The 72,089-nt window shown below is 43.4% G+C and overlaps 1 long non-coding RNA gene across 1 annotated transcript; it reads left to right on the plus strand.

The window, feature by feature from the left end:
• Positions 1–6,857: 6,857 nt before the first annotated feature.
• On the plus strand, positions 6,858–48,160 carry LOC129325150 (uncharacterized). Its single transcript, XR_008596583.1, has 3 exons — positions 6,858–6,924; positions 31,986–32,132; positions 47,799–48,160. It is a non-coding gene; the product is annotated as an uncharacterized LOC129325150 (long non-coding RNA).
• The last annotated feature ends 23,929 nt before the right edge of the window (positions 48,161–72,089 follow it).

Here is a 72,089-nt window from a genome sequence, read left to right on the forward strand (position 1 = left end):
CAGTGAGGGCAGGGGATCCCCCATTCCCACCCTTCATCCCCTGCTACCTCTTACCTGACCAGTGTGTGTGTGGGGGGGAGTGGGAAAGGTGCAGGGAAAGGGCCTGGGAGCTCCTGAGTGCTGTGGAGGACTTCATTGTTGTGCTGGGAATGACATTATTCCCAGTGTGACAAGAAAGTTATCTGGAGCATGCAGGCTTGTTGCCAGGTAAGTTTTCCCTACATGTGCTCCTCTACAATCTTCTGTTCCCAGGTTTGGGCCCTGTGAGTCTTGGTAACCCTAGTTTTCACAGGGTTTTTGTGTTTTAAATTGTCCCTTGTTTTGGCTGTCTAATGGAGGAAGCTTGTCTACCCTTGTATCATGATAAATCTTGGTGAAGGAAAAAGATATGATGTTGCAATTCTTTAAAACTAAAGTAATGCCTTTAAAATTATTTATTTATTTATTTATAGTCCACTTTTCTCACTAGGATCCAAGATGTATTACAAAAGTGTGAATAAAAATACAATATAATCGATAGCTAGGACATTCACTGATTAAGTACAATAATGAATGACAGGACATTCAGGAAACAGATACAAAAGGGAATGGCAGCAGATTTTTTTTTAAACAAGCATAAAGCTGAGCACAGAGATGAAATCTATCTGAAACAAAGCATAACTAATTTCCATGGCATGTTTAGCAGTGTGGAAACCCCAGGGGGTTTCCACACTGCTAAACATGCCATGGAAATTAGTAGGTGCATATCTACATCAGCAGACACTACCCAATAGTATAGTATTTAGTCCTCATCCCTACCAAGGCATCTCTCTGAACTGTTCCTTATGACAACATTAACAACTCTGAACAAATGATAGTTGTGACTGGGGTGGGGATTTGAATTTAAATGTGGTCCCACATAAAATATTTCCTTAGTGAGCACATTAGAGAGAATGCTTTTAACCTTTGTCTGTTATGCTGCTTTTCTATTAGCAGAGAGTTTTTACAGTAGAGGATACAAGAACGTGCTTAGTCTGAAGTGGTGCAATCTATTGTATCATCTCAGTATTTTAATACCTCTTCTGCTACACAGGTAAGCCAGCCCTTAGAGAAACATGTCAAGTGTTATTTGAAGCACCATCCTTTCAGGCTTTTGTGCTTTCCTTCTTTCAACAGATTTCTTTTCTTTCTTGATTACCTCTTATACAGCCACATATTCAGCAACTGAACCAGAATGAACCAGCATGCAATAGTGGTCAAACGATGAACTATGATCTGGAAAACTGTGGTTCAAATCCACAATGTGCCATGGAAACTCCCAAGATGACCATGGGCAAGTCAGTCTTTCTCAGCTTAACACATTTCACAGGGTTGTTGCAGTGGTTATAAAACAGAAGAGGAAATAATATTGTTGTAAGCCATTTTGAGTCCCCACTGGGGATCTAGGTGGGGTACAAATATCTAAATACCCAGCAGTGTTAGGGTTGCCAGATCCCTATACCCTCCTGCTGGGGGGGGGCAGGGGGACCTGGTAGTCTTTCTGAAGACAATCTTCACTCATGCATGCTCCTAGCACCAATGTGATAATGACACTTCTGAAAGTTATGTCATTACATCAGTGGCAGCCATGCTCCTGCACTTTTCATGGGGCTAATTCAGCCCATTTGGGGCAATAATTGTCCCCTGCAAAGCACAGGAGCACTCCTGTGGCCAGCATGATGACATCACTTCAGGAAGTGATGTCATTTTGCTCCACTGGGAGCATGCCTGCTGAGCACTTGCTTGAGTTGCCTGCCAGTGGTGGGTGTCACCTCCCACTGATTGCCAATGATTGGTGGGCAATGGAGCAAACTGCTGGAAGATTGCTCACCACCTGTATGGAACTGAGAACCCTAAGCAATGTATTTTCCACACTCCTTATAAAGAAAAATAATAATAATGTTTAGCAAAAGAGGCCTATATCCAAAATATAGCAGGATTTAAAGAAAAATATATCTCAACCACCCTATGTAAAAAATAGACCAACTATTGCTAGAGGAGTACAAATAAGTGGAAATGCATTAAGAACAAAACCAGAATGAATACAATGAAGATGCATCAGTGAATATATGGCCACAAACAACGGCAGGGAAATGATTTGAGAGAACCTTATTATATGTCATGCTCTGCAAGAGCAGCATTTAGAGAGATCTGTGAGTAGGCTGTCAAATTGTTTATCACTGTGAGCCAGAGTGAAGGCACAATGAATGAGGTAGTGAAAGAACCTAGGAAATCTGATGAATTGCCCAAAGTAAGCTCAGATCACAATCTAGTTATGTGGAGATTTGGAAAATGTATTTTAAAAATTAGATGGAGAATTAACGAAGATTTACTGCAACAGGAGGGCAATCTAGATTTGTTACAGAAAGAAACCAGATTTTTTATACAATATAATTTGGATAAATCTGTACCAACGTATAAAAGTATGGGATACGTACAAAGCTGTAATGAGGGGTGTCTTAATGGACTTAAATGTGAGAGACAAAAAAAGAAAAGAAGAAAAAAGGAAAGAAATTCAGGAAAAGATAAAAATCAAAGAGACTCAATTAAAGAAAAGACCGGGGGAAAAGAAACTACACCTGGAGATAAAGATTCTGCAAGAACAATTAAAAGCAATGGACAACAAAGAATTGGAATGGGAATGGAAGAAATTAAGACAAAAAAACATTTGAGGGTGCCAACAAGCCGGGGAAATATTTAGCTTGGCAATTAAAGAAGAGGAGGGAAAAAAGAGTGATAACTAAGATTATAGAAGAAGATAAGACGTTAATGGATCAATCAGCCATAAGTAGAGCATTTTATAAATTTTATGCCAAATTATATCAGAGTAAAGTGGTAAAGGAGGATAGTATTGATCAATATTTGAGCAAAATTGACTTACCAAAGCTATCTGAGAAGTGGAAGCGAAAATTAAATGCTGAAATAACAGAAACAGAAATTATGGATGCAATACAGTCGACTAAATTGGGGAAGGTACCAGGACTTGATGGAATAACGGCTAAATTTTATAGAGTAATGGCAAAAGAGGTGGTGCCTTTCCTGAAAAAAGTGATGAATGGGATCTTAAAGGGACAAAAGATTCTGGAAACCTGGAATGAGGCTAATATATCACTGATTCCAAAAGAAGAACAGGACCTGTGTAATGTAAAAAATTATCGATCTATATCACTGTTAAATAATGATTACAAGATTTTTGCGAAAATATTGGCGGAGAGGCTGAAGGAATGGCTGGCTGAATTTATTGCAGAAGAGCAAGCAGGATTTTTACCAAACAGACAGATTAAAGACAATCTAAGGACTGTAATAAATGCAATAGAATACTATGACAGACACTGTGAAAAAGAAGTTGGTTTCTTTTTTGTGGATGCAGAGAAGGCTTTTGACAATTTAAATTGGAATTTTATGTTCGCTACAATGGAGAAGTTACAGATGGGAAAAGAGTTCATCCAAGCGGTAAGAACTATATATAAAGACCAGTGTGCTGCAATCGTAGTAAATGACGAATTAACTAAGAGACTGGAAATACGGAAGGGTACAAGGCAAGGTTGCCCATTGTCTCCACTGTTGTTTGTCTTGATATTGGAAATTTTACTGATGCAGATATGAGAAGACGACGCCATAAGAGGTTTGAAGATTAACGGATTTACATACAAAGTCAGAGCTTTTGCGGATGATGTGATGGTTATTGTAGAGGATCCAATCCAAAATATGCCAAGATTGTTGAATAAGATAAAAGAATTTGGTGATTTGGCTGGATTTTATGTTAACAAAAGAAAATCTAAGATATTATGTAAGAATATGGTGAAACAAAGACAACAAGAATTAACGGAAATTACCAACTGTGAGGTAACACATAAAGTAAAATATTTAGGAATAGAGCTTACTGCTAAAAATATTGACTTATTCAAGAACAATTATGAAAAGCTGTGGCAACAAATTGATAGAGACTTAATCAAATGGAATAAGTTGAATTTGTCGTGGCTAGGAAGAATAGCAGTAATTAAAATGAATGTACTTCCATGAATTATGTTTTTACTGCAAACAATACCAATAATAAGAGACAACAAGCAATTTGACAAGTGGCAAAGGAAAATATCGGACTTTGTATGGGCAGGGAAGAAGCCTCGAGTGAAGATGAAAGTCTTATGTGATGCCAAAGAAAGAGGGGGATTACAATTACCAAATATAAGACCATACCATGAAGCAATATGTTTGGTGTGGCTTAAAGAATGGATGTTGTTAGAGAATCTTAAGCTCTTAACTCTCGAAGGATATAAAAAATTTTTTGGTTGGCATGCGTACTTATGGTACGATAAAATTAAAGCGGACTCTATGTTTCTGCATCATTATATTAGGCGAAGTCTCTTCACGGTCTGGCAAAAATATAAAAAATATTTGGATGAAGGTATCCCGACGTGGGTGGTGCCAATGGAAGCCATTGACCCGAGGATAATTTATAATAGGGAACAATGCGTGTCATATAAAGAGGTGTTGAAAATGGAGCAGAATATGATTAAGCTTAAAACAGAAGATGAAGTATCTTATTACGGATGGTTCCAATATAGGCAGATTAAAGACTTATATGATTTGGATCGTATAAAATCGGGATTTAAATGGAAAAATTCGGAATTGGAAGACCGTATACTACAAGAAGGCAAGAAAAAGATTTCTAAAGTTTATAAGATCTTGTTAAAATGGTATACAGAAGACGAAACTGTTAAAGTCCAGATGGTGAAGTGGGCTATAAACTGCAATAGAGACATAACAATGGAGGCATGGGAATACTTATGGAAAAATACATTGAAGATATCGACTTGTACTAATATTAAAGAAAATGTTTACAAGATGATATATGGATGGTACTTAACGCCGAAGAAAATAGCATATGGGAATAACAAAATGTCAGATAAGTGCTGGAAATGTAAAAACCATGAAGGTTCATTATATCATATGTGGTGGACCTGTGAGGTAGCAAAGCAGTTCTGGGGAGATATTATAAAAGCTATGACTGCAATTTTACAAATTCAAATAAATAAGAACCCAGAACTGCTGTTGTTGAATTTGAATATGGAGGGGATTCCCAGGCAATATAGAACATTACTATTTTACATGACAACAGCAGCGAGAATTTTATACGCCCGCAAGTGGAAGACAAAAGAAGTACCATCTATTGAAAATTGGATACAAAAATTGCTGTACATGGCAGAAATGGACAAAATGACAAGAAAGCTGAGAGAACAGAGTCCAGAGGAATTCTTTAATGATTGGGGGAAACTAAAACAGTATTTGGAAAAGAAGTGGGACGTAAAGGGAGAAATGTGGGTGCTAGATAACTATTAATTTGGCAGAAGGGAAGAGAGGGCGATCTTTACAAGAGGAGAAGAGATAAGTTAGAAACATGTTGTAATTGTTAATTTGATTTTAGGTTTTTTATAGTTTAACATATATCTATTTTAGTAGTATATTAGAATGAATAAGAAAAGAAAAAGATATAAGCAGTAGGTTTAGACAGCGGGTTGGAAAACTGTTGGAAGTCTGAGATAAAGGGGCGAGGGGAAAGGGTGGGGGAATATGGAAATGAGGGTATTAATCAAAAAATTGTAATATTAAATTTTACTCAGCCAATAAAAATCTTTTAAAAAAAAAAAGAAGAAAGAAAATCTGACGAATTAAAAAAAAACACTTCACAAGCCACAGACAGTAGATGTGTGTGTGTGGCAAATTGGGGCCTCTCTTTCTCTTTTTTTTTTCAACTGGTAGACCCCTCCCTTGCCTACCCCTCCCTTGCCTAGCCTGGCACTTAAAAGGCCCGTGTCACTTTTCTGTCTCCAGGTAGTTGCTGCCACCGCTGCTACTGTATGGGGGTTCTAGTTAGGCAGGGCAGTCTCCTAACCTCCCTACTTTCTAGCGGTCCCAAGTGGTTGGGGAACTATATGGAACAGAGGATCTTTATTCCTTCATTAATTCCAAAAAAAGTATTTAAACGTATAACACTAAGGCAAGTATTAAGTGAACGGAAGGAATAACACAACATAAAACGAAACCCCTACTCTCTCTCTTTTCTATACTCATACCCTAACTAGATGTTGTGTAGGGCAGGTGCAATACTTTGTTACCTGGAGTTAAATTAGACCTATATCTACCCTCAGAGCCACCTGTGGGGCACTGAGGCCTAAGTAAAGGCTTGGCCTTGGCGGTGGCAGGTTAAAGTTGGGGAAATGAGAGTGGGCCAGTGAGAACCCATGGAATACCCCCATTGGTGGGGAATTGGGGTCTGTCAGGAGCGGTTGTGGCTTTATGGCCCAGCTGAGAGGGCAGACTGCCTGATGGGACCTTCCAGATAAGTCCTTCCCTCGGGCTTTATGGCTTGGGGTGCTTGGAGTTTTATGTGGGGAACCATTCACCTAGCTGACTGGGCCCAAGCCATGCCTTACGGATGGCTCGTGCCCGGGGCAATGGGTCTTGTCCAGACAGGTTCAAGGAGGAGGTCCCATGGTGACCGCTGGCTTGACCTGTTCTGCTAGTTAGCCTCTGTTGCCATGTAAACTGTTATGTTGTTGCCTTAATAAAGTGGCTCTTAGTACCTAAGCCTGTGTCTGCCACTTACTTCCAACTAGGGTAGCAAAGGACAGACAGTAAGCAACATCAATGAACCTTGTACTCCTAGCAAAAAAATCTGCAGCAAAAAAACCCAGCCAGGAGATAAAACATAAGAACAGTTTACCTTGCGAGTGGATTAGCAAAGGCATTTCCCAATGAAGGGGGCCCTTGGCAACAAAGGAGCAAACAAAAGGGCAGGTCATGGACCATCACAGTGGAGTTGGTGCCAGTTAGTTGAGGAAATATTGCAACGCATTGCAATGACATGGAGCATTTACAGCCAAACAAAAGACAAAGAAAGTTAAGGTATGTTTAATCCACTTGGTGAAAGTAGTAGTAGTATGATAAAAGTCATTTTATAGATGACCAGGAGCCACCTGGAGGCACAGCTTCCTAGTAAAGCCCCCACACAACAGAGGTAGCTCCTGAGATGGCACTAAATCTCAAACTCGCAATGTGAGACTTCACAGAAGCCACGAAGATGAAAACAGAGTTGCACTTACTTGTAACTGTTGTTCATCAAGTGGTCTTTTGCGCAGGCATACAATACATAACAATAACAACATGGTAGAATCTTGTCAGAATTTGTTATACAAATACATGACAGCAAATTGCATTTAACTTCTAGAGCATTGTGTATAATCTTGTTGATATCAAAACAGGTTTTATGAAATGAAATTAATATTAGAGTGCAGTTCTCTTTTAATGGGTGCCAGTACTGCAGAAGTCTATTTATATTAGTTTGTGAGTTGTTTTCAGCTCCAATTACTCAGTACATGTTTCCATGTGGTTATTATGCTCTATCTTGTTTTTAAAAAGCCTCTTTCAGGGTTAGAGAGAAATATATAGATCTTTCTCTAGCTGGCAAGTTATTTGAATGAGACAGGGAAGGGTATGTGAAAAATGGTTTACTCGCAATGCATAAAATTCACAGCTGTGGAGACAGCTCAAGGCCTACATGTTTCTTAAGTCTCATTCACACATCCAGCATTTACTTCACATGCCTATACCACTCTCAACCTATGTAACCTTGACTGATGCACTGACTAAAATCTTGTATAAAGTATTGAGCCATTACAACAGTGAGGAATTGCATCAATTTATAGATACTGCTGTGATCACTTTATTATCCTACATATACTTCTCAACTTGGTCTCAAAGTTTAGATCAAAAAATCTGCACAAACGAGACTGGTACAGAAAGGGGAGGTATTTCAACAAGCTTGGGAAAATCTGAGGAAACCAGAGAAAATATATCATCCTCCCAAACTGGGTGGGGCTAAACCCTAATTACAACAGACGTTTTAAAAAGCCAAATGAAAACTTGAGAAATGACATTATGAGATCTCAGTGGCAGAGGGAGGCTTGGAGTGGAAAGCACATGCATGTCTGTCTCTGTGTGTGTGTTATGTAGGGGTGTGAACCCAAAAAATATTCTGGTTTACCCAAAGCGGGAAAACAATTCAGGATAACCTAAAACTTGAAGTGGCAAGCCACTTTGGGATTTGGGTGTTTAAATGCTTTGGTATGCTTTATAAAGATTCGGGAATGTTTACAGAGCCCACTGAAGCTCAAAGCAGCATTTTTCTTGCAGTTTGCAAATGGCAAGAAAAGTGTTGCTTTCAAATGCCGGCCACTTTATAGCTGATGGGAGGGGGGATCTCCCCTCAGCTGAAAAATGTGAAGGGCATTTAAAAGGCTTTTTATCTTGATGAGAGGGGAATCCCAATCCTGTAGGCTGAAAAAAGGGCTTTTTTCAGCTGATCAGAAGGGAATCTCCTCCCATCATCTCTAAAGCAGCCAGCATTTTTATAGCAACACTTTTTCTGTCGCTTGCAAGCAGCAAGAAATTATTGCTCTTTGCCCAAAACTTCCCAAAGTGATATAAATCGCTTCAGAAAGCTTTGCTTTGGGGTCCTGAATTGGCTCAGCAATGCTGGGGCCGATTCAGGAACCCCGAATCTTTCCAAATCTGTCCTGATTCAGGTTAAAAACTGAAATTGGAAACCTGAAGTGCACACCCCTAGTGTTATGTGCCACCAAGGTGACTCCAACCTATGGCAACTGTATGAATGAAAGACCTCCAAAACATCCTATCATTAACACACTTGCTCAGGTCTTGCAAACTGGAGGATGTGGCTTCTTTTACTGTCCAGCCATCTCGCTTCGGGTCTTACTCATTTCCTATTGCTTCAATTTTTCCTAGTGTCAGTGCTTGGCAGGTAGAATCCCCCAATTCTCCACAGCAAACACGCAGGTGTATTGGTTGAAGTAACGTTATTAGAGATTCAGCAAGTTCAAGGTGCTCAGACAAGTGCATTGGCAGAAGTGACATGATTGGGGCTGGTGATGTTAGTTATGGGGAATGTTCCCACGATCAGGATAAGGATCATTAAAGTTTTTGGGTGTGAAAGAACCAGGGGGTTGCCAGGGAAGAGGCAGGTTTAGACTAGAACAAAGATTGAAATCATCAAGAAAGATACATTTTGAGCTGGCCTCAAGCAGCCTTCAAGGACACTTCTGGAAGTAGCGGGGAAAGAGAAAATGAATACTTGCAAGATAACCTACTGCCTTAACATCAATAAGAAACTTCTCATGCCCTCAGAGGGCCAGTACATTCATGGAAGATATACAGACAGAATATATTCATGGCAGATATGCAGACAGGCATATTTGACATATTGCCCTCCCCAAGAAGGTCTCCCCCCCTTAGACTTGCCCTGGTTTGTTAGGGTAAGCCTTGTGAAATTTGTTTACAAGTCTCTGGGCATTTACATTTGATGCTTTTACCAATTCCCTCTGACTTACATCGAAATGCACCCAACAAATTAAGTAAAACAATTTCCCCCCCTTCCATTTTGAGACCACGATTTCTTTCACTTCATGGTGTAGCTGTCCATCCACCACAAGGGGGGGGGAACTCTGCGATCTGGGTGCCATTTATCAAGTAGGGGAGCTTTCTTTAGGAGGCTGAAATGAAATATGGGGTGGACATTTTTTAAGTTCTTGAGTAGATTTACCTCTATAGTCACTTCATTGATTATTTTCTTGACCTGAAATGGACCTAAGAATTTCCACCCCAGTTTTTTACTGGGTTGCTCCCCTCTGAGGTGTTTAATGGAGATGTACACCTGATCTCCCAGTTGTAATTTCCAAGGGACAGACCTTTTTTTGTTTGCATATTTTTTGTAATCCTCTTTGGCTTTTTCCAGAGTCTTTTTAATGATGTCCCATTGGGTGGTTAAGGTAGACCACGATTCTCCCAGATCCCCTGGTTTATGGTTGGCTGAGGTTTTCAGAAATGGCATTGCTGTTGCTTCATATCCATGGGCTATCATGAAGGGGGAGGCCCCCAGGGAGCTATGTGCTGAGTTGTTGTAACAATATTCTGCAAAAATTAGAAAATCAGTCCAGTTGTCTTGCTGGTAATGTATGTAGTACGTTAAGAATTGTTCCAGAACTTGATTAACTCTTTCTGTTTGTCCATCGGTCTCAGGGTGATGGACAGAGCTAATGCCTTGTTCAATCCCTGCTACTTGCATTAGCTCCCGCCAGAAGTTGGCAATGAACTGGACTCCCCTATTGGATATTACCTTATTCAGAAATGAGTGCAGTCTGACCACGTGTTGCATAAAGAGGGAGGCTAGTCTCTTTGCAGTTGGAATTTTAGAGCATGGAATGAAATGAGCTTGCTTAGAGAACAAATCAACCACCACTAAAATTAGTTTTTCCCTTTGAGAGGGGGAAGTCAGTAATAAAGTCCATTGAAATCACAACCCATGGGCGGGAGGGGGTTTCTAAGGGTTGTAGAAGACCAGGCGGTTTCCTCCATCTGCTTTTCCCCATCAAACACACTTGGCAAGTGGATACATACTGAAAAATGTCCCTTCTTATGTTTGGCCACCAAAATTATCTCTGTATCAGATGCAAAGTGTCCAGCTAATCCAGAATCATGATATTATTTCAACACCTCCTTTCTTAAACTGGCTGGAATATACAATTTATCTTGTTGGTACCAGCCTCCCCCCTCTCCCTTCTGTAGTTTGTCTTTGGGTAGGGTGTCTCCCTCCCTCTCTGTTTCCTCTTTCACCTTTTCCTCCCAGTCCGTGGAGGGAGCTTTTTGCTTTAATTGTCTGGCTTGGCTCCAAGTGTTTACTGCCCCCCCCCAACTGAGCTGGTGAAAACATTGTGTCTATCACCTCCTCTCTCTGGCTTTTATGTTGGGGCATCCGCGAGAGAGTGTCTGCCAGGAAGGTAGATTTGCCATGGAGGTGCATTAATGTAAAATTAAACTTGGAGAAGAACTCTGCCCAATGTAGCTGTTTGGCTCAAAGTATGTGTGGGGTCCGCAGTGCTTCTAAATTGTTATGATCAGTCCAGACCTCAAATGGCACTTTAGCCCCCTCCAACCAATGTTTCCAAGTGCTCAAAGCCAGCTTGACTGCTGAAGCTTCTTTATCCCATATCGCCCAATAGAGTTCAGCTTTGGAATTTTTTTTTTTGACACGTAGGTACAGGGGTGCAATTTTTCATCATCATCTGCTTGCAAAATGACCTCCCCCCCATTGCTACATCACTGGCGTCCACCTGTACAATAATTTTTTGGTTCTCATCTGCGTGCTGCAGGACAGGCTCGGAAATGAATAGAGTTTTTAGATGCTCAAAAGCCTCTTGGCATTCCTTAGTCCAACCCAATTTAGCACCAGGCTTCATCCTTTGTGGCCTTTGGGTTTTAGAAGGTCAGTTAGTGACAAAGAGATCTGGGCAAAGTTCTTTATGAAGGGTCTGTAGAAGTTAGCAAAGCCCAGGAATGATTGCAGTTGCCTTCGGGTTTGGGGGTCCCACACCACCACAGCTTGTATTTTGGCGGGGTCCATTTTAATCCATGACCTGATATTCTGTATCCCAAAAAATCCAATTCCTCTTCATGGAATTCACATTTGGACAGTTTTACCAGCAGGTGATTGTCCCTCAGGGTTTTAAATGCCCGCCGTACTAGTTTTACATGGGGCCCATAATCTTGAGAATAAATCAACATGTCATCTAAGTAAACAACCACGCCCTTGTACAGGTACTTGTGTAATACCTCATTAATTAAATTCATTAAAAACCCGGCACCCCTTGTAATCCAAATGGCATGACTTTATATTCAAATTGTCCCAAAGGAGTGTTAAAAACAGTTTTCCATTCATCTCCTTCCCTTATCCTTACTCAAAAGTACGCATCTCTTAAATCCAGTTTAGAGAAGATTTTCCCTTGGGACACCACTCCTAGCAAATCTAGGCTCAAGGGGAGAGGGTAAGCATTGGACACGGAGACAGCATTAATCCCCCTATTCCTTCTCCCCTGCCCAACTTGAGGGTCTCAAAGAAAACCCCTGGGGAATACAGCCTCATCCACCACCTCTCTTACCCCTGGAGCTCTTCTGTCAATGAATCCATCTTGCAGGAATTTTGCTCAGTCAAATATGTGTCCTTCGATCACACGGTTAGGTCGGTCCAGTCCTGCGGCTCTGGTGCCCTTATGGTGAAATGTGACGTACAATCAGCCTTTCAGTTGCTCTCCATCCACCCCCTAGATTTTTGCCTGCTTGGGTTCAAGTTCCAGGGTGAGTGGTATGTGGATAAGGCCATGCCCATGGGGTGCTCAGTTGCATGTGCTGCATTTGAAACATTTAGCACCTTTTTAGAATGGGCGGTGAAGGACCGCATGGATGTTCCACACATTATTCATTACCTGGACAATTTTTTTGATTGTGGGGCCCCTGGTGGGTCTGCCTGCACTGACTGCTTGCACATCTTTCAGAACTTGGCCAGCAACCTGGGTGTCCCTCTGGCACAGGAAAAGATGGAGGGTCCCTCCACTTGCCTGGTCTATTTGGGCATTGAACTGGACTCCGTGGCTGGCCTATCCCCCGTGCTTGTCAACAAATTGGACCGCTTGCTGGATATGCTCTCAGCCACACTGTCCCATCATAAATGCATGCTCAGGGAGCTACAGTCCATCATTGGCCACCTTTACTTTGCCTGCAGGATGGTTCCCCCAGGATAGGCCTTTTGTGCATGGCTGGCACATGCCACTGGGGGGGTCTTCTTCCCCCATCATGACAACTGCCTCACAAAGGGCATCAAAGAGGATCTCAGGGTTTGGCTCAGCTTCCTCTCAGGTTTCAATGGGATCTCCTTGTGGCAGGGTTCCTGAGACTTGGGGTCTGATTTACAGGTTCACTCCAATGCTTCTGGCAGTCTGGGTTTTGGGGTGTATTTCAAGGGGCGCTGGTGTGCCCAGTGGTGGCCCCCTTCCTGGGCTTGGGTGGGCATCCTCAGGGAACTCACTTTTCTGGAGCTATTTCCCATTCTGGTGGCAGTGGTCATTTGGCGGGAGCACCTAAATGACAAGTGTGTCAAAAGTCTTTGATTTTCTAAAAGAATCCACTCTCTCATCCAAACTAAGCAACAAATTCCAGTACAGTAAGGCGAAGCCGGTTTTTTTTTTTTCAAATCTCAGAGTGTTTTCATTTTAATTCTTGGTTTTTTCCCTTGCCAAATAAATTTGGATACTGATTTATTTAATTCTTCAAAGAAGGATTTATTAATGCAGATAGGAATGGTTTGATATAGAAATATAATCCGTGGTAGTATATTCATTTTGATGGTTGTAATCCTTCCCATCGATGAAAGATGTAAGCCTCTCCATCTCTCTAAATCTTTCTTGATCTCTTGAAGCAATTTCATGTAGTTGTCTTTTATCAGCGAGCTACATTTTGAAATTAAGTATACCTCTAAGTATTTTACTTTCTTCTCTAACTTAAATCCTGTCAGTCTAATTAATTCCATTGGGTTGTCATATTTTTAGTTATCACTTTTGTTTTCTGGTAGTTAATCTTCTTTCCAGCCATTGAGCCATATTCCTTAAGGTAGTGCATTAATTGCTCTATTGAGTCCAAAGGCTCCTCTAATATAAATAACAGGCCATCTGCAAATGCTTGCAGTTTGTATTTATGACCTTTAACAGATGCCTCTTTAATTGACGGATCCTTCCTTACAGTTCTCATCAATATTTCCAGCATCAGAATAAATATTAAAGGTGAAAGGGGGTAACCCTGTCTTGTCCCTTTTTCGATCCATATTGCTTTGGTCAAATCATCATTGCTAACTATTTTTGCTTTCTGCTTCTTATATATGGCTTCAATAGCTTTTATGAATCCCATTCCAAATTCCATCTCTTTCATCTGCTTAATGAAAAATTGCCAATTAATGTTATCGAAGGCTTTTTCAGCATCCACGAACACCATGGCCATCTGCTTCTCAGGATGTGCTTCATAATATTCCAGTAAGTTTAAGACAATTCTAATATAGTTTCTCAATTGTCTTTGAGGGAGAAATCCTGTCTGGTCTTGATATATTATATCAGGTAATCCTTTTTTAAATCTTGTAGCTAGTATTGTATCAAATATTTTATAATCACAGTTAAGTAGAGAGATAGGTCGGTAGTTCTTAATTTTCTTCATGTCCATTCCTTCTTTATGTATTAATGAAATTGTTGCCTCCATCCATGATTCAGGCAGGGATGTTGCCTCTAGTGCTATGGTAATCATATTTTTGTAAGGTAAAAGGATAACATCTTCTAGTGCTTTATAATATTCTGCTGGAAGTCCATCTGGTCCAGGAGCTTTCCCATTATTTTGTTTCTGTATGGCCTCCATTATTTCCATCACCATGAATGGATCATTCAGTCATTTCCTTTTTTCCTCTGATAGCTTAGGTAACTCTTGTTCTTGTAGGTACCATTTTTGCATTTCTACTGGTATTTCAACTTTGCCATACAGTTGGTTGTTGTGGATTTTCTGGGATGTATAGCCGTGGTCTTGGCATTGTAGTTCCTGACATTTCACCAGCAGCTGTGGCTGGCATCTTCAGAGGTGTAGCACCAAAACACAGAGATCTCTCAGTGTCACAGTGTGGAAAAGAATGACTATATGGACTCCCTAAAACTCATAAGGATTCAGTCCCACTCCGACCCATCATGAGTGCCATTGGTTCACCAACATATGAATTAGCTAAACATCTGGCCAATCTTCTACAGGACCACATTGGAAAAACCACGTCTTACATCAAAGATTCAGCACATTTCATCAACAAAATCAGTTCTCTGAAACTCAATCCACAGGACATACTTGTCAGTTTTGATGTTGTATCCCTATTTACCAAGGTTCCGGTAAAAGACACAATCGCACTTATTAATCAGATTTTTCCAGAGGATATAAGAGCCTTATTCCACCATTGTCTGACAACCAGTTACTTCCAATGGGATAACGAATTCTATGAACAGATGGATGGGGTGGCCATGGGAAGCCCTCTCAGCCCAGTTATAGCAAACTTCTACATGGAACATTTTGAAAAAACAGCTCTAGAATCAGCACCCCACAAACCTACAGTCTAGTTCCAGTTCGTGGATGATACCTCTATCATTTGGAGCCATGGTGAGGAAGAATTGATGGAGTTTTTAAGCCACCTCAACAATATCCACCTGAACATACAATTCACCATGGAGACAGAAACCGAGGGTAAACTTCCATTTCTAGATACCTTGGTCATCCACAAAGCAAACTTTCAGTTAGGTCACAAGGTCTACAGGAAACCAACTCACACAGATCGGTACTTACACAAAAACTCCAATCACCACCCTCGACAGAAAAGAGGCATAATAAAAACATTAGTAGACCATGCAAGACGGATATGTGAACTGCACTTCCTCAATGAGGAAATTAATCATCTAAACCACGCACTTCAAGGAAATAGCTACTCCAGAAATGAAATCAGAAGAGCGAGTAAACCAAGGATAAATCAAACAACTAAGGAAAAACAGTCTCCCACAGGAAAAGTGTTTTTGCCATATATCAAAGGAATCACTGATCAGATGGGAAAGCTTATGAAAAAGCACAGCTTACAAACGGTATTCAGACCCACGAGAAAAATACAACAGATGCTATGTTCAGCAAAAGACAGTAGAGACCCCCTTACCTCTGCAGGAGTATACTGTATACCTTGCAGCTGTGGACAAGTTTACATTGGGACCACAGAGCGTAGCATCCAGACAAGAATAAAAGAACATGAAAGACACTGCAGACTTGGACAACCTGAAAAATCAGCAGTGGCTGAACATAGCCTAACGCCAACAGGGCACAGTATCTTATTCCAGGACACCAAAATACTGGACAACACTTCCAACTACTTTGTCAGACTGCACAGGGAAGCCATTGAAATTCACAAGCATAAGCAAAACTTCAACAGGAAAGAAGAGACTTTAAAAATGAATAGAGCATGGTTTCCAGTCCTGAAAAACACCAGGCTATCAAAACACTCTATACCCGACAATAGCCCTGCAGAGAAGATTAGCATATCAAGCCCCAATCCATATGCAAAAGAACCTCCTCAGGATACAGTGAAGCCTCCCTCCATTAGCATTCCACACCCTGGGTAACTCTTACAGGATGACTCAGCCCAACCCCAACCCTCCTGAGTAGATATAAATGACCTGCCAACATCTTTTCCACACTGTGACGCTGAGAGATCTCTGTCTTTTGGTGCTATACCTCTGAAGATGCCAGTCACAGCTGCTGGCGAAACATCAGGAACTATAATGCCAAGACCACGGCTATACAGCCCGGAAAACCCACAACAACCATCGTTCTCCGGCCGTGAAAGCCTTCGACAATATATTGCCATACAGTTGTTTATAAAAGGTTTCCACAATTTTCTTTAGTTCTTCCTTTTGCATCTTTTCTCTTCTTACAGCATCATAAAGGCAGTGGATCAGTCTCCTTTCTTTTTCCTTTCTAAGTTTGTAGGCTAGCCATCTCCCTGGCTTGTTTGCATGTTCAAAGTAGTTTTGTTTGGCAAATTTAATGTTCTGTGCGATTTCTTCTGCCAATAACAAATTTATTTGATTCTGTAGAGGCTTAATGTTACCTTTTAAGTTTACATTTGAAGGGTCTCTTTTTAAGTCTTTTTCATTCTTCTCCAAGACTTTCATCATATCTTTATATCGTAGTTGCTTTTCTTGTCTTCGCTTGGCTGCGTATCTTATCACAAATCCTCTAAAATATACTTTACTAGCATCCCAAATAATATTCATGAGAGTTTCAGGGTTTATATTTTGCTGGAAATAATATTTCATTTCTTCCTTAGCATGTTGCTAAGGAAAATTAACGTCATTAATGAAAGGACAAATAGAAGAAGATTTTGCTGCCTCATGGATCCCCTTCTACAATTGGATTAAAAACAAACATAAAGAACTGAATGTAATAAATATATGATGGCAGTATTGTAACTTGCTACTAATAACCACAGTTGAATGATTTGTAGTGTGAAATGATATGATATGTAGATAAGTAGAATGCTGATACAAGCAGACTATATGATTTTCCTTTTACCTTTTCTTCTCCCATTCCCTTTCCCTTATTCCTATTCTTATGAGAAAACTAATAAAATACTTATTTAAAAAAAAGGACAAGGGTGTCCTCTTCTGGTGTGACAACCAGGCAATAGTCAGGGTGCTCAACAGGCAGTACTCTAACTCTGAGCGGGTCATGCATCTTGTACATTATTTTGTCTTGTCTTGCCTCTCTTGTAACATTACATTTTCAGCCCATCATGTAGCAGGTGTGGATAATGGCATTGCAGATGCCTTGTCTCAGTTCCAGATGGGGAGGTTCTTCAGCCTGGCTCCAACTGCTCATCATTCCCCAGAGGCCTTCCCCAAGGACTTGTGGCTCGTTGGCAGAAAACAGTAATGCACGAAGTGCTTTGTTCCATCAATCCATCAACCCTCCGGGCCTACTCATCGGCATTGGAGTGCTTTGTGGCCTTTGCCTCCAGGGTGGGGGACCCCGTCTCATGGCCCACCTTGCAGGATATGGTCTTTTGCTACCTGGATCTCCTGAGGGAGTCGGGGCAGGCTCCCAGCACCATGCAACGGGATCATGCAGCCATTTCCTTTTTCAGCAAGGCCCTAGGCCACCCTGACCCCTGTGACTGCTTCACTGCCAGAAGGTGGAAGGATGTGAATCATTTCTCAGTGACCAGCCTGAGGAACCACATGAAGAATCACCACCAAGTGGTGGTTTCTCAGGGCAGCGGAGGAGAGACTGGCCCCACATAGCTTCCAACAAGGCAGCAAGTGGGTCATTCTGCAAACACCTCTGCTGCTCTTCCCCCAACCGAAGGGCATCTAGGCTCATTACTTGGAAAATCACGGAGATGATCACCATAGATAGGCACCATAGATAGGACTTTGGCTTCTGGGGGCTGGTCCAGCTAGTCTGTCCTTGGTACACATCCCCTGCTCTCACGATGCTGAGTAGAACTGTGGTGCCCTCCCTTTACAGGGCTGCCAGGGACCTGTCCTCAGTCATAGCATGTGTGCCTCTCACTTACTGCACACTAGTGTGAATCTAATAACCTTGAGGGTGGAGGTGGGATGACCAGTGTCAGGCAGAGCCACATGGGAGGCAGTCAAGACGGCTACTGCAAAGATTTGCTCCACACTAGGGTTCTTGATGAGGCACACACAGTGGAGAACATTGCTGCCACTATCAAGAGGGAATTACTGGAATGGTAAGTGATGCAGTGGTGTTACCACAGGATATATGGCAGCTGATAGTAGTCCAAACATGAAGGTTGCGGTGGCATGAGTGGTCCTCAAGCCATTGTATGGCCCACAAACTTCACCTCCTTTTGAAGGATGCACTTGATTTGGGTTCCTTAAGGAACCTGCAGAGGACCCTGCAACTTGTGTAGTGTCTCCTCCAGAAATGCCGGCAACTGAAGAGTCACTTCTTGTACAGTGTGAAAGCAACTCACCAACTGCATCAGAAGCAGGACAGGACAGCCATGCCAGAACATCGACTGATCTCTGATGTTGTCACTCACTGGAACTCCACCTATGCCATGCTTGAGCATTTGGTTGAACAGCAGGCTACCCTCACAGTGTGGTTCTTGGAGAACAACACTTGGGCAGGAGAGGGTAAGTTCAGCCCAAAACCTCAGCTCACCATATCTCAGACAGTGGAGATCCTGAAGCCATTCAAGGAATTCACTGTTGTGGTCTCGACTGACAAGGCAGCCTTGGGCCTGGTCATTCCTCTGGTGCATATGCTTCAGAGTGCTATGGCCTCCTTCCTGGACCCAGATGTAGGATGTACAGACTTTGTTCTAGAAGTTTATACACTCATGAGAAGGCTGCAACAGGGAATCGTGTCCAGCCTCTCACTAAGAAGGAGTCATCTGTATTGGTATGACCCATGCATCAAAGGGACCTTTGCCAAGCAGGCTGAGCACCTCACCAGCATGAGAGATGCCTTCTCTTTGAGAATGTGGCATAGGTAGGCAAAGAGAAACTTCCTGAAAGCAGAGAGGATGGAGGATGGGCCCAGCTTTGCTGATCCCTTTCCTGCCCTTTCTCAGCAGATTCCCCCCACTGCCTGCACTGTAATGCCCATGGAGATGGAAATGCTGTGGTGTGCCCTCAGCCCCTCTGTGAATGTAAAGCACATGAGGCAGGATTCAGTGCAGGCAATAGTTAGGGACACCTTCTTCCGGAAAATACTTGCTCTACCACCACGTATAGCCTCCACAGTCATACGACTTGAATTGGGCCTTCCAAAAATCTCAACACTGATCTGGAAAGCCATAGTCAATTTCAAATACAGACTGCAAAACTCTGAAGATCTTCCAGTCTTCACTAAATCCACAGCCCAAGAGCACTGCTGGTTAAGGTGGAACAAAACTGTGGACACAGAAACAAACAAATTAGGTTCATGGGACCTAAATTCTTTAACTGGGAAGAGACGAGAACTACTTATAGAGAAGCTGCTTAAGCAGGACAGAGACTCCCTTCTAAAGGATGCAGCATGAAAATGCTCCCTATTCTACATGGGAATTAAATATCCAACCCAGTTTGACCAGCCTCAGTACCTCAGTATGCTGGCAGTCCCAAAACAGGCAGACATACATGGTTTCACATTGCAACACATTGCTGATAGCCTAGATAAAGGGTTGCTTCCTCAGGATACCATTGGATCAATGCTTCTGTGACTGCCCTTTGGCTGAAATTAACTCACTATCTCATACCTTCTTTCACTGTCCAAAGCATGAACTAGCCAGAGAGAGATTCTTTAAAAAATGGCTACTAAGTCATTCAAACATCCCTTTAACTGTTTCTCTGTTATTTTGAATTCTTAAACTTCGTTAGAGTGTATGGTATATGAGCTGTTAAGCTGAATAAACTGAATAGTCAGGGACTATCTTGCAAAGCCCTGTGAGTCACTTTCCACTGATCAACTTAGTTACTGGCCCAAGAAGGCAGCAGTCTGGCCAAACCTCTCTCTTGAGTCTCAGAAGCTACTTTCATGCCCTCTGACTAGCATGGAGGGCAAGTGCGTCTTTTCCTATGCAGACAAAATTGTCAGCTTGCATCACACTTGCCTGCTCCCCTGAAAAGTTGAGCAGTTGGTCTTCCTGAAGGTCAACATGCTGCTCTTCAATTTCCCAACTTTGGACTTCCAAAAGTGAATGAAGTGAGCCCACCTTGTGCCCTGTATCCTCTGGGAGTCTGTGAGGTGAGGAAAAATACTCTTCTCAAGACTTAAAAGTTAGGTAGAAAACCAGCAGGAGAAGTATCATAGAATCATAGAACCATAGAATCATAGAGTTGGAAGGGGCCATACAGACCATCTAGTCCAACCCCCTGCCCAGTGCAGGATCAGCCTAAAGCATCTCTGACAAGTATTCATCCAGCCTCAGTTGATTCAGTTACAAATGTACACTGCAATTTGGACCTCCCACACACAGAGAGAGAAACCACCGCCCTGTTTTAACACAAATTTCGGCAGATAATTGAAAAAAAGAGGCTCCATAGTCAGAGAGGGATGTTAGGGAATATAGACAATGACACACCATGTGTCTCAGAGGGAAACCCACAGAAATAATGGAGATTGAAGGTGGATGGGGGCACTTTCTTTGGAGGGGGGCATAAAATGGTCCCCAAAGTCCCATATTTATGAAACTTGGGGAGGTGTGTTAGAGACAGTTAGGATTAGGTCCCCTGCAAATTTGGTGAATTTTGGTTAAAAATTACTTTCCTCTCCCCATGCCACTGGAAAAAAACCCAAATTGTGTTTTCCTTAGGAAATAATGTCCACATTTTAGCAAATTTGCTGTGTAATATACAACTGAACTAGAGAATCAATTTAGTATTTGTGGAATACCATTTTTTTAAAGTTTGGTACTACCGAACCGAATTTAATGATTTTTTTTCCTGTCCCCACCTCTGTGGGAAGTAGATTTAATGAAGAATATTTCATGTGTCTTTACTATTGCTATGCATTATTATTCTCAGGAGCTAATGTAGTAGTTGTAATGCAACTTGCAAGAGAATTAGACTTGAAAAAAAATGACCAAAGCAGAATGTATGTTATGTGTGCGAGTCACTGTGAAGATTGAGACCAACTACTATGAAGCTTGCTATAAGGTAGTTGCACCTGCATTTGTACTCACTATTAGCTAGACACTGCCTATTGGCTGACAAGGAAAACTTCTTTGTAAAGCTGTTCATGCCAAATGTAACAATAAAAGGGAATAGAAAGACAGACCAGCTGCAGAGGGGAGGATTTGAATAGCTACTCTTAAGCAACCAAGGATAGTGGTTGCTTAAGAAGTGGCAAAGAAGAAGAAGTGGCCAACAAAGTGAGTCACCGAAAGAAGGAAGCAAGCTGTGAGTTAATCAGATTAGCAGTATCTTTCAAGGCTGAGAAGGAGCCCCAGAGCAAGGGGAATGGGGTGCTAAATGCAACTTGAAGCACATTCCTTGGGAAGGGAGAGCACTTCCCTCCCATGGAACCTAGAGAAGCAATCTCTGCCTGTAAAGTACAAGGTTTGTTGAAGCAACATTTAGACGCCAAAAGGACAGGAAATAATATAACCTTTATGAAAGGGAAAGTGTGAGAAAGATGTTCTCTGAGCATCCTTGGAGTGTTGAGCAATGTTAATTTAAAAAGTACGCATATTGTGTTAAGTCTTAGAATTGTTCTGCCAATGTGAGACCGTCAGATCATTGGTGTGGTCATTTGCTTGACCAACATAATTTCAAGGCTGCAACTTACCTAACTTATGCCACTGGACCAAAAGGTATACATTCTTATGCTGTAGCATCAGAGCCCAGAAGAACTAATCAGCCCAAGGAGCTTTTCCTTGCCTGGTAACTGTATTGTTCTTCCTTGCTTATAAGCAATGAATAAAAAGGCCTATGCTTATCTCTCTCATGGGACTCCAGCGTATTCTTCTTTACTAATTGAGCCAAAACAAGATAAGGTACAGAATTTTGTGCAACACCTCTACCAATCACTAAAGCAGCAACCTGTAGACACAGGAAACCCATAGACCTGGTAGGAGTTTGTACAAATCTAGGAAACTTCAATACATGCAGTTAATATTAGTTTTTAAATTAATCAAAAGAAAAGGAGGAAAAACCCACCACCATTACCACTGGTCTAATGAGGGGCATGTAACATTGAGAGCAACTGGAAGATACTTAAAGTTTAAAAAAGAAGTAAGAGAAAGTTCTTGGTTACATCCTTGGAAACATTTATACATTTTGAAGTATAAATCTTTGAGATGGTGGGTTTGAAAATTGTTTCCCCTCCCACAATCCCTTAAGGGCTCTGGGCTTGTTTCTCTAATAGCAAAGTTGATGGTTCCATGCCAGACAGTACTACAGTAAACCGGGACCATCAACAGACAAAGTAAGGGTTTCTGCATGCTCAAGAGACTTGGGAAAAAATTACTTTTGTAAAAGAAAATGAAAAGGAGACAAAAAATTCCCAAAGCCTTTCAGAAGGAACCAAAATGAGAATGATTAAAAACTCAGACAGTGATGAGGGGAGGGAACAGTATAGAGTTGACAGTTTAGAGGCCATTGGTTGCACTTGCAGCAACAGTAGATTCCAAAAACTTTAGCTAACTAGTCAGAACCATGTTAACGTTCGTAAGACCAACATATAGAGACCATTTTCAGTGATGGAGGTGAGAAAATATGACCATGAAGTGATATAAGCAGCTACTGCTCCACAATGTAGAATGAAAAGTAATATGAACAGATGAAAATAGAGAGAGTGCAACATTGTAAAAAAAAGGAATAATGAGGGGGAAAATGCACATTGAAGAAAAGAAGAAAGGGAACGTTATAAGACCGTTAGAAAACTAGAAATTCGTACACTAGTAGTTGTTTTGAAGACAGAAAATGTAGGCGCTTAAGTAAGATAAAATGAATTATATGTTTGTGAATGCAAAAAAATGACATTTTATGAGGGGAACAACTTGAAAACAAAAACATAGCAATTTATAAAATTCATAGTAAAAACCCCCTAAAGTGAAAGCATAAAACAAACATAAAAGAGTGGGCACATAGACCACCCCCACAACAGAAACAAATTAAACAGAATCACTGACAAAGAGACAATATTCTTCTCAACCTTAAGTACAAAACACAAACTTATATTCTTCTTACCCTGATAAAATGGACTCAGAATGGTGCATCTCTGCTTAGTCCAATAATGATTGCCATAAAATCACATGGAAATAAATTTGGGGCGGGGGGGGGCAAACCTCATGGAATATTTCCAAAAGAGATTAAGGGTATTTGACAGTGTATTATCAGACAGAGCAAAATAGAAACAATAGAGTCAACTCATACACACAAGGAAGGTTTGTAGAAGAAAAACAGGTGACATCATAGAGCAAAGGCAAATAAAATCAAGTTCACCTAATAGTCAAGTAGGAATGACAAAGATGTATTTTTAAAAACTGAGGAAGGAGACATAAACAGTAAAAAAAAATTGATTCAGATATAATTTTTAGCTGGCATTAAGCCAAGTCTTCACAAACCCAGCTTGTTGCTGGGCTTGAGCACATATCTGTGTTGGAATAGGTGACTCAGTCTGCCTTAGACACTGGGGGGTGCTGCATGTCTCTCTTGAATGTAATGTATAACTCTAGCAAGCTGCAACTCTCTTGTCTAAGGTGGGAACACCTACTGACTCCTCCTTTTGTTTCTATGCCTCTTGGGAGATCTCTCTTCCCACATGGTCTTCCAAGGAGAAGGATATAAATCCTCCATGTTCCTCAATGGACCCTTTGTCCACAGACCCACACCTACAACCTTGCTGCCTTCTTTTTCAGGCCGTGGTATTAGAATAGGGAATATAACTCTTTAGATTGGATCTTTCCCCTTTCTACTACAAGATATTGCTATGGAAGAAATCTGCTACAATAAAACTGTAAGTTGTTTCTATTATTTTTTTCAGAAGATTAATTAATGCATGTTTTAAGGGTTTAAACACTTCTGCCTAAACAATTCTGCTGTTACTCTGCTATGTTACTCTATGTTATTAAACTAAACTGAAACCAAAATATATATTCCCAATAATCTTCACCCCATTTCATTCTTTCACACTTATCCTGCCCCCCATAGGAATTCTATATCCGGAATTTAATATTGATTTAAATTCTCATTATAGTTTGTGCATGTGTGGGGTGGTGGTGGTATCTCTAGTTAAACCACTAACCAGCATTCATATGTCATGAATCACACTAGAATTTGCTGTATAAGGAGCTGATGGTGGAGAGGAAAGTCATGGCAGCAACATAGGTTAATCCAGGCTAAGAGTGATGTCTGAATACAGTCTCTGTAGTCCAATAGAAATTTGTACCATAGATTATGGGTAACTGAGATAGTTGATGTGTTGCAGACCTTGAGTTGAAACAAATATTGGTAGAACAAAAGAAGCAGGCTTGATAATTCACTTTATAATTTTTACTAGCAACAAAGCCCATTGTGGGAAAAAATAGAAAGGGGAGGGCAGGGCAGGCTGGCATTCACTTCTCCTCCATCACTGATTCCAGCTGATGAAGGAGGAGGGTGGACATTGTCATCTGCTCCACGCCTGAGCTGCCTGATCTCAGCCATGTGAAAGGGTGCTCCGAGCCTGATCCCAACTGGATGAAGGGGGGTGGGCATTGCCACCTGCTCCCTGTGGGGTGAAGGGGGGACCAGGCATTGCCTCCTGCTCAACGCCTGCTTCTGACAGGTGAAGGTGGGCTGTAGGCTTTACTACTTGCTCTGCTCCTGATCCCAGCTCCTGATCCCAGCAAGAAAGCATGGGCATTGCCACCTGCTCAGTGGCTTATTTTGGTAGGTTGAAGAGGGCGGGCATACCAACTTGCTCTTCTCCTTATTCCAGCTGGGTGAAGGGAAGAAGGGCATTGCCTCCTGCTTTGTGCCTGATCCCAGCCAGGTAAAGGCATGAGGTGGACATTGCCACCTGCTCCACTCCTCATCCCAAATGGGTGATGGTGTGCGGGGGGGGGGGGAATTGCCACCTGCTCCACCACTAATACCAGCTGTGTTAAGGCAGGGGGTGGGCATTGCCACTGCTCCACTCCTAATACCAGCTGGGTTAAGGGGGGCATTGTCACCCACTCCACTTCTGATCCCAGTTGAGTGAAGGATGGCAAGCATTGCCATTTGATCTGCTCCTGATCCCAGCTGAGTGAAGGGAGGTCGGTATTTTCTCCTGCTCTGCTTCTGATTCCAGCTGGGTTAAGGTGGAGGGTGGGCATTGCCACTTGCTCTGCTCCTAATACCTGCTGGGTTAAGGCAGTGGGTGGGCAAAGCTACCTGCTCTGCTTCTGATCCCAGCTGGGTGAAGGAGGGGTGGGCATTGCCAAGTGCTCCGCTCCTAATACCAGCTGGGTTAAGGTCGGGGTGACATTTCCACCTGATCTGCTCCTAATAACAGCTGTGTTACGGTGGGAGGGGAAATTCCACCTGGTCTGCTCCTAATACCAGCTGGGTTAAGATGGGGGGTGGGCATTGCCATGTGTTCCACTACTGATCCCAACTGGTTCAAAGGGAGGCGGTCATTGCCACCTGCTCTGCTTCTAATACCAGCTAGGTTAAGGCAGGGGGTGGGTGGGCGTTGCCATCTACTTTGCTCCTGATCCCAGCTGTGTTAAGATGGGGCTGGGCATTGTCACCTGGTCTGCTCCTAATACCAGCTGGGTGAAGGCAGGTGGGCATTGCCAAGTGCTCTGCTCCTAATACCAGCTGGGTTAAGGCAGGGGGTGGGTGGGCATTGCCATCTACTTTGCTCCTGATCCCAGCTGTGTTAAGATGGGGCTGGGCATTGTCACCTGCTCTGCTCCTAATACCAGCTGGGTGAAGGCAGGTGGGCATTGCCAAGTGCTCTGCTCCTAATACCAGCTGGGTTAAGGTCAGGGTGGCATTGCCACCTGCTCTGCTGCTAATAACAGCTGTGTTAAGGTGGGAGGGGAAATTACACCTGCTCTGCTTCTAATACCAGCTGGGTTAAGGCGGGGGCAGGCATTGCCAACTGCTCTGCTCCTAATCCCAACTGGTTCAAAGGGGGTGCATGCATTGCCACCTGCTCTGCGCCTTATACCAGCGAAGTTAAGGCGGGCAGTGGGCATTGCCACCTGCTCCGCTCCTGATCGCAGCTGGATTAATGGGGGTGAGCATCACCACCTGCTCTGCTCCTAATACCAGCTGGGTTAAGGCGGGGAGAGGGCATTGCCACCTGCTCCGCTCCTAATACAAACTGGTTTAAGGCAGGCAGTGGGCATTGCCACCTTCTCCGCTCCTAATACCGAGTTAAGGCAGGGGATGGGCATTGCCACCTGCTCCGCTCCTAATACCTACTGGGTGAAGGCAGGCAGTGGGCATTCCACCTCCTTCACTACTACTATCAGCTGGGTTAGGTTGAGTGGTGGGCATTGCCACCTACCTCACTCCTAATACCAGCTGGGTGAAGGTGGAGGACGAGCATTGCCACCTGCTCCCATCCTGCTCCCGGCCTGGGGTTCTCATCATGGTACATTTTCTGGAGGAACATGGTGCCTTGCCTAGCCTTCCCTCTGTATCAGTGCCCTCTGGTGGTGTACCAGGGTATAAAGTGAGTTATCTGAAATACGTTTACTCAATTATATAGTAAGATGATTCCGCTGTCTCTTTCTGCGTATCTCTGTTTCTATATGTTATCTCTAGCCGCAAGCAGCGAATCTGCAAAGACTTGTAGGGAGATTTCTCATCCCCCCCTTCATTTCCTCTTTCCTTTCCCTGGCAGCCTGCCATAGCTTTCCCCTCTTTCCTACTTCCTTCTCTCCTTCCCACCTACCAATCACCCTACCTTCATCTACCCTCCCCTCACTCTCTCTGGCAGCCTCTCTCCAGTAAAGCAAGGGCTGAGTTGTGCAATGCTGACCATGATGCTAGGTTGCGTGGTGGGGGACCTGTCAGAATTTACAGGAGGGGCACCTAATCCCCCCCTGTATCTCCTTCCCCACACTATTTCCTTTCCTACCTCCTCCTGGCAACTCTGATAGCCTCATCTTACCTTGCTTTCCTCTCCCCTCCCCACCCACGAACCAACTTATCTTTTATTTGGCTCTGTTTTCTGCTCTATTTATTATTTATTTACTTTGGTTATACCTTGACCTGGATAGCTTACTCAAGCCTGATCTCATCAGATCTTGTAAGCTAAGCAAGGTCAGCCTTGGTTAGTAATTGGTTGGGAGGCCTCCAACAAAGACCAGGGTTGCAGATACAGACAATGGCAAACCACTTCTGTTAGTCTCTTGCCATGAAAACCCCACCAGGATCACCATAACTTAGATATGACTTGACAGCACTCTCCACCACCATTTCAACTATATTCTACCTTTCCCCATAATACCAACTTTCATTTATATCCACCTTTCTCCACGAAGGAGCTTACAGCATTCTCCTCTCCTCCATTTTATCCTCACAGTAACCCTGTAAGGTGAGTTAGGCCAAAAATCTGTAACTGGTTTAAAGTCACCCAGTGAGTTTTCACATTAGAGTGGTGATTCAAAACTGGATTTCCCAGAACACTTCCTTTTGTGGGGAGGGGGTCCTCTGTTGAACAGTAGCAAGCAGCCAGCCGTAGGTGTGTCATGCAAGTCAAGTGATATTAAGTTGCCTGGTGGTTGCTGCCGGCCCTGGCCCCAATGAGTCCTACCTCTAAAGCCAAAACAACCCTGGAAAGCGCTGTGCCCTCCCCCCCCCCTGCCTTTTAGTGATAGAAATCAAGGTTTGAAGTTGGGTAACACTGTTGTGGGTTTTGTTCGTTTGTTTGTTTGTGTCATTTATGGTCTGCCTTTCTCACTGAGACTCAAGTCGGATTACACAGTATGAACTTAGTACAATCAGTATTTCCATACAGTATTCAGTAAATTTCCATACAGTGTAAAGGACATTTCCATAAACAATGCCATAGGGTAAATATAAACAAGTTTACAAAGACATACCATTAGCAAGGATCCAATACAGAGTAAAAGAAATGCTGAAACAAAACATAATGAATTCTTGGACTGACAATAGATATAATGAAACTGAACATAATCAATTCTAGGACTAACATTTGACAACATGACGTACAGTAGTGCATAGGTGTACATATTTAAAGCAGCAGATAGTATGTAAGGCAACATGGTGAAGTCTATGGTCCCTAACTTAGGTTTCATATAGTAACAGGTGCAGCTTCTGTTATCTGGGGGCAGCTGTGTGTGTGTTTTTTTCTTTTCTTTTTGAGGTATTTCATATTTTCCTGCACACCAGAGCTATTTTTCAGGATTGTAGAAATAATTGTCTTGATTGTGAATGGCTCCAGTCACTGAATTCAAATATCTACAGATATGGCCACACTGACAGATATGTGCGCGCACACACACACACACACACACACACACACACACACACACACACACACACATATGGGAACCTGCATGATTCATGGGGCAGAAGCCCATCTCCTCTTCCCACTTGCCCTCCACACCAGTCACTTGCTGGGCAGCCACCCGTTGTCAACACTGCCACTCTGCTTGTCCAGCTTACACACCCACTCACTAGCTTCTTTAAGGGAGAGCAGCAGAACTGGTGGCTTCTTCCTAGCCTGTCTGCCCTCATTATAGCTCCTCCACACCTTGCTTAGTGGCAGCATTGGCTGATCCTTCCTCTGCTGCCTCTCTACAGCGTATAAAGTAGTGGTTTGTGTGGAGGTGGTTGGATTGGCAGCTCACATGCATTCATCCATCTCTTCCTCTCTGCTGCATAGTGGTGAGTGGGCAGCAGCAGCTCTTGCCCCCTACTCACCTGCCCGTTTACTGCCAGGTTGGCTGAAGTGGGGGGGAGGGCAATGGCGACTCCTGCTCCTTTTTGTCCACAGTGTAGCCGCTAGGGTTGATTCCTGCTTCCTTCCTCATCTACCAGCCTTCATAGTAGAGGTGGTGGTGGGCTGCCTCAGGGCATGTGGGCTCCTCCTTCCCTCTGATGGTAAATTTATGTTTTACAGACAACATATTCCTCTATTCGGGGGGGGGGGATTTCATCTCATGATCCATTTTAAAAAAAACCTTTTCAGGTTTTTCTGCAAGTTGGGGGTGGGGTGGGGAATCTCCAAGTTTGTAGGAAAATTTCCTTTATTTCTGCATGACCCCAATCCATGGATTTATCTCTACAGGTGGGGGCATGTTGAGAATGAGCCATATTGATAAAATAGTTCTCTGAAAGTCATACAATGGACTTAGTTATCATATGATCTGGGCAATTCCACAGCTAGAACATAGGTGCAGAAGTTGTATACTTCTATCTGGGATGGTCGTCCTCTTCCACCAAACATGCAGCTTCGGGAGGGACGCACATGGAGCGGTGAGGAGGAAGTGGACACCTGCCTAGCCTGCCAGATCAGCCGAATCAACCCCAGTGATCAATGGGGTGACAGATGTCACAGCCAGATTGCCCTCACACCCATTGATATCAATGAGACTCTGTCCGGTCCCCAATTTATGCTGCCCTCTCTGGGACAACAGAAATTTTCAGTTCTCCTTTACACGGATGACATGGTCCTAACTTCCCTGACTAAGATTGGCTTGAGGGGACTCTTAGATCAATTAGGTCATTATTGTAATGAAGAAGCTCTCAATGTCAACTACACAAAGACAAAAGTAATGGTTTTCAGGAGAAAGCCCAAAATCTCCTGCTGGAGCATCCTTGGCAACCCAATCCAATAACACAGCTCCTTTAAACATCTTGGGGTAAACTTAAAAGAGACTCTGAATTGGAAGACACACCTGGTGATGGTTAAATCCTCAGCGTTAAGGACTGTAGGGACAATCATATATTTTTTTCATACAAAGGAGGTTGACTGCTAGATCCAGCACTGAAATTATTTAAGGGCAAGGTTGTCCCACACCTCCTATATGGAGCTGAAGTGTGGGGTTGGAAAGAGGATATTCTAACCAGTCTTGAGGTAATCCAAAATCGATTTTTGAGATGGATTTTGGCTTTACCAAAAGGTGCTCCTGCTGCCCTGATGAGAGCCAAAACAGGACTCCCCTCCCTTAGGGCACGGGTACACCTTGCAGTTTTAAAGTACTGGAAAAGGATCAAATTTTCCAGTTCTGACTCCCTAAGTTGCCAATCAGCAAATTTATTACTATCTAAAGACCCCACATGCCCTGGCTTTCTTTCCACCATTTGCCAAATGTACACCATCCCTGACGACCTGTTAGGGGTCTCAGCCAACAACTTCCCACTTAGGGAGTGGATTTACAAGTCAGATGCAGTGATGGACTGGCTATCAATATTAAAATCCAAGGCAGCTCCTTGCTATACATTAATTAAATTTGATCACTTAAGATCTACCTACCTAGCCAGCATTTCTCATTATAATCTCAGTGTCTTTCACCACTCTGCGCTTTCAGACAATGCAATCAGCTCTTTTGGCAGGTGGCATGAGTGATCACTATGGAACACCGCAGTTGCATTTGTGGATCATCTACAATGGAGAACCTTCCCCGCTACCTACTTTACTGTCCATTATTTGGCCCCTTCCCAGCATGCAGCTTCGCTGCTAGAGCTGAGGGCCATTTTTTGCCAGCTTGGAAGGAAGGAGGCAGCACGTCCCCCTTCCTTCAATGATGGCGTTGGCTGGGTGGGTGGAGACAAGAGCAGTAGAAGGCTGCTCCACCCTACCCCGTTGCAGTTGTGAAGAGTCGTTCAGTGGAGGAGGATGTGCTCCATCCGAGTGACTGGGCAAGGTGGCGGCGGCAGTGGCATTTCGGCTTTTACAGCCGAGGGAGCTGCAGCGACGGCACCTGCATTGGCGGTGCATGTCTCTTGGAGGCTGTGCTGCGGAGCGAAGGTGCAGACGTGCGAGGCTGGGTGGCAGTGCTTTTGCTGGCATTCTAGCAGCGTGGCTTTCCCTTTTTCACTTTGCCCCTTTTCTCGGGGCAAGAGCGGCAGGGGAAGGGGACACAGCGGATGCCTCTGGTTTGCCACTTCATGCCCAGCTTCGCAGGGAGTGTCAGGGCAGTGGTGGCTGGGCTTGGCTGGGCAGCAGTGCACAGGCCAGCGTCGGGGTTGTGTGGTCCTGCAGCCTGTTACATAGGCTGCTCTCTCCTGCCTTGAGGGGGGAGCGGTTGGGGAGGAAGGCCATTGGACCTCTGGGCAGCCGTGGGCTTTTCACCCCTTTTCAAGGGGGGACTTTTCAGATGGGTGTGCATGGGCAGCCTGGCGTGCCATAGGGCGCATGGGGAAAAGGCAGGCATTTTAGGGCCCATTTGGGTGACTAATTAGTGGTTGCCTGTTCGGCTGTCTGTGAGCCTCTTGGCCGGCTTGGGGGGAATTAGGCCTGGGCAATTGGATAGCCTGCTGTGGCTTTGCTGGTGTGCGGGTGGCCATTTTGCATGTAAATCTGCCTGCATCATAGGATGGCCATTTTGAGTAAGTGCAAGGAGGATGGCCATTCTGGAGTGGGCAATCATTTTGCTACAGACCCTTATTCATTACTGATTATGCCTAACTGATTATTCATTACTGATTATGCCTCCTAAAAAAGGCGGTGGTACCCATAAGGGGAAGCAACCAGCAAGGAGGGCGCCTGCTGAAAGGCCCTCTCCAACAGTATCTTCATCTGATGAGGAGGACTCTAGTATCAATCAGCTGGAAATTTTGAGGCACTTAGCTGCATTGGAACAGGCCAAGGGAGTTAGGGTGACTGTGGTGGGGTAATAATAACACTTTGTAAACCGCTCTGAGTGGGCATTAAGTTGTCCTGAAGGGTGGTATATAAATCAAATGTTGTTGTTGTTGTTGTTGTTATTTTTATTAGCGGGGTAGCAAAGTGGGGGTCAGCCATGGCACAGCCTGTCCGGCAGGCTTCCAGGAATGCTGTGAACAGGGACATATTGAGATGTCTTTCTGTCTTTGAAGGTGCCTCAGGAGCAACAGCCGGCGAGGGTAGTGGTGCTCAAGGGATGGTGGAGCTGGAACCACAGGAGCCTGTGGTGGATTTGGTGCAAGAATGGCCTGAGGAATTGCTGCCGGTAGCTGTGGCTGTAGATCCTGTTAAACCTGAGGGTAAGCTGTCTTCACAGCAATTTAGCTCCTCCTGGCCTTGGGGCCCTTGGGGACAGGGAGCAGCTTATGCTGCATCAGGGGCAGGCCTGGGGACTTATGCACAATATCCAAAGGCAGCTATTACGGGTGGTAATATGGCCTGGTCAGGTCAGGGTGCTGGGCCAGTTTCTTTGCAGCAGCCAATGTCACCTCCCTCTACATTTGCTGGTTGGGTGGGTGGGAGTTCCGCATATCCAGGAATGCCTGTGGGCTGGTTTGGGTGCACAGGTGCCCCTTGGGGAGTTTATCCTTATTCCACGCTGGCCTATTGCCAAGTCCCTTTTAACGCTTTGCCATTTGGGACACGGCTTTACCCCGTGGGGATCACCTGACCCAGGCAACAAGGGACAAAATCCTGTGAGGGGATAATGTGGATGTTTTTCCCTTCTTTTCCGTGAACTGGAAAAGAAGGATAAGGATGAAATGGATGATAGAGACAAGGAGTGTTTGAAGACGAGGCGTGTTGACAGAAGGTGGAATAACTGGTTACCTGGCTTCTTAATTTACACGGATGTATTGGCCAGGGCGCAGCCTCATAAGGCTGCGTCACTGTTCCAGTATTTAGATATTAGTTTCAAAGGGTATATGGGCTTCTCGGGTGCTGCATGGATGCAGTACGATGAGGAATTCCGGATGCGGGTGGCTATGCACCCAAATTTGCTGTGGGACCGTATACATCAACAATTATGGCTTCAGGTAATGTCCCCAGCTAAGCCAAATCTGGGTGACCATTCAGATAGGGGCCATCTGGTGCAGTGTAATTTACATGCTCCCAGCACCCACAATTTTGCGAGGCAGCAGGTTCAACCCTGGCTGCTGTGTTGGGATTTTGCATACAAGGGCACCTGTAACCAAAAGCCCTGCCAATTCAAGCACGAGTGCCCCTCATGTGCAGGCTCACACTCATATACTGCATGTACTAAGCTCAAGTAAGGTTGGTGTGGCAAGAAACCAGGAGGAAGTAGCGCAGGGGGACCATCAGGCTCCTGGTAAAGGGGCCCAGCCCGGTAAGGCTAAAGGTCCTTGAGTGCCTGTTGAAAGATTATCCAAATGTTAAGGATGCAGTTTATTTGTTAAAAGGGTCCAAATATGGTTTTAGAATACCAGTTCAGGGCCCCCGGGCCCCATTTATGGCAGATAATTTGAGCTCAGTTTATGGTAAGGAGGACACTGTGAGGCAAAAAATTACGAAAGAATGTGCTGAGGGTAGGGTTTTGGAACAATTTGCGGCCCCTCCAACTCCCAATTTTAGGTCTCTCCTATGGGAGTGGTCCCAAAAAAGGTGGCGGGCAAGTTCCACCTGATCGATATATTGTCGAAGGCTTTCACAGCCAGAGAACGATGGTTGTTGTGGGTTTTCCGGGCTGTATTGCCGTGGTCTTGGCATTGTAGTTCCTGACGTTTCACCAGCAGCTGTGGCTGGCATCTTCAGAGGTGTAGCACCAAAAGACAGAGATCTCTCAGTGTCACAGTGTGGAAAAGATGTTGGCAGGTCATTTATATCTACTCAGGAGAGGTGGGGTTGAGCTGAGTCATCCTGTAAGAGTTTCCCAGGGTGTGGAATGCTAATGGCGGGAGGCTTCACTGTATCCTGAGGAGGTTCTTTTGCATATGGATTGGTGCTTGATGTGCTAATCTTCTCTGCAGGGCTATAGAGTGTTTTGTTAGCCTGGTGTTTTTCAGAACTGGAAAACATGCTCTGTTCATTCTTAAGGTTTCTTCTTTCCTGTTGAAGTTTTGTTTATGCTTGTGAATTTCAATGGCTTCCCTGTGCAGTCTGACAAAGTAGTTGGAAGTGTTGTCCAGTATTTTGGTGTCCTGGAATAAGATACTGTGCCCTGTTTGAGTTAGGCTATGTTCAGCCACTGCTGATTTTTCAGGTTGTCCAAGTCTGCAGTGTCTTTCATGTTCTTTTATTCTTGTCTGGATGCTACGCTTTGTGGTCCCGATTTAAACTTGTCCACAGCTGCAGGGTATACGGTATACTCCTGCAGAGGTGAGGGGGTCTCTACTGTCTTTTGCTGATCGTAGCATCTGTTGTATTTTTCGGGTGGGTCTGAATACTGCTTGAAGGTTATGCTTTTTCATAAGCTTTCCCATCTGATCAGTAATTCCTTTGATATATGGCAAAAACACTTTTCCTGTAGGAGACTGTTTTCCCTTGGTTGTTTGATTCATCCTGGGTTTGATTGCTCTTCGGATTTCATTTCTGGAGTAGCCATTTGCCTGAAGTGCATGGTTTAGATGATTAATTTCCCCATTGAGAAAGTGCGGCTCACATATCCGTCTTGCATGATCCACTAATGTTTTCATTATGCCTCTTTTCTGTCGGGGGTGGTGATTGGAGTTTTTGTGTAAGTACCGATCAGTGTGAGTTGGTTCAACCAGCTGATAAAGGCAATGCTACAGTGATCATAAAAACAGAGGAATACAAAAAGAAGATTAAGGAACTCCTGGACCCCTCTACCTACAAAAAACTAAAACAAGATCCCACCTGCAAAATCACCAGGCTAACAAATGCGCTGATCAAGAATTCCTCACTACATCTCGACACGCACAGAAAACTATGCAAGACAGAAGCACAGCCACCTAGACTATACGGACTCCCTAAAATACATAAGGATTCAGTCCCACTCCGACCCATTGTGAGTGCCATTGGTTCACCGACATATGAATTAGCTAGACATCTGGCCGATCTCCTGCAGGACCACATCGGGAAAACCTCGTCTTACATCAAAGATTCAGCAGATTTCATCAACAAAATCAGTTCTCTGAAACTCAATCCACAAGATATACTTGTCAGTTTTGATGTTGCATCCCTGTTTACCAAGGTTCCAGTAAAAGACACTATTGCACTTATCAATCAGATTTTCCCAGAGGATGTAACAGCCTTATTCCATCATTGTCTGACAACCAGTTACTTCCAACGGGATAACGAATTCTATGAACAGATGGACAGGGTGCCCATGGCGAGCCCTCTCAGCCCAGTTATAGCAAACTTCTACATGGAACATTTTGAAAAAACAGCTCTAGAATCAGCACCCCACAAACCTAGTGTATGGTTCCGGTGTGTGTATGATATATTTATCATTTGGAGCCATGGGGAGGAAGAATTGATGGGGTTTTTGAATCATCTCAACAACATCCACCTGAACATACAATTTACAATGGAGAAAGAAATCGAGGGAAAACTCCCATTTCTGGATACCATGGTCATCCACAAAGCAAACTTTCAGTTAGGTCACAAGGTCTACAGGAAACCAACTCACACTGATCGGTACTTACACAAAAACTCCAATCACCACCCCCGACAGAAAAGAGGCATAATGAAAACATTAGCGGATCGTGCAAGACGGATATGTGAGCCGCACTTTCTCAATGAGGAAATTAATCATCTAAACCACTCAATTCAGGCAAATGGCTACTCCAGAAATGAAATCCGAAGAGCAATCAAACCCAGGATGAATCAAACAACCAAGGGAAAACAGTCTCCTACAGGAAAAGTGTTTTTGCCATATATCAAAGGAATTACTGATCAGATGGGAAAGCTTATGAAAAAGGATAACCTTCAAGCAGTATTCAGACCCACCAGAAAAATACAACAGATGCTACGATCAGCAAAAGACAGTAGAGACCCCCTCACTTCTGCAGGATTATACCGTATACCCTGCAGCTGTGGACAAGTTTACATCGGGACCACAAAGCGTAGCATCCAGTCAAGAATAAAAGAACATGAAAGACACTGCAGATGTAGACAACCTGAAAAATCAGCAGTGGCTGAACATAGCCTAACTCAAACAGGGCACAGTATCTTATTCCAGGACACCAAAATACTGGACAACACTTCCAACTACTTTGTCAGACTGCACAGGGAAGCCATTGAAATTCACAAGCATAAGCGACTTCCGGTTTGGGATTTATGGAGGTCTGACGCAGCTCCACTTGCGGAGCTGACCGGACTGCCATTTTAAGCGGCCGGCGGGGGCAATTTAGCCCGCGGCCGACTGCTCTCAGGCGGAGAGCAGGCAAAGAACGCTCAAGACCTCAGGGCGCGTCGATCTTGGGCGAGGGGGGGTTCTGCGTAACGGACCCTCTCCCGACCCTTGAGGTCCCACCCTGTGACAGGTCGGCTACGATCTCTGCGGCAGTTTCGGGGCCAATGCGGTTGGCATAAGACCTACGTACCCAAGCTTCAATAGGGGAAAGAAGAGTAGAGGAGAAACTAAGATTAAAACAGTGATTACAACCCAAGGAAAGTGAATGAGAAGGTAAAGATCACTATCTTCTGATACGGGACAGATTGTTAAAAGTAAAGAAGAATAAAAGTAGATTTTCAAGCTGCAACAGGCTAATTATAAGGAGGGGAAGACTCGGCAAGAGTTGTATTAGAAAAAAGACTAAGTTTAAAGAAGTTATTAAAGAAATTGGACTATTGTTTTGAATACTTGCGGTTATGGAGCTGTGAGAAAATTTTACCATCGCGAGAGCTACTGTGGGAAGTCGGGAAACAGGAAGTACGTAATAACAATAGAGTTGCTGGAGAGAAGCGGCCCCTGCCGGAGGGCAGGAAGTGGGGAATCGCCATCTTTGAAAGGGGAAGAGTCGCGGCTTCAGCGGAAGAGGAAGCAAGCCATTTTGGATTACAAAAATCATAGAAGAACCATAGAGAAAAGACGCCCGACATTTTGGATTTTCTAAAAGTTTTTTTTGCAAGAAGACCGGGACATTTAAATTAAAAGGACATTAAATTTTATGCCACGGAGTTAAGGAAGAGAGTGGACTCGTGGGAGCGAGCCAAAGCAAGCCCCACGATGTCGAAAAAAGAGTGGCAATCGGCAATAGAAAATCTAGACAAAAAACTCTTAGAAGTGATTAAAGAACTTAAGGACATGAAACCGGAGCTGATCAAAGAGGTTAAACAGACAGTGAAAAGTGAGCTGTCAGAAGTGAAGAAAGGTATGGAAACAATGCAAAATGAATTGCAAGGAACACAGCAGAGAGTCAAAGTAGTGGAAGGCGCGGTGGAGAATTTAGCTGATACACAACAAACAGAGATGAGACTGATGAGGGGAAGAATGGCGGTTGCGGAAAGTAAACACATGGAGAAGCAGCTGAGATTTCGCGGCTTGCCGGAAGTGGAAGGAAAGACAGCACAAGAACAGATTACTGAGGTGTTAGCTGAATACCTGGGAAAGGAGGAGGAGGAAGTTGTGGCTATCCTGGACGTGGTATATCGCGTAAATTCAAGAATTGCGACCCAGAGGAAATTACCAAGAGACGTGATTGTGCAGTTCACGACTCGAAATATGAAAGAGAAGATTGTGACCAAACAGTTTCAAGATCCATTGGAGATTGATGGCAAGACGATTATTATTATGAAGAAATTACCCAGATCGGTGTTACTAGATCGGAAAAAATATAAAGCGCTAATTCAGATTCTGAAGGACATGAAAATCAGGTATAGATGGGAATTACCAGAAGGAGTGTCCTTTGAATTTGGAGGGGCCAAAAGGCGTATCAGATCTGAACGAGAGATGGAGTGATTTTTAAGGGACAATGAAAAGGACTTACCAGCAACAAGATTATGATTATGGAGTGTAAAGTCTTATCTTGGAATGTAAATGGACTTAATTCACCAAACAAGAGAAAAAGCATTTTCCACTGGCTATTAAAACAAAAATGTGATATTGTATGTTTGCAAGAGACCCATATTCGAAAACAGGACGTAAAATATTTAAAATCGAAAAAATTGGGCAGTGATTTTGTAGCGGCCTCTAATAAGAAAAAAAGGGGAGTGGTGTTGTATATAAAAGAGGAGCTGCAGCCAAAGTTTGTAATGAAGGATGTGGAAGCCAGATTCATAGCAGTGGAATGTATATGGAATTTAAAGAGAGTGCTGGTAGTCAGAATTTATGCACCTAATGGAGCAAAAGAAAGCTTCTTTGAGGACTTAAGGAAGCAATTAGATGAACTTTCATATGATCAGATAATACTTGCTGGAGACTTCAATGGAGTGACAAATCTGGATTTAGACAAAAAATCATCAACTGCACAAAAGAAAAGAGGATTGCTACCAAAGTTGTTTTTTGAACTGATACAACAGGAAACCTTAGAAGATGTATGGAGAAGACAAAACCCGAAAAGCAGACAATTTACGTTCTACTCCGCAAGACACTTTACACTATCGAGAATTGATATGATCTGGGCCTCAAAAGACTTAGCGTTATGGACTAAGGAAGTGGAAATAATGCCGATGGTAGGCTCGGATCATAATCCAATTATGTGGAAATTGGGGAGAAGGAGCAAAAGGAAAGGATGGAGAATAAATGAGGACTTACTTCAAGAGGGAGAGAATATGGAGATGCTGAGAAGAGAGACAAAGTTCTTCATACAATACAACATGAACAAAGAAGTACCAACCAACAAGGTTTGGGACACCTACAAGGCGGTAATTAGGGGCATACTAATGGACTTAAATGGAAGAGCCAGAAAAAAGAAAGAGGAGAAGAGACAGGAGATTATGGAGAAAATAAAAGCCAAAGAAATATAGTTAAAGAAGAGACCAGGGAAAAAGAAAATTTATCAGGACATTAAAATACTTCAAGAACAGCTGACAGCAATGAATAACAAAGAATTGGAGTGGAATCTTAAAAGATTGAACCAAAAAGCGTTTGAAGGTGCAAACAAACCTGGGAAATATTTGGCATGGCAAATGAAAAAGAGAAAGGAAAAGAAAACAATAAATAAAATTTGTGAAGATAACAAAACGTATTTGGAACATACAGCCATTAGTAGAGCCTTCTATAAATTTTATGCTAAATTGTATAATAAGAAAGAGGTGAACAAAGAATCAATAGCGACATATTTGGAGAAAATGAAGCTCCCAGTAATTTCGGAAGCTTGGAGAGATAGATTGAATAATGAAGTAACGGATGAGGAAATAAGAAAGGCAATACAGTCAATAAATCTGGGAAATTTGATTGAATAATGAAGTAACGGATGAGGAAATAAGAAAGGCAATACAGTCAATAAATCTGGGAAAGGCGCCAGGGCCAGATGGACTTACGGCTAAATTCTATAAGGTAATGGCCAATGAACTGGCACCATTCCTAAAAGAGGTGATCAATGGAGTCTTAAAGGATCAACGGATTCCAGACACCTGGAATGAAGCTAACATATCATTGATCCCCAAAGAGGGCCAAGATCTGACTAATGTGAAAAACGACAGACCTATATTGTTACTTAATAATGATTATAAAATCTTTGCGAAGATACTGGCGGAGAGAGTGAAGGGATGGCTTTCGGAAGTCATTGAGGAGGAACAAGCAGGCTTTTTGCCAGATAGACAAATCAGAGACAACCTAAGGACAGTGATTAATGCTATTGAATATTATGATAAGCGTTGTGATAAAGAGGTTGGTTTCTTCTTTGTTGATGCTGAAAAAGCGTTTGACAACCTGAACTGGCACTTTATGTTTGCCACTATGGAAAAGCTACAAATGGGAGAAAGATTCATAAGAGCAATTAAAGAAATCTATAGAGACCAGAATGCAGCAATTGTGGTGAATGATGAGGCTACTAAGAAACTGACTATAAGTAAAGGAACAAGACAAGGTTGCCCGTTGTCTCCGCTGTTATTTATTCTGGTATTAGAGATTCTGATGATACAAATACAAGATGAAGAAATTCGTGGAATAAAGATAAAGGACTTTTCTTATAAGGTCAGAGCATTTGCGGACGATATAATGTTAATTGTAGAAGACCCAACGGAGAACATGCCAAAAGTGATAGAGAAGACCAAGGAGTTTGGAGACTTGGCAGGGTTTTATATTAACAAAAAGAAGTCAAAGATATTATGTAAAAATATGACTAAGCAAAAACAACAATTGTTAATGGAAATAACAGACTGTGAAGTAACAAGTAAGGTGAAATATTTGGGAATTGAACTGACTGCAAAGAACATAGATCTATTCAAAAATAATTATGAAAAATTATGGACTCAGATAGAGCAAGATCTGATTAAATGGAATAGACTGAATTTGTCATGGTTGGGAAGGATTGCAGCAGTTAAGATGAATGTGTTACCAAGAGTAATGTTTTTGCTACAGACAATACCAATTATTCGAGACTCTAAGCAGTTTGAAAAATGGCAGAGGAAAATATCAGATTTTGTTTGGGCAGGCAAGAAGCCTCGAGTGAAAATGAAAGTTTTACAAGATGCAAAAGAAAGAGGCGGAATGCAACTGCGCAATCTAAGACTTTACTACGATGCAATCTGCCTAGTGTGGTTGAAGGACTGGATGATGCTGAAGAATAAGAAATTACTGGCCCTAGAGGGATATAAAAAAATATTTGGATGGCATGCATACCTATGGTATGATAAAGCAAAAGTGAACTCTATGTTCTTGCATCATTACATACGGAGAAGCCTATATGCAACTTGGAGGAAGTACAGAGACTATTTACAAGAAGGAACCCCCCTATGGGTGGTTCCATATGAGGTAATAGATCCGAGAGCTGTCGATACTGAGCAACAGTGTTTAACGTATAAGGAGATAACCCGAATAGAATCTTCTAAACTTAAAATAAAGACACAGGACGAGTTATCACCAAACTATGATTGGTTTCAGTACAGACAGATCAGAGATCTCTACAATTCGGACTGTGCAAAGGGAGGCATAAGAACAGAGAATTCGGAACTAGAGCAGACACTTTTAAAAGAGGACAAGAAGGAAATTTCCAAGGTATACCAAGTACTGCTGAAATGGTATACTGAAGATGAAATAGTTAAAGTACAAATGGTGAAGTGGGCCATAAATTTCAACAAAGAAATAACAATGGAGGCATGGGAATACTTGTGGAAGAATACAATGAAGACTACGACGTGTACTAATATTAAAGAGAACATTTACAAAATGATTTATCGTTGGTACATGACACCAAAGAAGATTGCGCTAGGGAATCTGAACACTTCTAACAAATGCTGGAAATGTAAAAAACATGAGGGTTCCCTGTATCATATGTGGTGGACGTGTGAGGTAGCTAGGCAGTACTGGGGGGAAATAATAAGAGTAATAAGTGAGATTTTACAATTTCAAATTAATAAGAACCCAGAACTCCTGCTACTGAACTTGGGAATGGAGGACATTCCAGCTCAACACAGGACATTGTTATTTTACATGACAGCAGCGGCTAGACTTTTGTATGCGCAAAAATGGAAAGTACAAGAAGTGCCAACTATTGAGGATTGGATTTACAAATTGCTGTATATGGCGGAAATGGACAAAATGACAAGAAAATTGAGAAAACTTGACCCAGGACAGTTCAACACAGACTGGGAGAAGCTGAAACAATATTTGGTGAAGAAATGGGAGGTGGGAGGAGAACTGTGGCAGTTTGAGAACTATTGAAACATAATAAAATGCAGAGGGGGGTGACTTTACCGGGGGGTGGAGAGGCAAATGAGAATTTCTAAGCAGTTATTTTGTTAGATTATTATATATAGAATAATACATAGAATATTGACAGAAAATAACTAATTATAAGGACTGACTAACTAATATTACTTTTGGTAAAAATTGTATAAGGTACTAATTTGAATAAGTATACCTTAGTATACCTATATATCGGTATAAGTATACCGATATATAAGATATATATCGGTCAAATGGATTGATAATTTTTGATGATAGTTATATAGATGTATAAGTAGAATAAAAATAATAATATAATTAAATATAACTAAAGTAGAATGAAGATAAGGTATGCAGAAAAAGTAACATATAGAGTATAAGTTAAATTGGTTGACTTATATGAATGTATGGTTTATATGGTTTAAGGTTTATAGAAATATTTGAAATTATGAAAAATGGGACAAATTGTTTGTCTAATATGGAAGAAGGGACTTAAAGATAGGGTATAGAGTATTAAAAATAGTTAAAGAATTATTGCTTAGGATAAAGGGAAAGTATATGTTTGTTAGATAGAGGAATTTAAAATGACTAAGGGAAAAGGGACAAAGGGTTGGAAAACTGTTGGAAGTCTATAAAAAGGGGGGAAAGGGAGGGGGTTAGAAATTGGGAAATGGGGGAATTGATTGTAATGTGAAATTAAATGATTCTAATCCAATAAAAATTTTATTAAAAAAAAAGAAAAGAAAAGAAATTCACAAGCATAAGCAAAACTTCAACAGGAAAGAAGAAACCTTAAGAATGAACAGAGCATGGTTTCCAGTTCTGAAAAACACCAGGCTAACAAAACACTCTATACCCAACAATAGCCCTGCAGAGAAGATTAGCACATCAAGCACCAATCCATATGCAAAAGAACCTCCTCAGGATACAGTGAAGCCTCCCGCCATTAGCATTCCACACCCTGGGAAACTCTTACAGGATGACTCAGCTCAACCCCACCCCTCCTGAGTAGATATAAATGACCTGCCAACATCTTTTCCACACTGTGACGCTGAGAGATCTCTGTCTTTTGGTGCTACACCTCTGAAGATGCCAGCCACAGCTGCTGGTGAAACGCCAGGAACTACAATGCCAATACCACGGCAATACAGCCCGGAAACCCACAACAACCATCTTCCACCTGATCCATCATCTATCTTTTCTGCAAGGGAGCTCTGTGAACGATGCCATACCAGAGCATCTATGCTCAGTGAGGTACACCTCCTTTGACCAAGCGGTCAAGGGGGTTTCACAGATGTGGGGTAGAGGCAGAGATGGCAAAATGCGACATTAAGTCTGCCTTTTGGTTTCTCCCTGTCCACCGTGATGATTTTGAGCTCCTGGGTTTTGTGTTTGAGGGCAGGTATTACATGGATCGGGCCCTACCGATGGGTTGTTCCATTTCTTGTGTGGTTTTTGAGCGCTTCAGCTCCTTTCTCGAATGGCAAGTGCGGCGCCGGGAAGGTTGTTATGACACGGCCCATTATTTAGATGATTTTTTGTTCGTGGGGCAAGCATTGTCTGGGCAGTGTGCCAGACTTCTGGGCACTTTCATGGCATTGGCCGAGGAGCTGGGGGTTCCATTGGTACATGAGAAGACGGAGGGCCCCTCTTCAGTGCTCACCTTTTTGGGCATTGAGTTAGATACGATTCATTAGTTATTAAAGTTGCCCTCAGACAAGGTTGTCGACCTTAAGGCTCGGCTTTGGGAGTTCAGAGCCAAGTGGAAGGTATCTCTTGTGGAGATATAGCAGTTGGCTGGGTACCTTAACTTTGCCTGCAAGGCAACTGCACCTGGCAGGGCCTTTTCGCGTTGTCTTTGTGATGCTATGGCCCCTTTGCGTGCACCCCATCACTGGATGTGGATTACTAGGGGCATTCGGGAGGACCTGCATGTCTGGGTTGAGTTCCTCCGTGATTTTAATGGAATTACATTCTGGCGAGACAAGTTGCTGCTCAAGGCTGAGCTGCAAGTCATGTCTGATGCCTCAGGTTCCACTGGTTTTGGGGTGTATTTTAGGAAACACTGGTGTGCGGAACAGTGGCCGCCTGAGTGGCGGACATCTGACATCACTAGAGATCCCACCTTTTTGGAGTTCTTCCCTATTTTAGTGGCTGTTCACCTGTGGGGCAGGGAGTTGGCCAACCACTCTGTCCACTTCTGGTGCGATAACCAGGTAGTGGTGCACGTGGTCAATTCCTTGACCTCCAGAACTCCCAGGGTTATGCGGCTGGTGAGAGCATTTACATTGCTGTGCCTCCGGTGGAACATCTTGTTTAAGGCCAAACACATTCCTGGCATTAACAACGGTGTGGCAGACGCTTTGTCTCGCCTACAGATAGAACGTTTTTGGCAACTTGCCCTGGAGGCCGGTCAGCAGCTGACTCAGATGCCTCTGGAGCTGTGGCAGCTTGGGAGGCCGAAGTTCAGCAGGCCATCCAGCTAGCCATCACGCCCAGCACAAGGAGAGCTTATCAGAGAGTGGTAGGCCAGTTGGCGGAGTTCAGGAGGGAAGTGGGTCTTGGTGAGATTTGGCCCATTCCAGCTACACCCATTCTGCAATTTTGTGTTTGGCAGAAGGGCCAGGGAATGGCATTGAAATCTATCAGGGGACAACTAGTTGCCTTGTCTTTCATGAGCAAAGCCCGGGGATTGCCAGAGGCCACGGGCGATTTCCGGGTTTGAAAAATGCTTGAGGGTTGGTCCCGGGAGGGTGTGATGCACGCAGACCCTAGGGAGCCTATATCCCCTTCAGTGCTTAAAGGACTTAGTGCTGCTTGGGTGGATATTTGCAGTTCCAAGTATGAAGCCAGGTTGTTACATGCTGCAGCTTTGATGGCCTTTTTGGGGGCATTGCGCGTTAGCAAGCTTGTGGTTAGGTCAGGTAAGGTTACGTCAGGTCGTGCCCTTATGGCAGGTGACCTGGAATTTGGAGATGACTTTGTTTCCCCCAGGATCTGCTGGTCTGCTGCGTCAGTATTGGGAAGTGAAGGGGAGGAGCAAGGCAGTTTGTTTCGACACCAGGATAGTTCCCCCTTGACCCGGTACCAGTTTTGGACAGTTACAAAAAGGGCTCTGACCAAGCTGGGTTTGAGCGAGGTTAATTTTGGCACCCATTCCTTTCAGATTGGGGCTGCATCAATGGCAGCGGCCATAGGGTATTCTGGGCAGATGATTCAGCAGGTTGGCAGGTGGAGGTCCTCTGCCTACTGTTCCTATGTCCGTCCTCTATTGCATTTCTGAGTGGTCACTAATTGGTTGTTTTCTTAGGTCCTGTGTCTTGTGGAGGTAAGCAGTGGAACCTTATATGCGGGCACAGCTTTGCCTTTGGGTGGCCCATCAAACATGGAGGATACCTATGGGGTCCCAGCTTATGTTGAGTGAATGGGCCACAGTTGAGTGGTGGGGCCAGCAGGGCCTTAGGTGGTCCGGCTTGTTGCCTTTGTTGTTTGGGGAGGGGCATGTTGCTCCACCTCATATCCTTGTTCATTTGGGTGGAAATAATCTGGGACTCATGCAAGGCAGAGCCTTGTCCTCGCAGGCACAGTTGGATCTTCGTATTATTGCTGAGCGATGGCCAGGTGTGCTAATCATGTGGTCAGCAATGATCCCTCAGAAGGTTTGGAAAGAGGCTGAAGATCACCAGGCTATTGAGAGGGCCAGAATGAAGGCCAATAGGGCCATTCAGAAGGCCTTGGGGGGTGGGTTGGGCATTTATCTGCCTCACCCTAAGATCAGGGCCGAGTTTCCCAACCTCTACAGAGGTGATGGGGTGCACCTGTCTGAAGTGGGCAACAAATTTTTTCTGGAAATCTGCGGCAAGGGCTTAGGTTGGCCTTAGGCAACTGCGGGGTGCCAGGGCCTATGCAGAGGCTTGGCCTTGGCGTTGGCAGGTTTGGGTTTGAGATAGGGTGCAGGCCAGTGAGGACCCTTGGTGCTTCCGTATTGAGGGAAGAAGGGCCTGCCAGTAGTGGCTGGTACTGCTTCGATGGCTGCCAGCTGCAGGGGCAGGCTGCCTTCAGGAACCCCCGCTGCAAGTCCTTCCCTCACTGCTCTTCAGCTGAGGTGTTCAGGAGCTTGAACGGGGGTGACCAAAATTGCCTGGCTGGCCGGGTCCACGCCATCCATGGATGGGTCACACCCGGGACTTTGGGGCTTGCCCAGACAGGTCAAGGCGGTGGTCCAGGGCAGACCCCATGGCTTGACCTGTACCACTTTAGGCCCTTGCCACAGTTTGGCTGTTATAGTTGTATGTAGTTAATAAAGTGGCCCTTAGATCCAAGCTTGGTGTCTGTCTCTTTATTCCAACTAGGGTGACAATACAGTGTGCCCAGAGCTAAATTTTTGGCCAGAATCCTACCAGCCACAAACACATAATCTGAAATCGAGAAGATTGTGTTCTTGTTATCTGACACTGAAAGCCATGTGTCTTACAGAGTCTCTCAGTTTGCACTTGCAGCCAAGAAGATAAGACCTAAGGTAGTATTGAATGAGGCTGTTTTGTGACTCCTGGGATAGTTTGGTATACAGTACTGTTTAAATTAATTTTCATTAACCTTTTTAAATTGTGATACTGGAAGTTAACTGTTGATTAGTTGATGTTATGTTTGGAAAATTTGTGACAGCCTATGGCTATAGACAATAAACTCTCTGCTCTGCTCACAGAAGATGTAGACTGAAACACGGTGTCTACATGCCTTCAAAGGAACACTGGGTGCCTTCCCTGTAATTTCAGCAGGCGGTTATGGAGGATGAAGACACTGAGAAACCTGAATAAAGTTCACTGTTTGCAAACAGTTTTTAAATGAATTTTCAAACATACCTTGCACATTAATGCCATTCCCTACAAACCAGTCAATGCTGTTTTGGTATTTTGTAGCATGTGGCATTACAATGGAGGTGGACATTTCTGTCTCAGGGGAAAACATTTGCCAGCTGGATTTCTGGTCCACCCTGGTTCTGTTCTGATCATGACTTTGCCTCCTCTCATCAATATACCAATTCATCCTATTTTTTTCAAAAAATGTACCAATTTATACTAGTACATGAAGACATCATACCACTACTCCTTGTTCACAGTATATTAAGCAGAAAATCCACTAATCATGCATCCAGCTCCCAGGAAGTAATTTGTGTACCCCATAAGTTGTATTTCAGTTTCAGCTAAATTGAACTAGAAACTCCATGTTCTCCCTTTCAAATTTACTTTTTTTTCTTAGAACACATACACTGAAAAATGGTGCTAATTCTTAATGATTTTTATATCATTAGTGATTTTCTTTTTTAAAAAAAAATCCTCTGGCTGTGGCTGAACTACTTAGAGTTAACAAGGCAGGAAGTTACAGTGAACATGGAGATTTACCCAAAATAGGAGCAAAAGGATCATCCACACCACATAAATTGTATTTATATTTCACAATGACTGGCAGGGGGAAACCCAAGAAATTATCTCCTGGAAAATTAGAAGTACACAAGAAAAGAATGAGAATGCATTTTCTGGAACTGTTCTTTATTCCTGTCTGTGCAAATGATGGCAACTGCACCACGATTGACTGCTGTGGAACAATCCAAGGTTTACTAGTAGAATGTTTACTAAAAATGCTTCAAAATAAATAAAATCCAAGTTTTTTAGGAAAACATTTTTTGCCCCAGAGACTTCAGTCTCTATTGAATTCCATGTATGCACTGAGTGGAGAATGAACTCTGATAAAGCTAGAAATCCCTAACATTCCAGTTTCCACCCTTTTTTCTTGTTGAAATTGCTTCTATTTTCCCATCCTGTTCAGAAGCAAGTCCCAGTAAAGTGGATGTGTATAGGACTGAAGTCTATACAGCAGTCCTACAGAAATCCAGTTTTTAATATTTCAAATATGTAGTACTTGGTTTGTTGCAGAAACAGTCATGACTAGGGATGCCAACTATGGCTTGGAAAATTCCTGGAAATGTAGAGGTAGTGTCAGAGGGATGGAGCTTGAGGAGGGAGCTAAGCAGAGATGTAATGCCATACAGTATCCCTCTGTTACTGCCATTTCTTCCAGGGTAACTGAGTCCTATAGTTTGGAGATCAGTTGTAATTCTGTGAGAACTCCAGGCACCACCTGGAGGTTGGTAATTCTACTCAGGACATCAAACTACTGATTCATGTGGTTCAGTACTGTCTACTTTGATTTGTAGGATCTCAAGAAGAAAAAAGGTCTTTTCCAGCAACTGTTACCTGATATTCTTTAATGGGAAATGTCTTGGACTGAATGTGGGTCTTTCTGCGTGCAAAACAGGTGCTGTACCAATGAACAAAAGCCCCTCGTAGAGGAAATTTTCCAAGGAAATCTGTGGGATCTCATGTTCTTCAAATAACCCATGTGCACACAGAAAAATCTTGGCACTAAAATGAAGAGGATATATTCTTAAAATACTGAAGCCTCCAGATCCAATTGTGATGTTAAAAAAGTAAAGGAAGTTATAAGGAAGATGCTGTTACACTTGATTGAATTTTCCTCTTTGTAAATTAAAGTACAGCTGCTTTGGGAGGAGATGTTATGTGGAACCCTCTTTGAGTAATTAGAAAGGCAGAGCTGCCAAAATCAATTTGCCTACCTGCCATTCTGCTGGCACTAAGTTTCTTGCACCCATTTTGGAAAGTTGTGTGTCCAAAGACCCCACTTACTGAGCCATTGCAAAATAAATATCAAATGAATGGAGCCATTTTGTATATAGATGACAAGCAATTACATTACAAGACATAAAAGCTAATGGATGCCATGAATAAGAATATGAGTGAAAAATCCTGTTGCCTAAAAAAAATTAGATAAAGAATGGGAGTAGTACAAAGAAAGAAGAGGAAAGGAGAGGCAAAGTCTTAGAATGGTGCTCAGAAATGACAATGTATAATGTACATTACAAGCAGGGAACCCACAAGGACTTGCAGGGGTCATCTCATTCCCCTGTCCCCCACCATTTCCTCTTTCTCTTCACTGAAAGCCCTACAGCCCCTCCCCTTTTCCCTGCTTTTTTCTCTCCTTCCCAGCCAACAGCTAAGATATCTTTATCTGCTCTGTGGCTTCTTCAGCTTTCCTTCCTTCCCTCATCCTGGAACTTCTACCTGGGTGCAATTCCAGCCACTGAGCCAGGCCCAGTTGCACAGTGGGGACACTCAGATACTTTTGGGTAACTGCACTTTCTCCTGCATTCCCCTCCTTACACAATTTCCTCTATTTGGCCTCCTGGCAACCATCATATCCTCACCTTTCCCTGCTTTCTTTTCTCCTTCCTACGTACCCACCAACCCTTTATCTAAACCCTCTCTTGTATTCACCTATACTTATTGTTTACTTCATTTATACCCCACCTTCCTCCACAATAAGGATCCAAAGCAGCTTACATCATTCTCCTCTCCTCCATTTTACACTCACAAGAAACCTCTGAGGTAGGTTAGGCTAAGAATGTGTGACTGGCCCAAGGTCAACCACTGAGCATCCAAAGCAGACTGGGGATTCAAACTTTGGATCTTCCAAATCCTGTTCTAAAACTCTAAGAACTACAGCACACTGGCTTACATGAGGTGGCTGTTATCAAACAGTAGCAAGCAGCCAGGCTTGAGTGAGTCATGCAAGTAGGGTGGTAACAAGACAGTGCATACTGGTGGGCCTAGACCTGCTGAGTCCTCTCTCAAAGGACAAAACAGCTCTGGAGAGTGCACTTCCACCTTGCCTTTTGTTGACAGAAACCAAGGCTTGAAGGCTGGCAATGCTGTTATGGTCACCTAACAGCAGCTACAAGAGCCACTGAGAGGGTATTCATTTCTTAAAGATACAGAGGCGGTTTCTATTATTTGGGAGGAGGGTAACCCCCATTTTTTTTTTAAGATTCCAGACTTTTCTGCAAACCTAAGGCTCTTTTCAGGTTTGTAGAAAAATTCATCTTGCCTGGGTATTTTGGAAGAAAACTGAAGATTGGCTTGAGTTGCTAACTCTGAGTTGGGAAATTCCTGGATGTTTTGGGGGTGGATACTGGAGATGGTAGGATTTGGAGAAGGGAGAGACCTCAGCAGTGTTTAATGACATAAAGTCCACATTCCAAAGAGGCCATTTTCTCCAGGGGAACTGATTTCTATGGTCTCGAGATCATAGGTCTGATTTCTATGGTCTGGGGGATCTCCTGGCCCCATCTGGAGGCTGATAACCCTACAACTGGCCTTGCAAAGTCACTTGTGTTTCACTGACAGTCGTTTAAGCATATACTTAATCTTTCCCATTGAAATTAAGGGAATTTCATTGGCTACATTACATCACATGACATCACCTTACAAAAACTCTTGCATATTCATTGCCCTGAATTCTCATCTTATTATCTAGGTTTTATTCTATTTCAGGATACGAAAAGCTGCTTTATTCTGAAGGAGATTATTGGACCACATTGTCTGTGCTTTCATCCTTCTCAGTAATAAATGGTCATCATATTGCTAATAGGCATGCTGTTCAGGCATTAATGCTTAGTAGAACAAAGAAAAAGTGCAAAGTTTCAGAGGATGGCATTTGTTCAAAACAGATGCAAAGCCAAACAGAGTAAATCAGATATATACCATGATAGTTCTGTTAACACTTGTCATCATGAATATTTCACATCAAATTAATGTTTACAGCACAGCAGAACATACAGCATTTGCTAAAACAGAAATAAAGCCAATCTAAAATAGATAATGATTAAAGAAAAAAGAACAGAATCAGAGGACAATACGATATAAGTATATGAAACTGAGACCTAGGAACAACTCAAGACTGGGTGAGAATATGATCTATGGCTTAAATAAGTACAAAAGATACTATGAAGATTAGTGTATGGGAGTGTTTGCACAAATCAAAACATACAGACCAAATTGGATTGCTTGCTGTACGAGAAGATTGCCACAAATCTAATACAGTGGATATGGTGCATCATAAAAAAGAGCTGTGCAGTTCTTTCCAAGTAGCAGATAAATATATTATGGTGATGCTATTTAAATAAGGAACTGAAGGCTGATGAAGATGAATTAGGGAATGCTTGAGAATCAGTTCATTTATTTGGATTTTATGCCATCTCATTCTGAAGGTGTGCATGCAGGCACACATACGTACGCACACGTATACACACTGTATGAGATAGAATATAACCAATCAAGAAAAATCACAAAGTATCTAAACAAGATTATAACCTGAATGCTAACATATTCTCGCATGCCAGTTTAATTTGACTCTCTCAAAGCCAGCTAGAGATGCCAACTGTATGCTGTGGCAACCTCACAGATCTTTTGAGTACACAACATAGGAATGGAGATTATTGCTGATGCAGAAATGTCACTTCTGGGAAATTCCTAAAACTCTATGGGCCTCATGACTAGAAGTGATGTCAGTGTATCTGCGATCTGTATTTGTATTTCCTCTCCACACACATCCCATTTTCTCCTGCTGGGGAGACTTAGTAGGGATGCCACAGTATAACTCAGACTGCAAACTAGGCACACTAAGGACATGACCCATTTCTTATAGCTGAGGGGTTCACTACCAAATTCTGAAACAGATGGAATGTCGGGTAGCATACCTTTTATTAGAGAGACAAATTGCACACTTCTTCAATCCTGAAAGAAGACCTCTCAAAGGCTCAATGCAAATGACTAAGTCCAAGATATGGTCTCTTTCATGTGTGGGGCTAGTCACTGTTTGAGAGAGGACCAGGACTGCCAAGGAACCTGTGAATTCCTGTGCTGGCCCTGATGCAGAACATTCAGCATGGATATTGAAGTCACTCAGAACAATCTGTCTAGGTGTTTCCAGTATCACATCAAAAAACACCTCTGGCAAGTCAGAAAGGGTGCTTGCTGGGGAACTAGGTCAGTAAACAAGCAGAATACCCAATCTATCTTTAGCTCCCAATGTAAGGAGCATATAGTCAATTCCAATGCCATTGTTTGTATTGGAGGTCTGCAGAAACTGAAAGACTCATAGAAGATGATAGCAAACCCTTCCTCCCAGCCATCTGTCTGGGGTTAGTGGAGCATAGCATAATCAAGCAAAGTTACCTGGAACAGACACACCACGTCATTTCTTTTGCCAACCAGGTCTCTATTATGCATGCCAGACCAAGTCTATCTTCCTGCAACAACATAATCAGGAATGCAGTTTTGTGTCTCATGGAAATGTCATTGCATAGTATTAGAGAGAAAGTGGGGGCAGTAGGGGACCCTGCATCATCAACTCTAGGGATCATACAAGAGATTAAGAAGGCAGTGAGCAACCTTGCCTGACACAGACCATCTTTAATAAATTGCACCCCTATATCTATCAGCTTCCATCTGCACTGGAATAGTGCATTCATTATACATCCTGCTCCAGATATTTATTCATTTGGGACCATTAAAACACTAAGGAATTATTTAAAACACCATTTTAAAATATTTCAATAAATATGGCAATACGATTACACAACACAAAGAACAGGGAGGAGGGCCAATAACAAATATTGGGGGTATGCCAGACAGAACCAAATACTCCTCACCTGCTGGCAGAATGCAGCAACGGAGGGGAAGAAGGAGTTCCAAAGTTTTGGTGCTATGGCTGGGTTGCCAGCCTTATATGGTGGGGGGGGGACTCAAAGCAGAACCTCCAAAGATGAACAGGTAGACACATATGGGAGAAGGCAGTCCTTAAAATATGCTCTTCCTAAGTTGTATAGGGCTTTAAAGGGCAATACCAGCACCTTGAATTGGGACCCAAACCAAACTGGATGCCAGAGTAGATGGAACAAGACTGGAGTGATATGGTCGCTATGACTGACTCCAGTCAGCATTCTGTCTGAAGCATTCTGTACCAACTGTAACGTCCAGACAGTCTTCAAAGGCATCCTCACACAAAGCACATTGTAGTAATCTAATCTCGATGTTACCAGGATATGTAACAAAGTGGCAAAATCTTTCCTGTCCAGGGAAGGTTGAAGCTGGTGAAAGGAACCCCTGGCAACTGTTGTAACTTGTTTTTACAATAAGAGGCTCAGGTCCAGTAGCACCCCTAGGCTACGAATCTGCTCCTTTAGGGGAAGTGTAACTCCAACTAGAACAACTATTTCTTCTGTCCACTTCTTTCACAGAATGATTGCAGGTGTTTATCTAGCAACCTGTAGAAACTTTCAGTCCTCATGACCTTGCATAATACTCACTCCTGTTCATTGCTATGTCCAGTGACTCAACTTGATAGTACAAATATGCGAGATGTTCTCACACAGAGTGCCCACCAAAATCATGTTTATTATTGGGAGGGGGAAGGAGCAAACATATGTGTTAAGAAGAAAGGTTTTTCCACAGGTTCTCATTCCTGTCAATTTTTGTTCTTGCTGCTTAGATGCTTACCTTGTTTCTGAGTAATCCTATGGACATATATATGGAAATGATTTGATTTCTGAATAAAACCATTTAACCAAGAACCTGGACTTCTTGTTGTAATGGAACAGGGATCTGTCTGCCATATCCTGTCATCCATAGCCTGACACAGTGGGACCTCTGTTTTGTTGGGATTATGTTTCAGCTTGTGAGCTCTCATCCACCTCAAAGCTGCCTCAAAGCTGCACTTGTTCAGTTTCCACAGCCTTCCTGGGATCTGCTGGTAGTGGGAGATACAGCTATCATTTGCATATTGGTGATGGAACCTCAGGGCACCTCACAGGCCAGAGGCCGAGGGGCAAAGCAGCAGTCTCAACACCATACTCTGAAACCTAGCCTCAAGGTAGTACTGGAACCACTGCAGACCAGTGTATCCCAATCCCAGTTTCAAAAGGCATAAGAATACCAAGGTGTATAGTATCAAAAACCAATGAGAGACCCAGAAAAATTAATAGGGTTGCACTTCCCCTGTCCATCTTCTGGTGCATGTCATCCACTAGGTCAACCAAGGCCATTCCAATCCCTTGACCAGGCCTGAAAACAGATTGGAACAGATCCAAACAATCCACTTTGTTCAGGAATCTCTGGAGCTGGCCAGCCACCACTTGTTCAATCACCTTGATCAACAATGGTACGTTTGAGACTGGACAGCATTTATTCAAATCTCCTGAGTTCAGAGTATGTTTCTTTAGGAGTGGACACACTACTGCCTGCTTCAAGGCAGGGGCAACCATCACCTCTCTCAGAAGGTGTATACTGTCTCCCAGATGCAGTGCACCCCCATCCCACCCCAGCAGATTTAAATAGCCAGGAAGGGCAAGGCTCATACAAGCAGGTGGTAGGTCTCAAACTTCCTAGAATCCACATCCTCATACTGAAAGGTATTCCACACAACTAGACAAATTGACATCACAGGACAACCTGCTGCTAATGTAGAGTTCAAGTCAGAATGGATGCAAGAGATTTTTTTTCCACCAAGTGTTGAGGTTTTAAGAGGCTTTGAGACTGGGATTTTTGACAAACTCTCCGCATTTTTAAAACCTCTGTCTGATCAATTGGAGGAGATCAAAGAAATTAAAATAAACTTAAAGCTAGTCTGTCAAGCGGCTGAAAATGCCAGTCAGCTGGATCATGGGTGGGGATTTACAATTTAAAGCACCGCTTGCAAGCAGCGACTGCTGTGGCCTCCTCCACTGCCCAGCTGGTCATCACAGTGGCATCTGTGGCAGCCGCCTCTACTGTCCATCTGGTCATTGTGGGGCTCCGGCTGCCTCCTGGCCAGGTAAGTCAAGGGGGTTGGGCCAGGACAAAGCTTCCCCTGGCTTTTTTATTTTGATGTGCTCTGAATCTTTACATAGCATCTCAAAGTGGTTTAAATACCCAAATCTCAAAGCTGTTTAGAGATTCTGGTTCTTCTGGATTGTTTTCCCACTTCGGATAAACTCAAAGTGGGAAACCCATGCATACCCCTAGTGGTCCAAGTGCTTAGCAAAATTATTGAAGCAGGTTGCAGAGCAGTCCACCTCCTTCTGAAGGCTGGAGCCCAATAGGCCTTTGACCACCCGGAACAGTCTTGCAGCTCTACACTGTGTGGATGCAATGGTGGTGGAGAAATACTGTTTCATTGCCACCATTACCACCATGGAGTAAGCCTTAAAATGCCCATGCTATTTTGGATTTGTCCCGAGTCCATCTACATTTTTACTCTAGTCATTTTCCCTGTCTTTTCATTATCCACAGTCCCTTGGCAATCCAAGGGGCTGCCAGAATCTTAGACCTCAGAGAGGGCACCTAGGTGTGACAGTGTAAAGTTGCCTGGGATCATTTCTTCATTCCAGAGGTCAACCAGGGCATCAACAAGAGCATGGACCACATCAGCAGAAAAATCCCCTAGTTCTGTCTAAAAACCATCAAATTCATCAGGCTATGGGGACGGATCATCAGACCTCACCCTGTGGAGTCTGGTTATCCCTGTAAGCCTAAATCCCAGCAAGCAGTGATCTGTCCATGATGAGGAAACCATATATAACACACACACACATACTCCATTCAGATCACCTTCTTTCTACCCAGAACAAAGCACCAAATCAAAATGTGATATGATGATGAATGCTGCAAAACTACATGTATTTAAATACATTTGAGGTAATGTGCATTTTAAATTGTAAATATATCATTCAGAGAATGGGTGCTCAGATCAAGAAGAAAATGGGCATGGTAAGCAGGGTAAGATTGATTTTCAAGCAGGTTATTTCCAATGCTCATATCATCAGAGGGTCCTTAACTGGTGCAAAACTAATTAGATCTGAACATGAGTTAATAATTAGGTGCATACTTCAGGCTTTGCTGAGTTTGGTCCTCTTTTTCTGATGAAGGTGCCCATATTGCTTACATAGTTGTATTCTGTTCCCTGACTTGTTCTCTTCTCAGCAACAAAGGAAGTGTGGCAAAATATACTTGATTGTGTTAGAAATATTTTTGCAGAATATCGTTTAGTGCATTTTTTAGGTCATGGCTGATGGGAATAGCAAGTTGTTTTAATTTTGCAATGTGAAATTGATTTCTAGAGAAATACATCATCAAGAAAATATCAGTTGCAGCTGCCCAGCTCTTGAATCTGGGGGGGAAAGCTGAAACTTTTTTTTCAAATTTACCATGAAATATGCACTCTTTTGTTTATTTTCTCTCATAAAAATATTAGAATAAGCTTGAGTACAATAATCATAAACTAAACCATATATAACAACTTCTCCTAGTAGTTCCATTTGCACACAAGATATTAAAATCTCTACTGCTAATTTCTACTCCCGGCAAGCCTGAATGAGAGGAAATGAAGTATGTAAGTAGACTAGGGACACCGATTTGCCCATTTAAAAGCCCACATAAACAATTCTACCTGCAAAATTGCCAAGATGTTTTTCATTGTTAAAAGTAGTTAGAGCTCCTCTGGTTATGCTCAAAGATTCAGCCAATGGTTGGGTGAGTGGATTAGCTGTATGAAGGTATGCCTTTCCCCCCTATTTTTATCTATTTTGTATCCTTTCGTTTTCCCCACTGCTTTCCTAGGAATCTTGTGTGCTTGTGAGTTGCCTCTTGCTGTGTGTTTAAATAAAAATACTATTTGCTTTGGCAAACACCCGTCTCTCATTAGTTTTTTGGGGGGAGGAGACCTGGTAAAAATTGGTGAAGGATTTCACTTGTTACCACCTCTCACATAGCTTTCACATTGCTTGCTAGTTCCCCCAACTTACAAGGAAACACATTCTGGTAACAAGTCATCCAGTTGTATGGACAAATAAAAGTCTCACTTGCAGGGAGGACGTATGGAACTTATGGGTATGGGAAGGCATTGTAAGGATGCCAGGTAACTCGCAAGAGACTTCACTTCATGAGTAAAAGTTCTTTATTGATAAGATGCCAGTATTATACACTTACACTATCCTTGCTAAGACTGATGGCTACAGACAAGTATCAAGCAAGCAGATATAGATTCCCTAAGGCTACTCCTAATTCCCCCCTACTTTCTCCTAACAGTCTTCTAACTCTGCAGAAAGGAAAATAGGCTTTGTGATTCATGGACTTCTCAAGGTAAAGCAGGCTCCCAGAATCGAGAGAGATTACAACAGGAACAAACACCTCCATTTTAACTTTCCTACCCCGGTTTCAAATAACAAAATCACCCCAACAGCATCAGCTTCAGTTGCATGGGGATATTGAATATGACAGCTGATCCTGAGCACCTGACAGGCATGACATGGCTTTGGTCTTTCCTGGCATTCTCAAATAGGAGATTGGGTTCTGTAAACAAAAACACAGTGAATGGCTGAGACCTTCTCCAAGTCTTAGGACCAAACCCTATGTTATTTTTTTTTTATAAGTTGAGATGGGGTTTCCTCAACCTGACTCATGTTCACAACAGTCACACAGGAGCTGTGGAGAAAGGCATTTTTAAAGTCTCCAGGAGCCTGATTCTGCTCAGAACTGGCATGGAAGGAGGAATGGGTCCTGCTGAAACTGCCCCAACAGAGATTTATCTGTATGCCTTTGGAGTTGCACAGGGTTGCTCATCATGTAAATAATTTTCTGCTGGGGTCATCTTGGCTTGAAAAATGGCATGGAAGAGAAGGATACAGTCCCTCTGCCCTCCATTCTACAGTTCCAAGCAGAATATGGCTCCCCTAAAAATGCCTTTTCCCACAGCTGCTGTGTGACTGTGGGGAGAGCTTGAGAGGTACAGGGAATTCCAACCCAACTTTCCAAAAAATATATAGTTTGGCCCTTACTTCACTGTATTCCAATATTTTCAGCACTTTTCTAATAGTTCCAATTCTGAAAGTCAGCCAAGATAAAGTTTTTAAAAAGTACCAGAGTGAGATCAGGCAGGGTTTCACTTTCTCAAACTGTGCACACTGGTTTTGCTTGAAATAGATCACCTACCTCCAACCTTTCTTTATCCATTAATTAGAGGAGTTGTATTTTTCCTCTCCCAGGTTAATTGTAACTTGGAGCTGAGTTATGTGATCAGTCTCATGAAAAAGTGATCACTAATTAGAGCTTTTAATATCTCATTCTGGTGGGGAGGGAGCACCAGTTTTGTTTTGTTTTTTTTTGTTATAAGAGGTGCTGGTACTCATGATGTTATCCCCTCTCAGCCCAAGTTCGAAATGCCCCAGGGGTGCTGGAACTCTGTCAAGAGGTGCCAATAAAGAGTTGCTGGTACTCTGTACCAGCATGCACACCCTGAAAAAGGCCTGTAAGGCACAAATCCATTAACCAGCAGAAAACTAACAGAAATATTTGGATTGATTTCTAAATCCTGTCCTTTTCCCATTCATAAGAGAATGGGGATTTGTACCTGGATCATTCCTATCTTAGCCTAGCACTTTAACCATGGCATAATATTAAAGAAACCAGTTCAGGTTTTTAAAATGACAAACAACCTAAATCCTACTGTAACTTGTTTGTACAGCATAATTGCATTAAATGTCCTTAAAATTAAATGAGTCTTATGTTTATATCATATATTCCTCTTGATGATTATTTTACCCAACACTATGAAGTTTCTCTATATTCAGAAAAAAACGTAAGTAAAAATTCTGTGACCTTTCTTCTTTGGTTGTTTTGGTTTGGGGTGTTTTTAGCATCTTTGCAGTTTGAGAGCCCTATTCATTATCTTCCTTTTCTCTGTTCAGCCTGCATGATTTGCCCGTATTCCTCCAAATACATAGTTACCAGAAACCACCTTACATTGTCTTGCTGGAAAAAGGGGATTAATTGTTTTTACTCAGCTATGTAGGTGTTTTAATGGAACTTGGTATATGCTTTATTGAGCCACTTACATCCATTTACTGTCAAAGATGAGCAAGGATGAGAAACAGCCACTTTACCAGCTCTCTGTTTTCCGACCAGGGAGGTATGATGGTACCCATTATTCACAGATACATGCTTTTTAGCATGTAATTACCTGCAGTGATTCAGGCATCAAGCATCTCACTTAGAGGAATCTATTATTTAGTCCTTTACACCTACTTTCAATGCCTCGCTAGGGAGGAGTCTGATTTTTGGAAGGCAGTGTTCATTCAGTTTAATTTACAACTCACTGCAATTGTGGCGTTTAGCTGGAAGACACTTTACAAATGTCCCTTAACCAATCCAATGAGCTTATGTGCATGTATATGTTAATTACACCAATCCTCTCACTTTTTATTTTCTGGTTATAGAATAATTTAAAATAAGTTAAATGGAGTTAAAATCTGGATCATTATAGGACAGGTCTTTATTATTATCAGGGCATGTTCATATATTTTGGGCGAACAGATACAAGAAAGGACTCTTGTACCATTAATTGCTATATTGAAGCGGGGAAAAAACTTTGCATTAGAATATAAGAACAAATGGTCTACTGACAGTGTAGTCCTAAAAAGAGCTACTCCAGTCTGAAATCAATGGTCTTAGATTGGAGTAACACTTTTTAGGATTGAACTGCCAGTCACATATTATGTTTCTCATAATGGGCAATCAGGTGCCTCCAGCAGGAAGTCCACAAGCAGGGCATACAGGAAACAGCCTTCCTTCACTGTTGTTTCCCCAACAACCAGGACACAGAAAAACAGCACCTCTGAATATGAATGTTTCACTTGGTCATCAAGGCTAATAGTTATTGATAGAAGGATCTTCTGGAAGTTACATAGGCCTTCATAAAGCTGTAAGCTAGGGATGTGTGCTTTGGGTATCCAATTAGGAAAAAAAAACAATCTGGCCCAATTCAGAAAGATTCAATATTTAGGAACATGTAGATAGGTTTTGAAACTAAATTGTAAATTTGGGGTTTTTTTAAATAAAAACTTTACAACAGGTAGCAAAATCAAAAAGAGTCCAGTAGCACCTTTAAGACTAACCAATTTTAATGTAGCATAAGCTTTCGAGAATCAAGTTCTCTTTGTCAGATGCATGATACAGAGACTGGTCAAATACAGAGGAGGAGGGAGGAGAAGAGGAGGAGAGAGAAGAGGCAATTAGGGGGGGGGAGGGGGAGGGAGCAACCAAAACATTCCTTTGCTAGTATGTGTAAACATCTCCTTTTAGTGTGTGTATCAGTTGGCTTCAAAGGAGTTTGCCCTGTTAGTCTGTAGCAGCCAAACAGCTCATACTGCATTGGAATTGGATGGTCTAGCTGTTTGGCTGCTACAGACTAACAGGGCAAACTCCTTTGAAGCCAACTGATACACACACTAAAAGGAGATGTTTACATATACTAGCAAAGGAATGTTTTGGTTGCTCCTTCCCCCTCCCCCCCCCTAATTGCCTCTTCTCTCTCCTCCTCTTCTCCTCCCTCCTCTTCTGTATTTGACCAGTCTCTGTATCATGCATCTGACGAAGAGAACTTGATTCTCGAAAGCTTATGCTACATTAAAATTGGTTAGTCTTAAAGGTGCTACTGGACTCTTTTTGATTTTGAGACCACAGACTAACACGGCTAACTCCTCTGCATTTACAACAGGTAGTTAGTGTAGGTTCAAGGAGGTAAAGAATGGCTGATAGGAAAGCTGAGAGGGGCCCCGGGGGAAAGGCCAGAGGTAAGTCTAGAGGGGTGGAGGGGAGGGGGAGGAAGAGGGGGACTGCTGTGGCTATCCCCCCATCTGAGTGGAGGAGGCCCTTCCCTGCTGCCATTCACCAGCCTGGCTTCTGGTGACAGGAAGAGGGTTGGCAAGGCCCTCTTTCCTGAGGCAGCAGCTGGAGGCCCACCCCCAACCCAGGTGTCTGAGGCAGGGCTGGCACTGGGTGGGGCCTGCTGCTGAGGCTCTCCCTCCTCCAGCAGTTGAGACCCAGCTGCTGGAGGAGGGGTAGCATGTGGTGTCTACTGGGATGAATGTGGGGCACGTGACTTTTCCGTCCCTCATGCTCACCCCAGGGACCCATAGGATGTTGGAGGAACTGCAGGAGGAACCTCCTGCTGGGCAGTCCACCCCTGTTTTCTCTGAGGTCAGCAGAAGGCCTCTCATGGATGTGCAGGAGGAGAGGGTGCTGGAGGAAGAGGAAGAGACTGTGGTGGAAGAGCCCACATCTCTGCCCCTTCATCCTCATCCATCTCCAACTGCTCAGCCGAAAGTGGGACATGGTGTGTCTGGCCCAAGCACCTCAGGTGTCTCCTGGGGGGCATGTAAGTACCTCCCCTGTGCTGCGTGGGGCCCCCATTACCTCCAATATCTGGAGTCACTTCCAGAGAATGGAGGACCCCCAGTTTGTCCAGTGCCAGCATTGCAGGCAATGGATCAGTCATAGGAGGGATGTGAACCATCTCTCCATATCTGGAATGCGGAACCACCTGAAGAGGCATCACCAGGTGGTGCTTCTTTGGGGGGGGGAGTTCAAGTGGCACCACATGGCTGCCAACTAGCTAGAAGGAGGCAGGCTCCTCTGGTGCTCTCCCCCCATGGGTTCCTGTAGGGCAGGGATGCCAAGCCTCTCTGACGGAGATGCTTGGTATGCAGGGAGTACCTGTGCCTTGCTGGAGTGCTTGGTGGAGCAACAGGCTGCCCTTGATTAATGGCTCCTAGAGAGCGATGCTTGGAGGCAGGAGGGTGAGTTCAGCCAGGAGGATTGGCTCACCGTCTGCCAGACAATGGATGTCCTGAAGCCTTTCAAGGACTTCACTGTAGCAGTCTCGTCTGACACGGCGACCCTGGGTCTGGTCATTCCTCTGGTGCACATGCTCCAGAGTTCACTGGCCTACTTTGTGGACCCAGATGCACCATGTGCAGACACTGTTCCGGTGGTGCTCGCATTCATGAGAAGGCTGCAGCAGGGCATAGCTGCCAGACTAATGCCTCTCATGCAGAAGGAGACATACATGTTGGTGACCATGCGCGACCCGCACATTAAGGGCACTTTCACCGAGCGAGACGGGAACCTCAGCCAAGCCAGAGATGCCCTCTGTGCGCAGGTGGGGTCTAGGCAGGCAAAGAGGGGCCACCTGTAATCAGAGGGAACAGGCAGGGGACCCAGTGCTGAGGTTCTCTTTCGCGCCCCTTCTGAGCAGGCTCCCCCCTGGTCACTGCCAGGATGTCCATGGAGACGGAGATGCTCTGGTGGGCCCTTGGCCCCTCTGGGATCATGAGTCATGTGAGACAGGATTTGGCGGAGGCAGTGGTCACAGACTACCTTGTGGAGCCCTGCGAGTTACTGTCCACCGATCCACTGAGCTACTGGGCCAAGAAGGAGGCAGTCTGGCTGGACCTCTCCCTCGAGGCACAGCGGCTCCTCTCATGCCCTCCGAAGAGCATATTTTCTTATGCGGGCGACATTGTCAGCTCACATTGCTCTTGCCTTCTCCAACATCTAGACATGCTCTAGTGTGCAGCATGCGTACCTCTCACTTACTGCTCCCTGGTGGCAACCTGAAGACCTTCAGGGTGGAGGTGAGGTGTCCAGTGTTAGGCACGGACGGATGGGAAACCGCTGGGCCTTGCTCCATGCCGAGGTTCTCAATGTGTCACACACGGCGGAGAACATCACGGCCACCTTGAGGAGGGAGTTGGACGGCTAGATGGGCGAGGGCACCATCACCATGGGATACATGGTGATGGATGGTGGCCAGAATATGAGGGCAGCGGCGCAGCAGGTGAGCCACGAGCGCATTTACTGTGTGGTTCACAAACTTCATCTAGTGGTGAAAGCTGCGCTGGGGGTGGGCTCCTCTCTGGACCTCCAGGACCCCACAACTTGTGACCTCCAGCATCTCCTGGAGAAATGTCAGAGGCTCACGACTCACTTCTCATGCAGTGTTAAGTCCTGTCATGAACTGTGCCAGAAGCAGGCCAGGGCAGGTGTGCTGGAGTATCACCTGATTTCTGACATAGTCACTCGCTGGAACTCCACCTGTGCCATGCTGGAGTGCTTGGTGGAGAAGCAGACCACCCTCGAGGCATGGCTCTCAGAGAGCGATGCTTGAAGGCAGGAGGGTGAGTTCAGCCAGGAGGATTGGATCACCATCTCCCAGAAAGTGGAGGTCCTGAAGCCATTCAAGGACTTCATTGTAGTGGTCTTGTCTGGGTCCGTGACATGGCAATCCCTGGCCTTCCTCTGATGCACAGGAAGTCCTTGAATGGCTTCAGGACCTCCACTTTCTGGGAGATGGTGAGCCAATCCTCCTGGCTGAACTCACCCTCCTGCCTTCAAGCATCGCTCTCTGAGAGCCATGCCTCAAGGGTCGTCTGCTTCTCCACCAGGCACTCCAGCATGGCACAGGTGGAGTTCCAGAGAGGAGGAGGATGGAACTCAGTGGCAAAGGGAATGCACCCTGAAATTTGGCCTCCCCCAACAGGGAAAAAAAATCTAAAACTGTCACAGACCCTGTGGGTATAAATTTATTCTGATAATTGATAACAGGCCCCAGAAATGTTGATTGCCACTGGAGGAAGAGACAGGTTAGCTAGAGACTGGTGAGGTTAGGGACTCACAGCAAGAAACTCAGAGTAGCAGCCAAACTTAGCTATGCTGCGAGACTGTTGCTTTTAATGTTGTTTAATGTTCTTTAATGTTGCTTAATGTTGTAAAATGTTGTAAAATGTTGTTTTAGTTAAAGTTCAAATGTTCCTGTTGAAGAGGTGGGGCAGGTAGGGATGGTGGGTGTGAAGGCCAGCTGATGATGAAGGCTACATCCCAACACTACCTCACAGGTGTTTTCCATTTCATCCTGAAGCTGGTGGGGAGGGAGGGACCTCTGTAACCTTGCTCTGCAAATGCCATTGTGTTGTGCTTGTGGCTAGGTACTGTTCTGCTCTGTGGTGTTTCCTCATTGGCTGAACTGAGAGCCCAGGTGCAGGAAATGATAATGGTTCTGCTGGAATAAGTTGCAAGAGTTTCTCCCAGTTCAGTTAGGTTTGGGTGGAATAGATGCATGACACTGTGGTTTGGCTCCCTTGGAGTCACTATGGTTATGTTATAAATGTTGTGCTGCTGTTTCTGTATGCTGTCTCCCATCCTCAGCCCAGGAACTCCAAGAAATAAAGTGTTTTTGCAAGTAATTGTGTGTGTGTTTTGTGATTCTCTGATGTAAGGATAGGTGTGGTACTACTGCCTAGGAAACTGTTGTGATGTGCCTTCCATGCTGTGTAACTTAAAGCCAAGAAATAAAATGTTTTTGCAAGTGATTGTGTGGGTGTTTTGTGATTCTCTGATGTGAGGATAGTTGTGGTACTACTGTCTAGGAGACTATTGTGATGTGACACTAGTGTCATGTGCTTTTAATGCTGTAATTGAAAGCTAAAAAATAAAAAAAAATGAACTTGATTCAATGTGTGTTTGTGTGTTATTCTCTGGTATGAAGGTTAGTTCTGGCTGTTGTGGGTTTTCCGGGCTGTATTGCAGTGGTCTTGGCGTTGTAGTTCCTGACGTTTCGCCAGCAGCTGTGGCTGGCATCTTCAGAGGTGTAGCACCACCCGAAAAATACAACAGATGCTACGATCAGTAAAAGACAGTAGAGACCCCCTCACCTTTGAAGGAGTATACCGTATACCCTGCAGCTGTGGACAAGTTTACATCGGGACCACAAAGCGTAGCATCCAGACAAGAATAAAAGAACATGAAAGACATTGCAGACTTGGACAACCTGAAAAATCAGCAGTGGCTGAACAGAGCCTAACTCAAACAGGGCACAGTATCTTATTCCAGAACACCAAAATACTGGACAACACTTCCAACTACTTTGTCAGACTGCACAGGGAAGCCATTGAAATTCACAAGCATAAGCAAAACTTCAACAGGAAAGAAGAAACCTTAAGAATGAACAGAGCATGGTTTCCAGTTCTGAAAAAACCAGGCTAACAAAACATTCTATCCCCGACAATAGCCCTGCAGAGAAGATTAGCACATCAAGTACCAATCCATATGCAAAAGAACCTCCTCAGGATACAGTGAAGCCTCCCACCATTAGCATTCCACACCCTGGGAAACTCTTACAGGATGACTCAGCTCAACCCCACCCCTCCTGAGTAGATACAAATGACCTACATCTTTTCCACACTGTGACACTGAGAGATCTCTGTCTTTTGGTGCTACACCTCTGAAGATGCCAGCCACAGCTGCTGGCGAAACGTCAGGAACTACAATGCCAAGACCACAGCAATACAGCCCGGAAAACCCACAACAGCCATCGTTCTCCGGCCGTGAAAGCCTTCGACAATACAAGGTTAGTTCTCATCATAGGGAACAATGGGGAGTGGCTGGCCAGCCCGCTCTGGGGGTGGTGGGGAACTTGTGGGTGCATGTTTGTGGTTCAGGTGTGCTTTCCCAGGGATGAGCTTGCACTCAGGAGTGTGCCCTCTGCTGTGGCACCCCTGACCTGTGCATAATTGCTCTGGGAAAGACAGTTTAAAAGTCCCCATCATAGGGAACAATGGGGAGTGGCTGGCTAGCCTGCTCTGGGGGTAGTGGGGAACTTGGGTGTGTGTGTCTTTGGGTCTGTGGGGCTGCTGGGGGGATATATTGAAAGAGGGATTACACCTGTGGCCATGTATGTCACATTCCATGGGTTCCTGCTGTGGGAGTCTGGATATTCCCACAACAAGAACCAATGGAGAGTGTCTGGGCAGTTACTGCAGGGGTGGTTAGTTTTGTGTGTGTGTGGAGGGGGGCGTTTGGTTCTGAGGGGCTCCTTGGGGTTTGTGTAGTGTAGCCATACTGTGGCTGTGGCCATTGGCAGCCACAATCCATGTGTTTCTGCTGTGTGAGAGTCTTCCCCACAGTTGAAATAAAATGGTATGGTGGGAGAACCACCTTTGGGGGGGCATAACAAGGCTCCCCAAAATGCTATCTCCCTGAAACTTGGGGAGGGCATGATAGGATAAGTAGGATCAGGTCCCCTGAAAATTTGGTGCATTTTGTTTGCAAAATGCCTCCCTAAGCCAAGTAGAAAGCCCCTTTGTTTTTCCCCATAAGGAATAGTGAGAGTGGAGGAGGATGGGGCACCATCTTTGAGAGGCTATAAAATGACCCCCTAAAGTGCAATCTCCCTGAAACTTGGGGGAGGGTGGGAGGAGAGGTAGGATCAGGTCCCCTGAAAATTGAGTGCATTTTGCTTGCAAAATGCCACCCCAAGCCACCTAGAAATTTCGCTTCTTCTCTGCAGCATCTGGAGTACAGCCTATTGTATTAGTATAAATTGCTTTCTTATAAGCTGCTGGTAATCTATATTAATGGAATTAACAGGTGATAATTTAAATGAAGTGCAAGTTTCTTCTCTTTTTCCTTACCACTTGCCTCTTTCCTGTATTTCCAGGAACTAGATGAAATGTAAATGCTGGTGCAAGGGGTGAGACCACAAATCTACCTGAATGTACTTATGTAAAATGTATACATATTGGAAGAATCTGGAGGCTGAATTGTCCAATGAGGAAGCAGGTGCTCTAACAGTGTGAAAGCATACTCCAGAATACTCTCACAGTTGACTGTTGAACATCCAACTGCCACTTCTCAAAATCAATAAGCCTAAATCAGTTGAACATGACTGGCAATTAGCAATCTCCATATCAGAAATGGAAATCAATTGTTACTGGGTATTGAACTGTAATAAGAGAAATTCTCAGGTAAATCATTTGATAATTGCTTGATTAGACACAAAATGTATGACTGCCTAATTTTCCATGTAAATATATCAGACATGAGTTGTTTTTTAATTGTTCAAGCCATATGACATTTTTTTTAAATTACCAATGCGATTGGTTGCAAAAAACTGATCACAGCAACCAATAATTAATATGCATACAGAGATATTTCTGTACCAAGTTGTGTTAATTTGTACAAATCGCTATAACTTTTTGGCAGCTGTCACAGCAGACTAAGCCACTTTATTTGTAATTAATGTATCTTAAGAGATCTTACATTGTAGAGACTAAGAATATGCATGTTTTAGAATTTATTATCCATGGTGAATGCTGGCTGAGTGAAATGGTTGTTAGATACATCTCCTGCTGCCCCACTCAGATTGGCTGAGCCACCTCAGCCCCACCAATCAAGCCTCATGTCACATTTAAATCATGTGAACTGAGGCAAACTGGTCCATAGCTAATAGCCATGAACCTCACTTTGTTCAAGAAGTTATTTTTAAAGTATTTTATACTATGTGGAAGGTTGTACATAAGTTATGTACTTGCAATGCACAAAAATGTCTTTGCTGATTTGGAATGAGCTCGCTATTTTATAAACTTTTTTGCTGTAATTTTGGAAAATGTGTGTTTGTTAGACTGTCTGTTTTATATCATTGAGCTTTAAAAGTGACATGGCTATTGAAGTGTTTGGAGGCTATATAATAATTATGAACTGTTGGGATAGCTATTTTATATAAACCAGCTTGGGTTTTCATGAAGGAAGAAAGGCAGTTTTAATGGATCCCCTTTCACTTCCCCACTATAAGGCAGATTTTCCCACCAAAATTCAGTTTACCTGCTTTTGCTGAGCAACCCCTAAGTAGTGTGTTAATTTTTGTGGTTTTGAAAGTCTATTTGTCCCACCCTGACAGGCTGATATAATTTTGGCTTTTTAGCCCAGCCCAGGAAATTGATAGGGAGAAACAGGAACCCTCTTCTTTTTGGTTAGAAATGGCACTGGAGACTGTATAATGTTCAGAAATGAAATAACAACATTTAACAGACACAGATTGAGTAAATGTAGTCAAGGAATGAAAGTGCTGAGGTAAAATTTTGTTGGTTGTACAGAATACACTCCGAGCAACAGACAAAATAGTTTCCTTGAGGCTTAGTTTCTTGTATTATTGGTTCTTAGCAGTGAGAGTTGTTTTACTTAATACTTAAGTTATGGCAACAATGTTTCTTCTCAGAGTTTCCTAAGGCAGCTCAGGTTTCATGGAGTTAATTTAAAACTGTTTTCTCTTCACAACAGACCTCCTCAGAGCCAACCCCCCCTCCCATAGAAACTGGGAAGGAATTAATGTTCTTCTCCTCAGAAGTTGTAACCCTTCTTCTTTTGCCTTGAAAGGGAGTCTAATCTACTATCCAATCACTCTTGCCAAAACACACTCCCAGTTCTGTGGTGTCTCTGTCAAGTGGGTTTCAGCTTCTGCTGACACTAATACTAAGAATTCTTATACAGAATTCTTCTTCAGGACCGTGATGTTACAGTTAAGGCAAAAGATTCCTCTTTTCTCACTCCAGAGAAGAACCTGTCTGACCTTCCCTGTCAGACCCAGTCACAAACTCTGACTCTGAAAAATCCTATCATAAAACCAACTATCAGCCCTTCAGCCAGGTTCTATCTGACCAACCAGAGAGGAAGAAACAGCCTATCACATAAGTTCTCCATTCCAAGCAAGAATTAACTCTTTCCCTTCCAGCTCTCTGATTGCTGCACTTAGGAAACCTGCTTTCAAGTGCAGTCTGTCACAGCAGTATAGAAGTATTTTAATAAAGAAATTTAATATTTTATTAGTTCATGATTGTTATGTTGTCAGGGTGAACTTGTTGTGTACCAGTGATTTAAGAACCCATATATGTAGTAGTTAGAATATCAGGCTGAAATATCTACTTTGTAATCCCCACTCATTCATGAAGTTCCCTTGGTGACCTTGGTCCAGTTACACTCTTGGCCTAACCTATCTCAGAGGGGAAGATAAATGGAAGAGGGGAAAAACATGTATGCTGCTTTGAGCTCATTAAAGAAAATGTAAGATTAAAAAATAAGATAGAGATGCCAACTTTTCCCTTCTTTGGTTTTTTATAGTAATTAGATGAGAGATTTCCAACTAGGGTTGCTATGCAGAGGCAGGCAATGGCAAACCACTTCTGTTAGTCTTTTTCTTGAAAACCCCATCAGGGATCACCTTAAGTTGGCTATGGCTTGAAGGCACTTTCCACTACCACCATTCATTTATTGATACCCTGCTTTTCTCTTCAATGGAGACCTACAGTGGCTTACAATGTGATTCTCCCCTCCTGTATTGTATACTCACAACAACAACCCTGTGAGACAGGTTAGGCTGAGAGAGAGAGAATGACTAGTCCAAGGTCACCCAGCAAGCTTCCATGACAGAGTGGGGATTTGATCCTGGATCTCCCCGACCCCTAGTCTGAATCTCTAACTACTGCACTGCACCAATATTTTCAGATATATTTTAACAAGATGTAACCCCAAATGAGCTAAATGCTTGGAGCCCATCAAACATTTCTTGAAGTATTTCTCCTTTCTGTTCTGACCAGATGGTGCTTTGCCATGGAGCTCTGTTTTGACAATTCAGCTGCAGTTATGTTGCTTTCTGTTTTATCAAGAATGAAGTCAAAGCCTCCTAGAACAACATGCTGACAAGCTATGGGAACTCCAAGTTTTTTGAGATTGGTTTAAAGTGCATTAAATTGTAGCATGGAGTTCCTTGACTCCAAATGATTGTGAAGACACTTATCTATTTAATGTATGTTCTATTAAAATGGACAATTCTTAAAAGAAGTTAGCTAGGTGGAACAAACTGCAACTTGTGAATACAGCCCGGAAAACCCCCAACAACCATCGTTCTCCGGCCGTGAAAGCCTTCGACAATACATGTGTCTATAAACTCTGACAGCCTTTTGGTTCAAATAATTTTTGCAGTGGTGTGCTTACTGTGTTTCTAATGAGGTGTCAGAGAAATGCAGCAAGCAAGGTAAGTGGGATAGTTGGCCATGCATCTCCTTGGGAAGGAAATACAGTAGCTGGCTACACTTTAACTTCAGGTAATCTGTGAGACAAAAGTAAACTTTTGATGCAATCCTGCTAATTTCAATCCTTTCATGAAAAGCCTTATAGCCTCGGATTCTTGGTTCTGAAAAAGTCACCAAGATAGACAGCACTATTGTTTTTGTTTGCTAAATTCCTTCCCCTATAGCACAGGTATTTTAACATTTCTAATATATGCCATAGAACTTTGTAGCAAAAGGAGAATTAAAGTACAAAACCACCCTGACTAGTTTGAATCTTTACTGGGGTTTTACATTTTCTAAGGACGTTTATTTTCTTGTATCTACTAATCTTTCATATCTTCTTTTATTGACTATCAAGCCCTGCTAGTAGTGTGGTGGAGCTGGAAAGTGCCATCAAGTCATAGCTGAAGTTTTCAAGTTAAGAGACTAACAGACGTGGTTTGCAATTGCCTGCATCTGCAACTCTCATCTTCTTTGAAGATCTCCCATCTAATTACTAACCAAAGCTGGCCCTGCTTAGCTTCTAATGAGATCAGGCTTGCCTGGACTATCCGAGTCATCCTTTCTAGTAGGATAACTACTATCTAAAATAGAAAAACCATGCTCTGAAAATGTCTTAGGTAGGACCTCTATTTTAACCACCTTGGTGGCAATGTCCATGATGTCAAAATAATATCTATTCTTGAGAAAGATCTATGTCTTTCTGAAAAAAAAGTACACTCTCTTGCATTACCATTTTTCTGTCTCCACAAATCAATCAGACCCAAATTATCCATTAGATCAAAAAGGGCTTTAGGTAGGCTGATTCATCTTAATATGTTTCTCAGAGCATCTATCTATCTTTGGATCGATCTCTCCATTCCAATCCCCCATAAAATAATAGTTTTCATATGCTAGATCTGTTAAACAATCCCCATTTTTAAAATAAAATTCAGTTTTATTCTCATTGGAGTGTAAAGACCCACCACTAGGGGTGTGCACCCCCAAACGTTTCAAGTTTCCTGCTTCTGGTTTACCCAGAGCAGGAAAAAAAATTCGGGTGAACCCAAAGCCCAAAGCAGCAAGCTGCTTCAGGTTCAGGTATTTAAGTGGATTCGGGTTTATTAGGGAAGTCTCAGCCACTGTTTCCAATGGGAAACACTGCTCCCGGCTATCCGGGGGCCTGGGGGGCATTTTCTTCCCTAATTGCACCAAATTTTCAGGGGATCCTTTTCTTACCCTCATCCCATGGCCTCCCAAGTTTCAGGGAGATTGGACTTGGGGGGGGCAAGTTATGGCCCTCCAAAGAAGGTCCCCCCATCCACATTATTCCCTAAAAGGACCAACTTCAAATGGGCAGTTCTGGGAGGCTGGGCGTGGCATTTTGGATGCAAAAAAACCTTCAGGAGACCCTCTCCCAACCCATCTCCCATGGCCTCCCAAGTTTCATTAAAAACATCACATCAATGTTTAATGACAATCTACAGTCCTAGATTAAATCAACCCCCACCATCACACCAGAGAATCAAAAACACACCAAAAACACAACCAAAAACACATCAAAAATATTTTTTTAATTTTACTTCTTGGATTTCTGCCCCAACCTCCCCACAAGTGGACTGAGGGTGGCTTACAGCATACAACAACAGCATCAGTACAACATTCATTACACCCTCACCTAACAGAACTGAAATGGCTCAACAGGAATTGTACCATAGTGTCACATCCAAAAACTACCAAAAACCTTTAAAAGCCTCTTTTTTAGAACACTCTCAGAAACCTCTCCAAATATGCAACCCACCCCCCTCTAGTCAACAGTACCCAGCAAAGCAATTCAGTATACAGGAAGCAAATGAATCAGTGGACCCATAGAAGCAAAACTGCACCAAAGAAGTCTGCACACAGCAAAGGCAGCATCAAATTCCTCACAGCAGCCATAAAAGAAGTGTGTTCCCCTCCCAGTGGCCCAGCAAAGTTGGATTAAATTGCAGCAACGGGAGAATCAAGGCACAGAACAAGGCCAAAACTAAGCCCCCCTCTCCAGCACACACACAGCAATGATTAAACAGAAGCAATATTTAAGAAGCAATAATAAAACAGAAGATTTACCTACAATCTCCCCCTCCTTCAAGCCACCAAGACTAGAGAATAAACCACCACCCTCTCCCCAAACAGAAAAAAATGTGAGTTAGTGATTCTCAAACCTGCTGCAATAGTCCAGTCTAGGTCCACCAGGGTAGCCCAGTAAAATCCAGTTGGTCCAGCAGCAGGAGCAAGCAGCAGAAGCAGCAGGTCACTCAGCAGCAGGAGCAGTCACTCAGCAGCTGCACAGCCAGCCCAGAGAGAGGTAAGCACATGGCTTAAGCAGGGGAAGCTTGCCAATTTATGGTTTAAGTTGCACAAGCCCCCAATTCAAACCAGTCACTCACTGCAACAGGATTTTTAAAAAATTTTAAAAAAATGTCTTCCCAGAGAGTCACAATGTACTCCCAGAGAATCACCAATCAGGAATTGAAGAGCTGCTGGCTGCTGTGGTAATTGGCTTGTTATGTCAGCCAGTCTCAAGTCCTTCCCTGATGCCCTGCTCTTCCATTCCCTCTTCCTTCCTCTGTGGTCAGGAGAGGGAAGGGGAGACAGGGAGGGGGCAAGGCAAGGGAAAAAGCCTACACAGAGCAACCCGAAGCAACCCAAATCACTTCGGGTTGCTCTCCTTCGGGTTTCCTGAATCGGGGCAGCTCTGCTGGGGCTGATTCCGAAAACACAGATCAACCCAAATCAGAGTTGATCTGTGTTTCCTTCGGGTTGCTGAAACCTGAAGCGCACATCCCTACCCACCACCAATGTGTTTGTCCCCTGTACGTCAATTTCTACCACCACATATCTTCCATGCTCATCACT

Source organism: Eublepharis macularius, chromosome 2, assembly GCF_028583425.1.
Source record: "Eublepharis macularius isolate TG4126 chromosome 2, MPM_Emac_v1.0, whole genome shotgun sequence".
Lineage (NCBI taxonomy): Eukaryota > Metazoa > Chordata > Lepidosauria > Squamata > Eublepharidae > Eublepharis > Eublepharis macularius.